We start from the raw sequence: 72,089 nt of genomic DNA on the forward strand, positions 1-72,089 counted from the left end.
GCCCGAAGGCTGAGACCCTTGTGCTGCAAAGCACGGTGCCCTCCAATGGATGCAGGAGGAAAGAGCGGTAATTTACCTACTGGCGGGCATGACTAAACCGCCACACCTTACCTGTTATTACCCTAAAAAAACAAGAATAATTGTTTGGGTGTGTGGTGTCGGCTAGCCTGCGGTGCAGCACAACAGCTTACAATCTTGCAATGCTCTACAGCAGGGGTGCACAACCCGCAGCCCGCACAGCCAGATTTTGCGGCCCCCGTACTCCTGCACAGAGACACAGCTGATCGTCTGTCTCTGCGATCAGCGCGTCTCTGTGAAAAATCAATTGCATATTGGTGCCCGCTCTGAAGGCCCCGCCCCCTGCAATTGCCCTCACTACATTCGGCTCCCAGCGCCATGGAACACACAGGTCCTCCCCCGTCACAGGGGAGCCTGGAGCGCTCGGAATGCCCTGCCCCCTGCAGCTGCGCTCACTACTTTGCCGGCTCCCAGCGCCAACACATAGGTCCCCCACCTCCCCTCCGACCTCTCACTGACTGCGCGCTCTCTCGTGCGTCACATACTGGGCCAATCAGCATTAGCAGTGTGCAAATATCCTGCTTCTGATTGGCCCAGTAGATTGCCGGCAGGCAGCAGGCGCGCATCCAGCGTGGAAGAAGTTATTTAGTTAGTTGTGCTGCCCGCCCGCCTCACCAGTGCCACCAGTGCCACCCAAAACAGTCAACCCGCAGCCAGTCCGGACCTGTGCCACTGCCAGCCCGTCCACACAGTAAGACACTGCCCCAGCCACAATCTTTACAACCAGGTGTTCTATTAAAAAACCTTAAAGGGGTATTCCCATCATGGACAATGGGGGAATATCGCTAGCATATGCCCCCATTGTCTAATAGGTGCGGGTCCCACCACTGAGACATGCACCTATATCCAGAACGGAGCGGGGAGCGCTGTGGCTGTAGGACTGTAGATTTCCCGGGGTCCGTCCACCACCATTATTTTCGGCGGCCCCATAGAAATGAATAGAGGGCGGCTGCGCATGCGCAGTGCGCCCTTCTTCTCGTTTGGGGCTCCGTTCTCTATATAGGTGCGGGTTCCAGCAGTGGGACCTGCACCTAAAAGGCAATGGGGGCATATCCTAGTGATATGCCCCCATTGTCCATGATGGGAATACCCCAAGTCATAAAAAAACCTTACCCCACGTGACTTCCGGGGGTGTGCGCCTCCACGCAACTGCAGTACCAGGGCATGGGTAAGCTAAAATTACAGTGATCATTGACTCATGGACGCGCCCACGGACACCGCGCGTGCGCTCTCAGGGGTAAGGAGATCTGACGGTATTTTGTCTTGGTAAATCTCCTTACCCTCACACTGCGCACGCGGGGATTGTACAATCTCCTTACCCTCACTACACAGCGCAGTTCAGATTCATTGCTGGCTGGTTTCGATCAGGATCAGGTCGGTCTCTCTGTGCAGTGAGCGCTGTGTAGTGAGGGTAAGGAGACAAAATACCTTCAGATCTCCTTACCCCTGAGAGCGCACGCGCAGTGTCCGTGCGCGTGTCCATGAGTCAACGCTCACTGTAATTTTAGCTTACCCATGCCCTGGTACTGCGCTTGCGCGGAGGCGCACACCCCCGGAAGTCACATGGGGTAGGGTTTTTTAACAACGTAAGGTTTTTTGATAGAACACTGGATCATTAATAAAATAATTGGCACTTGCGTAATTAGAAATGACTGGGCAGTGCGCCCCACAGCAAATTTTTGAATGGGCCCACCAGCTGTCTGGCACCTCTGACCAGCAGAGACACTTGACTTCTTCCATAATACAGTCCAAATTCCAATTATTGTCCAATAGACAAGTCATGGAAATATATGTACACTGTACATATGAATGGAAATGTAAGTTTATGGCTATTGTAAAGTGGAAAGCAAAAAAAGCAAAAATGAAAATGGGCCGATACTTAAAGGGGCTATCCAGGAAAAGATATTAATGAATTATCCTCAGGATGGGTCATCAGTATCAGATCTGTAGGGGTGCGACACCACAGACCCCCGCCTATCAGCTGTTAGAAAAGGCACTTAAAGGGGTTTTGCCATCTCAGACAATGGGGGCATATTGCTAGGATATGCCCCATTGTCTGATAGGTGAGGGTCCCACCTCCCAAACCTGCATCAATGAGACCGGAGCGGTTAAATGAACGGAGGGCGCACTGCGCATGTGCAGCCGCCCTCTATTCATTTCTATGGGGCCACCAAAAATAGCCGAGCACTCGCTCGGCTTTTTCCGTCTGCCCCATAGAAATGAATGGGAACAGGGGCCGCGCGTGTGCGGTACGCTCCCATTCACTTCTATGAGAGCAGCGGAGAGCAGCACTTGGTGGTGTACGGACCCCAGGAAATCTGGGGTCCTCTAGCCATAGCTCCCCCGACTCCGTTCTCGTTGTAGGTGTGGGTCCCAAAGGTGGGACCCACACCTATCAGACAATGGCATTGTATGTAATAGGAATACCGCTTTAAGCACCGCAGCCTCTTCCTAGGTAAGGTGACATCACTGTACATCAGTCGCATGGATTAGTAGCGTCTCAGCCCCATTCAAATCAATGAGGCTGAGCTGCAATACCAGGCACTGCCACTATAAGATTTTACAGGTTTTATAAGAGGAAAAAAATATATATATATTTTTTATTAGACTGCAGATCAGACCCGTATATCAAAGACCCCCATGTCAGACCTCAGCTCAGACCCCCATACCACATCAGACCTCCGATCAGAACCCCCATATCAGAGGCCCATCAGAAATAAAATAAATTAATTCACTTACCTCTCCTGCTCCGCTGCTACTCTCCAGGTCCAGCGATCTCTCCTGCAGTCCCACTCCCTGATCTTCTCTGGGCTCACGCCGCATGCAGCCTCAGGTCATAGCGCGCACACTACTTTCTGGCGATGTACGCAGTCAGGACACAGCAGCGCAGCCCAGAAGAGACCAAGGAGGAGCCAGAAGAGACCAAGGAGGAGGGAGAGTACAGCGCTTCACTGACTGTGCAATGAGCCGGGCTGTGGTACAGTGGGTCAGCTATGCAGTGAGTCAGGATATATGTGTAGTAGTTCGTGATGCCAATTGCAGCTTGCGCAGGTACTGTAGCAGGGCCCTTTAATATGTAATAACTCACGTACCAGGTGAGGAATGCCAGAGGGGAATAATGTCTCTGTATAGTAGGTATTGTAGTGTCAACGGTGTCTCCTACCTTGGTACGGCTGGACTCCTGGATCCTGGCTCACTTGCAATAAAATTGAGTGTGGTCAGTAGGAGTAATTGAGGAATGAATGAGATCCAGTCAGGAAATATAATCCAACTTGTCTTTACCTAATGATTGGCAGCTTTGATCCGTACAAGTTACAGCATAAGTCTTGGGTCCCAGCAGGTATTAGCAATATGTGGCAGGAATCTATATATATTCTGCTTCTTGTCATATGCCCCATCGGAGACGGCAGGCGGCAGTCTAAGCACCAGGAGGACGTATATATGTGACTCTCCCTCCACTGGGGAATCCACGGTTCCTCCATAATGGACTGCCCCAACATGGCATCAAGCAGGACACAGTAACTATATACAACTATCTATTATCTACTTTATTTTGCATGATGTTAATTGTAATTTTTATCTTATAACGACCCCCTGACGAACCAGAAGTGGGGAAACGCGTTGGGGTAAAAATATAAAATTCTCGGACATCATCGGTAACGAATTCCCACTGTACAGGGCTAGAATGGGTAGGCACGGGGACAGGGTGATCCCACCATTAGGGTTCATCCCTGGGCAGAGGATTATCATAGGGCGGGTATAGGGAAAGAACTATCCCGAATACCCATATCCATATGCCTTGGACAGAGGTGCCCTACCCTCTACCCAACCACAAGCCTAAAAAGTCAATAACGCCATGGGAATTTTTTTTTCGTATCTGTCTAAACTATTTCTTTGCACCAATTCACGGTGATAGCTGGACAACACCTTGTCCTATTATTTGTTTTGGACATCCAGTTATCAATGGGTGTTTATACTTATGCTTTTTCTAAATAAAATGAATAAAAGCGGTTTTTTTAAAAGGGTCCACTTCAGGTTAAGTACTCACGTATATGGACACTTAGAATATATGTAATTCCTTAATATATTGCTTCTTGTCATATGCCTAGTAAATCTGGCAGGTGTCTGTCTTCTGCTCTGTCTGTAGTCTGCTTAGTTTGGGCCTGACTAGCTGAGGAGGTATTTGGCTTCTCCTAGTCTTTGGATCTGTACTCACAGGACTGCTCGCAGGGTATGGTGACTTCTTCCTGGAGATCTATAGTTCTGGAAGTGCTGCTTGCTTTGTCCACCAGCTGAGGTAGATGACTCAGGCTGGGAAGAGGGATCCTTAGCCTCAGCCTAGGCTGGATCCAAGGTTGGGATCCCTGTTTCTGGGAGCTCCTACCAACACAGCCTTCCCCAGGCAGGGGGCTGGTACAGACTCACTAACTTCCTTCTCCTCCTCATAAGACAGGACATGGGAACAGCCCACTTCAGCTCACACGGGGGAGACTAACCTGGAATGAACTATTCCAGGCTAGAGATACTAGCTAACCATGGTCTGCTACATATTGCTGCCACCTGCTGGTGTACATGGAGAATTACAGCAAATACATTATACAGGCCTGGAAAATACATATAATAATGAATGCATTGTTAAATTACACAAGATAACAATATACATATACACCTAACATTATAGTAGCAGGGAATAGAAGTTTAGTGACATACTTCAGGATGTTACATACCCCTTTACTTTAAGTGAAGCCGTCCTCGGCGTATGGTAGGCGGGTGAGGAATCAGCTCTGGGTACCCAATACAATACAAAGTGCTGCGTGAAATACATAAAATTACATACATAGACAAAACATTTAACGGCTTTCTCGAGGTTTCTGCCCAGTAGAGTAAGGTGTCCAACACACAGTTTCCTTCTCTTGGTATAACCAGGTAACCTAAATACTGCACAAAGCAAAACCTTTACTGACTGACTTTGCATGTCTTTAGCGCTGTTGACATCAAAGAAAGCATGGGGGTGTCTTTACTCCGTAATCCCACCATTATGTAATTGAATGCCTGCAAAAAGTGGCTTTATCCTGTATTCCCTTCCCTGCACCATAGCCTGAAGAAATTTGGCTTGTAGCACGATCACTATGATGACTAAGAGGAAGCTAAAATATATGGCTCTAAGGCTTGAGGTACCATACCTGAGACAAAGGCTCAGAAGGGGGGGTATTTATCGTCTCTGTGTCTTCTGGCAAGTCACAGGAGGAGGGCCTTTAATCCAGTGCGCTCCTGGAAATGAGACACCTCCGGATGTGAACAATCCTGAACATAAAACAAGCGGGAAGGAGGAGCCTAGAGCTTCTAACGATTCCCGAAGCAGCAGGGGTACCTGTGAAGTAACTGGATCTGCCTGGACTTACCACTTGGTCCTACCCTGGGTACCTATGGGTATACATCACCGGGTGTAGGCCATTAGTATTCAATGTCCCTATGATGACAGTCCGTATAAGGGGGGAGAGAACAACAGCTGTAAAAAGGCACACTTTAAGTAAATTGCTACATTTTTGTTAAGTGCAATGGTTAAGTGCAATCATTAGAAACAGTGCATAAATTCACATTGCGGCATCTAGAAGGATAATACACACAATGGGCAGGTTATCTTAAACGTTACACAACAGTAAACTGGTACAATAGTGCAAAATTATTACAATATGAAAATCACAACCTTGGGTGCAAGCTTTTATGTTGCAATAAAACATTTTATAAAAGTAGTGCAATTTTATAAGTGCAAGATGCGGCTCAACAATAACTTGAGTCCTGTTTCCTTGAAGTGCATAAAATTGAAGAATCCTCTGGAAACTGATAAAAGTTCATTTTTCGCCAGTATGTGCCCTCCAAGCAAGCGAGGTAAGGCGGGAAGCTATACAAAATTTGTGAGAGTACCTCAGGGTACACTTACAAATTTCGTGTATACGAGGGGCGAGATTCCCGGATTCAACCCCCAGAATGTCCCCCCACTCTGGGTGTTACCGGGAAACTTGTGTGGGACCTTATTGTCACGACCGCTACCCCAGCAGCAGTCGTGTCGAACCAGACGGAGGGGAAGGGGGACCCTTATCTACGGATGGGAAATAGAATGGCCACCCCTGACTAACCCTAAGCTGGCACCTGTCTGCCCTGATACCCTAGACGGGGTGTGAACCCGTGCGGCGAGCAGGATGCCTAAACCCTCAGTCAGCCTAAAGCCTAGAGTGGGGAAAGGCCGATGGGAGCACTAGTCACCATCACTCATGTCTAGGAGAACAGCAGGGAAGACAGCAACAAACAAACTATAACAGAGATAGACTTATCCAGTCACGAGCAGAGAAGGCGATCCCAATCACGACAGTCCACGCCGGACAAGAGCTCCACAGCAACACCATCACACGATCTCCTTCAAAGGTCAGAATAGAACTGGAAGTAAGGACTATATCTGGCAATGACTGCAAGTGAAAGTGAAACTAATATAGTAGCTGGGAGTGGCAGACAGGACTCACCTGAGAAGGATGCCTACAAACTCCCAGTCAGGACAAAAAGGTTCACAAGGCAAAACCCAGATGACATACCCTGAACCACGGAGCAAACTCACAAGCTATCGCGAGTAGCAAGTCGCTGCAACCTTCTCCTCCCAGACCTGTCTGGATCAGTCACAGTCGTGACACTTATGTACCCACTGCTGGATAAGGTTTACCACCTTTACGTGGATAACTTTTATACCAGTATCCCCTTGTTCCAGTCCCTTGCCGCCAGATCCACGTCCGCTTGTGGGACCGTGCGGAAAAATCAACGCGGCCTCCCTGCCCATCCCCTCCAGGTACCTATCCCCAGGGGTGAGACCCGTGCACTTACCACTGGAAGCCTGTTGCTGGTCAGGTATAAGGACAAGAGGGATGTCCTTATGCTGTCCACAATTCATGGTAACGGCATCACCCCTGTCCCTGTGCGAGGTACCGCGGCAACGGTCCTCAAGCCCGATTGTATCGTCGACTACAATCGTTATATGGGAGGAGTTGATCTCTCTGATCAAGTCCTCAAGCCATATAACGGCATGCGCAAAACCCAGGCATGGTACAAAAAAGTTGCGGTCTACTTGGTACAGGTTGCCATGTACAACTCTTTTGTGCTGTCCCGAAGCGCTGGCAACACAGGGACATTCCTTCAGTTCTATGAGGCAGTCCTCAAGGCCCTGATCTTTTCGGACCGGGAAAGAGCAGGCCGGAGTACCTCGGGAACTGTAGGCGCCCGGATCGTCCCTGGCCAACACTTTCCAGGTGTGGTCCCCCATACTGGAAAGAAGGGACGAACCCAAAAAAAGTGCAGAGTGTGTAACAGGAGGGGGATACGGAAGGACACCACTACTCAGTGCGACACGTGCACTGATCATCCGGGCCTCTGCATTGACGGTTGCTTCAGGGAGTATCACACTTCCATGGAGTACTAAATTTATATCCCAATTTAGCACTGACATCGGATAAAAAAAACTGGTTCTCAGACTTGAGAAACCCAAAAAAACTAAAATAATTTATTAAAAGTAGACATATTGGGTATCGCCGCGTCGGTAATAATCTCCTCTATAAAAATACCCCATGACCTAACCCCACAGATTAACACGGTCCAGAAAAAAAAAAAAAGGTGCACCTTACATAATAAAAAGTTTAATAGCAAGCGATCAAAAAGTCATATAGCCCCCAAAATAGTGCAAATAAAACTGTCCTCTCATCCCGCAAAAAATGGTATCCCACATAAGATAATCGGATAAAAAAAAAAAAAATGACTCAGACTTTAGAGATACAAAATTTTTTTTTTTGTATCAAAAAGGATAATATAGTCTAAAACCAAAATAAATGTAAAAAAAGTAGACTTATTAGGTATCGCCGCGTCCGTAAGAATCTCCTCTATAAAAATACCCCATGACCCAACCCCCCAGATTAACACGGTCCAAAAAAATAAAAAACGGTGCAAAAAAAGAATCAAAGAATAGCAAGCGATCAAAAAGTCATTTAGCCCCCTTGGGAGGAGGTGCTTGGGATTTCCCTCTCGGATGAGGAGGTGTCATTGGCCCTGAGGAATTCTCATGGATTCTCAAGGTGCATCAGAATCCAGGAGAATTCCTTCAAACTGTTTACAAAATGGTACCGCTCTCCAGATATGATGCATAAAATTGATAGTAGTATTCCCCCGATGTGTTGGAGATGTCACAAGGCAGTTGGTACACTCTCTCATATATGGTGGTCATGTGAAGGTATTTCTCCTTTTTGGTCTGAGATTAATGGACTTCTCCAGCAGATCATGCCTCCGGGTCCCAAGCTCTCTCCTTCTCTGGTCCTCCTTAATGTTCCCTCATCGGACTCTTCCCTCCACAAACGCTCTTTATTAGCCCATTTACTGGCTGCGGCCAAAGAACTAGTCCCTTTGAATTGGTTGTCCGTCAGAGCCCCCTCCATTGCTGATTGGATACTTAGGGCTAATGAGATCTGTAGGTTTGAGGAATTATCAAGCTGGGAGACTCTCTCGCATGATAAATTCCTGGTGACATGGGGACCCTGGATGCACTGGTGTCGGTCGAGATCTGGATGATTTTACCCTGTTTTAATGCCTCCTTAATGCGCTTTTTCCATACTGATTTTTCTTCCATATGCAAGAGCCTACAATTTTCGCTGTTGTTTAGGCCCCCTGGTTTAGTCACCTATGAGCGTGTATTTCCCATCGTATGTACTATGCTGCCTCTTCTGACATATTGTCTAACAGAAAATCTGTTCCTATGTATGATGTCCATCAGATACATTTTTTCCATGTATGCAATGTAATCTGTACGCTTCCTCGATTTTGGGGCTTGTTGCCCTTCTGTTATTGTTACTTCTCAATATGCTGGCAAAAACAATAAAATAAAGATTTGAGAAAAAAAGTCATATAGCCCCCAAAATAGTGCCAATAAAACCGTCAGCTCATCCCGCAAAAAATGAGCCCCCACATAAGATAATCGGTTAAAAAAAAAATAAAAAAAATGACACAGACTTTAGAGATACAAAAAAATAATTTTTGTATCAAAAAGGATAATATAGTCAAAAACCTAAATAATTGTAAAAAAAAAGTTGACTTATTAGGTATCTCCGCGTCCGTAAGAATTTCCTCTATAAAAATATCCCATGACCTAACAGCCCAGATTAACACGGTCAAAAAAACCCCGCTATTTTTGGCACTTTTCCATTTCAATCCGTTTTTTCCAGTAACAAAACAAAGGTTAACAACCAAACAAAAGTTAATATTTATTACCCTGATACTGCAGTTTACAGAAATGCCACATTTGTGGTCGTAAACTGCTGTATCAGTAAAAGGGAGGCCGCAAAAGGAAAGGACCGACATGGTTTCTGGAAGGCCGATTTTGATGGCCTTTTTTATTGACACCATGTCCCTTTTGAAGCCCCCCTGATGCCCCCCTAGAGTAAAAACTCCCTAAAAGTGACCCAATCTAAGAAACTACACCCCTCAAGGTATTCAAAACTGATTATACAAACTTTATTAACCCTTTAGGTGTTCCTCAACAGTTAATGGCAAATGGAGATGAAATTTCTGAATTTCAATTTCTGGTAACCTTGCCTCACAAAAATGTAATATAGAACAACCAAAAATCATATGTACCCTAAAAATAGTCCCAAAAAAATGCCACCTTATCCCGTAGTTTCCAAAATAGTGTCACTTTTAGGGAGTTTCTACTCCAGGGGTGCATCAGGGGGGTTGAAACAGGACACGGTGTAAATAAACCGGTCCATAAAAGTCAGCCCTCCAAAAACCAAATCACATCTTTCACTCTATGCCCCACTGTGTGGCCGTACAGTAGTGTACGGCCACATATTGGATGTTTCTGTAAACGGCAGAGTCAGGGCAATAAAGATACAGTCTTGTTTGGCTGTTAACCCTTGCTTTGTTAGTAGAAAAAATGGGTTAAAATGGAAAATTAGGCAAAAAAATGAAATTTTCAAATTTTATCCCCATTTGCCAATAACTCTTGTGCAACACCTAAAGGGTTAACGACGCATGTAAAATCAGTTTTGAATACCTTGAGGGGTGTAGTTTCTTAGATGGGGTCACTTTTAGGGAGTTTCTACTCCAGGGGTGCATCAGGGGGGTTGAAACAGGACACGGTGTAAATAAACCGGTCCATAAAAATCAGCCCTCCAAAAACCAAATCACACCTTTCCCTCTATGCCCCGTTGTGTAGCCGTACAGTAGTGTACTGCCACATATTGGGTGTTTCTGTAAACGGCAGAGTCAGCGCAATAAAGATACAGTCTTGTTTGGCTGTTAACCCTTGCTTTGTTAGTAGAAAAAATGGGTTAAAATGGAAAATTAAGCAAAAAAATGAAATTTTCACATTTTATCCCCATTTGCCAATAACTCTTGTGCAACACCTAAAGGGTTAACGACGCATGTTAAATCAGTTTTGAATACCTTGAGGGGTGTAGTTTCTTAGATGGGGTCACTTTTAGGGAGTTTCTACTCCAGGGGTGCATCAGGGGGGTTGAAACAGGACACGATGTAAATAAACCGGTCCATAAAAATCAGCCCTCCAAAAACCAAATCACACCTTTCCCTCTATGCCCCGTTGTGTAGCCGTACAGTAGTGTACGGCCACATATTGGGTGTTTCTGTAAACGGCAGAGTCAGCGCAATAAAGATACAGTCTTGTTTGGCTGTTAACCCTTGCTTTGTTAGTACAAAAAATGGGTTAAAATGGAAAATTAGGCAAAAAAATGAAATTTTCAAATTTTATCCCCATTTGCCAATAACTCTTGTGCAACACCTAAAGGGTTAACGACGCATGTAAAATCAGTTTTGAATACCTTGAGGGGTGTAGTTTCTTAGATGGGGTCACTTTTAGGGAGTTTCTACTCCAGGGGTGCATCAGGGGGGTTGAAACAGGACACGGTGTAAATAAACCGGTCCATAAAAATCAGCCCTCCAAAAACCAAATCACACCTTTCCCTCTATGCCCCGTTGTGTAGCCGTACAGTAGTGTACGGCCACATATTGGGTGTTTCTGTAAACGGCAGAGTCAGCGCAATAAAGATACAGTCTTGTTTGGCTGTTAACCCTTGCTTTGTTAGTAGAAAAAATGGGTTAAAATGGAAAATTAGGCAAAAAAATGAAATTTTCACATTTTATCCCCATTTGCCAATAACTCTTGTGCAACACCTAAAGGGTTAACGACGCATGTTAAATCAGTTTTGAATACCTTGAGGGGTGTAGTTTCTTAGATGGGGTCACTTTTAGGGAGTTTCTACTCCAGGGGTGCATCAGGGGGGTTGAAACAGGACACGATGTAAATAAACCGGTCCATAAAAATCAGCCCTCCAAAAACCAAATCACACCTTTCCCTCTATGCCCCGTTGTGTAGCCGTACAGTAGTGTACGGCCACATATTGGGTGTTTCTGTAAACGGCAGAGTCAGCGCAATAAAGATACAGTCTTGTTTGGCTGTTAACCCTTGCTTTGTTAGTAGAAAAAATGGGTTAATATAGAAAATTAGGCAAAAAAATGAAATTCTCAAATTTCATCCCCATTTGCCAATAACTCTTGTGCAACACCTAAAGGGTTAATGACGTATGTAAAATCAGTTTTGAATACCGTGAGGGGTGCAGTTTCTTAGATGGGGTCACTTTTAGGGAGTTTCTACTCTAGGGGTGCATCAGGGGGGCTTCAACTGGGACACGGTGTAAATAAACCAGTCCAGCAAAATCTGCCTTCCAAAAACCAAACGGCGCACCTTTCACTCTACGCCCCGCTGTGTGACCGTACAGTAGTTTACGGCCACATATGCAGTGTTTCTGTAAACGGTAGAGTCAGGGCAATAAAGATACAGTCTTGTTTGGCTGTTAACCCTTGCTTTGTTAGTTGAAAAAATGGGTTAAAATGGAAAATTAGGCAAAAAAATGAAATTCTCAAATTTCATCCCCATATGCCAATAACTCTTGTGCAACACCTAAAGGGTTAACAAAGTTTGTAAAATCTGTTTTGAATACCTTGAGGGGTGTAGTTTATAGAATGGGGTCATTTTTGGGTGGTTTCTATTATGTAAGCCTCGCAAAGTGACTTCAGACCTGTAGTGGTCCCTAAAAATTGGGTTTTTGTAAATTTCTGAAAAATTTCAAGATTTGCTTCTAAACTTCTAAGCTTTGTAACATCCCCAAAAAATAAAATATCATTCCCAAAATAATTCAAACATGAAGTAGACATATGGGGAATGTAAAGTCATCACAATTTTGGGGGTATTACTATGTATTACAGAAGTAGAGAAACTGAAACTTTGAAATTTGCAAATTTTTCCAAATTTTTGGTAAATTTGGTATTTTTTTTATGCAAAAAAAATATTTTTTTTAACTTCATTTTACCAGTGTCATGAAGTACTATATGTGACGAATAACATATCTCAGAATGGCCTGGATAAGTCAAAGCGTTTTAAAGTTTTTTAAAGTGACACTGGTCAGATTTGCAAGATTTTCACCTAAGGTAAAATAAGGCTGTGTCCTTAAGGGGTTAAGGTGAAATAGGGCTGAGTCCTTAAGGGGTTAAAGAGACATCCATAGTATTGAGTGAAACATTTCCTAAATTTGAAAGTGTGAACAGCACAGGAGCACTCAATGAGCCTCAAACACTATAGGCATCAATGTGCTATAAACCTAATGTAAAGATTGTGAAGCACTGGTGGAAATGAAGCAGTGCTGGAGTCTCCTGACAGCGGCTGTCTGGAAGTGGCCCTGAGCAGGGTAACACTGGGAAGGAAGGGGCCACGGTGCTGGGTTAACCCTGTGACCCCTTCATATTCTGTCCCTGCACAGTGGTCAGTCATTTTCAGGATGGATAGGGGTCTGTGCCATCATAAGCGATGGCACATCCTAGCCATGTCCTTAGTAACTGGTTCCAATGAAGAGGTCATGTGACATATGATTGTCAGTTACTGGTCACTACCTGGCACCTGCACATTCAGTTAGGATTTGAACTTTCTCTTCAGATCGACTGGGAGCGAGGACAGCGTCTCGTCATATACGAGGAGCAATTCACTGATTTTTGGGCCACATAGGCGTATTTGTTTTGTCTTGTGTTTTTTGTCTTTTTCTCTTGTATCTCTTGTCTTTTGTCTTGTGATTCTTGTCTTTTTCAGGCTTTTTGATTGCAGGTTTATATTGTACTCTCTGGATCATCGATCGGTAAGTAGTAATCTTTACACACCACACACAGGACCATATAGTCACATTGCACAGTATATAAGACCTGTCAGGTTAATCCTTGGATTTAGACGTCATTATTTAGGACATGATAACATGGAAGAAGAAAAGAAATCATCTCATTAAAACAAAATGAATAATATATTGTGGGACCATTTACATATAGTAAGTAGGAATAGACCTGTACTACACACTGACCTGTAAGCAATATCGCTACATAATGCTACTAAAATGATTGGTATATTTTCAGTGTTACGGTCCATTCACACGTCCCCAATTTCGTTCCGCATTTTACCGAACGGAATTGCGGACCCATTCATTTCTATGGGGCTGCACGAAGTGCTGCCCGGATCCGGAATTGCGGACCTGCTCTTCCGGGTCCGCAATTCCGATCCCGAAAAATATAGAACATGTCCTATTCTTGTCCGCAATTGCGGACAAGAATAGGCATTTTCTATTAAGTGCTGGCGATGTGCGGTCCGAAAAATGCGGAACGCACATCGCCGATGTCCGTGTTTTGCGGATCCGTGGATCCGCAAAACACACACGGACGTGTGAATGGACCCTTATGGGTTCTCATATTGGGGTAATGTTTTCTATTCACTTGGCAGCTATGGAACAAATTTAAGGGGTATTCCAGCTGTAATAAGTTATCCCCTGTCTACCGGATAGGAGATAACTATTAGATCACTGGGGGTCTGTCCGCAGAGATCCCCACAGATCATGAGTACAGCACTCCTTAACCTGTGGAGCTCCCAAAATTAATGGAGTCTTCAAGTTGGGTATGTGCCTATGAATACAAGTCTTCAGCTAGCATGCCCAACCTGCCACCCCATCCATGTCCTCCTTCTCTTGACTTGATCGCTATCTCCTATCTAGTGGGGATAATTTATTACATCCGGAATATCCCTTTAAAATTGAAAGGTGGGATACCACAGAATATTGCTCTTGTGTTTGAAAAACAAGCTTGGTGGGAATCCACTGTTTCAGGGAGCCACTGCTCTCATCAGAGCTCCAGTGTGTACAGCCAGCTCCCAGCAGCTCACCAAGCACAGCGCTATCCATTGTATAGTGGCAGTGCTTGGTATTGCAGCTCAGCCCCATTCCCTTCAATGGGGCTGAGCTGCAACTAGACCACATGGCCGATGTACAGTGATGTCATTGGCCTAGGAACAGGCTGTGGAGTTCACAGAGCGCCTGGCCTCCTCTAACAGCTGATCATCGGAGGTCCTAGGTATCGGACCCTCACAGATCTGATACTGATGAGCTATCCTGAGGGTAGGTCATCAATATAAATTCCTGGATAACTCCAAGACTATTAAATGCCCCCTCATATGCCGGGCCCCTCACACTGAATATACCTACTTCTCTCCCAGCGCTGCTCCTGGTCCCCGCACCGCCGCCGCTGCTTCTCCCCGTGCGCGTATGAAAACATCCGGTGTCGGGGACAAGCAGCCAATGGCAGGCGGGGACAAGCCAGCGATGCTAGGGAGGCTCGTCCCCGCCTGCCATTGGCTGCTCCGCGACACACAGACAAAACATGGATGGCGGGTCTGTGTTCTTCACGGACCCATAGACTATATTGGGCATGATAGATCTGTAAATATGGGTAAAATACAGCATGCTTCCGTGCTAAAACACGAACGTGTGAATACACTCATTAAGACGAATGGGTATGTGTGCTCTCTGTGAATCACTGCCGTGTGAATAAGGCCTTAGAGGCTCCATTGGGAACCTTCATTGCAGATCAAGTAAGAAATGTGAACAAAATAGTATTTTGTCTGATAAAATGTCAGGCTGCTGACAAATACAGGACAGATCCAATTCTAATCAATAGGAGGCCCAGAAAGCTAGTATAAGATGAGAGAACTACAAGTCTCAGCATGGAGAATCTACTATTATGGGATATTAGTGCACATTGTAAGGAGGCGGGTATAACAAAGGGGAACTATAAGTTCCAGCATGCCCAGGCAGGTTAATATTGCATAATAGCTGACATTACAATCGGTGGGTATAGGATGAGAACTACAACTCTCAGCATGTCCAGGATGTTACCATGGGCTAGCAGAGGATATTGCAGAGTGTAGAACTACACTGGCTACAGGATCTCACACAATTGCTCACAACCCATAGAAGAGAAACCAGTAAATCCATTCCCCCCACTCCATACACAGCACTGGACCTCCGCCCCCTCATGTTACATGATAATGACATCACACAGGTCTACACCACTTGTCCTCTACATTTCTGAGCTATTTTGCTGTTAAAATTGCGCCCCACTCCGCTGTGGCAAGGTGGCACCCTAGGCAGTCACCCACCCCTGGTCTAGGCCCTAGGCTGTAGTGAAAGGAGGCACTGAACTCCGCAATTTATCACTACTTCAGAAACCCCCCCCCCCCCACACCCCCCCCCCACACCCCATGGTCTAATGAATTTCCTGCAGCCACCACTAGGGGGAGCTCGTTACATACAGATTTATATAGCTCCTATTCAGTTCTATTGAAGCTGTTTAAATTCATATGTTTTGATCTCCCCCTAGTGGCAGGCAGCCAGAGTTTTATCATGATAGATCGGCAGATCAAGCATTCACATTGCCCTCCATTCATCTCTATGCTGCTCAATATAGTCAAATACAGGGGCGTAGACAGAAATCATGGGGTGGAAGACAAATAAAATTATTTTGTACAATTATTGTAACTAACCTATATATTATCCTGTATGTATGTATATATATATATATTCTTGCAAATACCGCAGCAGCACAGTCAGATCGTATGTACTGGGTGCAATTCCTCCAAGAGGTCGGCTTCTCCTCCAAAGTATACAATTCCCAAAGAACGAGGCAGCACTTCCAGATTGGCGTGAAAGGGTGAAGACCCCCAAACTTTAATCACCCAGCAACATTTCGGCCTACTCAATGTGGCCTTTGTCAAGCTGACAAAGGCCTCATTGAGTAGGCCGAAATGTTGCTGGGTAATTAAAGTTTGGGGTCTTCACCCTTTCACGCCAATCTGGAAGTGCTGCCTCGTTCTTTGGGAATTATATATATATATATATATATATATATATATATATACTGTATAACTATATATTTCCAAGCCACACAGATCCCACCCCCATAGACATATACTTCAAGTTAGGCTATTAAGGTTATTACTAATAGGGAAATGAGGAGCTTGAAGCATGTGCCTATGGAGGGTGGCAGGGGGTGCATAGAAGGGTTGCTGTGTAGCCTTCACTACTAGACTTTTACTCACAATTCGATCACGACCTTGGAACCGAACCTGAGTTCGGGAAATGGTTTCTTACAGTACAAATTAATTTATGAAAGTATTACCCGAAGTCTCGCGAGACTTCGCGAAGCAATAACTTCGGCTCATCTGAGCCAATACATTCTAATACTGTAGGGAGCTCCTGCTCCGTACATTATTAGAACAAAGTTTTATGCAAATCGACTTCGATGTTTCATCCCAAGTCGATTCGCTCATCCCTAGTTGTAAGCTTTACAAAAAAAAATAATGTAAATACCAAACAGACAAGGGTCAACTGTTTTAGGTGAAGGAAATCTTACAAGTGTGATAGAAAACCCCTTAAGATTCAACTGCACCCCATTAACAGACATTATTTTGGGAGAAGGGCTCAATCCAAATTTTGCTATGGGAATTATGATTTCTGTGTATATACCTGGGTGTCAGGTCTGTATAGGCTGATATTGAAGAAGGAAGGGTTAGGACCTTAAAGAGGACCTTTCACCGCTCCTGACATGCGTGTTTTAATAGCTTGATGCATTCCTCAATGCTGGAACATCTATTCTTATGGCTCCATGTTGTGCCATTCCTTTATAATTTCTGCTAGAAGTTATGAATGAATTGCTAGCAGTCTGCAGTAAGGGTACAGAGGGGTGGTAACCAGTTGGGGGTGTGTCCCTGCACAGACTCACTCTATCCAATCACTGCTGCCATTTTCAGTCTGTACAGGTACATCCCCCCAACTGGTTACCACCCCTCTGTACCATTACTGCAGACTGCTAGCAATTCATTCATAGCTTCTAGAGAAATAATAAAGAGAAATAATAAAGGAATGACACAACATAGAGCCATATGAATAGATGCTCCTGAATTGTTATTACATGGGGAATGCATGAAGCTATTAAAACAGGCATGTCAGGGGTGGTGACAGGTCCTCTTTAAAGAGGATCTGTCACCCGAAAATGCAATGCAAACTGAATGCACCATGTTATAAAGCTGGAGGAGCTGAGCAGACTGATTTATAGTTTTGTGGGAAATATTCAGTAAAACTTGTAATTCATATACTTCTAGCTTTGTTTTTTCCACTCCCTGTGAATTCCTATCAGTACCGGAGGGATATGTTATCGGTGACTGACAGCTATCTCTGTACACACACTTACACAATGCTGTCATCACTTATAACACCTCTCTCCCATACTGATAGGTGTTCACAGGAAGTGGGAAAAGCAAAGCTATAACTATATAAATTACAAGTTTTACTGAATATTTCCCACAAAACTATATATTAGTCTGCTCAGCTCCTCCTGCTTTATAACATGGTGCGTTCAGATTGCATTGCATTTTGTGATGACAGGTTGGACAAGAAAGATGTTTCATGTATGTATGTAAACTTAAATGCAGCAATCCTTGGACATTGAATATTTTGGCTGCCTGGATTACAGAGAAAGATTTAACTGGTGGATGGGAAGGCATAATTAGGTCAAAATGGGAGCGGTAAGGACTGGAGCAGCAGTGGAATGGCAGAGACAGGGGCTCGGTGAGGTGAATAATGCCTCTTTATTTTTAACCAATATCTTCTGCAGCCCAGAAAAATATTTCTTAAAGTTGTATTTCTCCTATAAATTACCAAAAACATCTCTGTAACGTCCCAACTATGGGTTGTCTACAGACTTTTCTTCTATAAGTACATATACATATTTTTATATGTGTAAATGTCTTTATAAACTTTCTGTCTGTTCAGGAGTCAGCGATGTACGGACCATCTATCTGGGAGATGGATTGCCAGCCAGAACAAGTGACCTATGACGTCCCAACCATGATGGCTTCAGCCCTGCTGGCCTCCTTCACCAACAATGTCAGTGTTTTCTGTTCACGGCACAGTTTCCATTTACTGTATTACACCATTAACACATACAACGTGTGCTGTTCCGCTCAGCACTGAGGACGTCTATGCTCCTCTCATTTATCTGCAGCCATGAAGTAATCATATCTCAGTGGATAACTCGTCAATGACATCAAATCTTACACTGTAGATCAGGGATTAGATTACATTAGATTACATCAATTATTTCTCTTTATACACAGTTTATTATCTATATGTTTTCATTATAAAAGTTACACCAGTATTTGCAAGTTTTACAATTTTCCATACAATTTTTCTATAATTCCAAAATGTAATTTTTCGTTTTTCTCAAGAAATGCTTGCAATGAATACAATTTTAAGATTCCCCCGTTCTATTGCAGCCTCCACCACTCTATATTATGGAGCACATCCTGAGGACCGCCGAGGACCATGTGAGTGGTACTAGCAAAAAATCTCATTATTACATAAAACGTGTGTCATGTCTGTTCAGATTGATCAGACTTCTATATAGCCATAGTACTTATCTGTGTGTGTACCTCTAAATTGGACTGGACTGGAATGACTAGACCTTTAGATAACACCACGAAAGCTATAACCCTAGCTGTACCAGTCACTATTTAAAGCAGCAAGGACTAGGACTACATTCTCATGTGTGTTGTGGCCATAACGGGAGACATGATGTTCTGCTGGTTTCATTGCATGACATATACCACTGGTGAGCAGGTGTAATCACAACTATGCCATCCCATTCACTTCAATGGGACAGTTCCTAGAAGTGAATGGGATGGCATAGTTGTGATTACACCTGCTCACCGCTGCGGTTTAGACGGCGGGCAGGTAAACAGAGAAGATAAGATTGCAGCACTCGTACTAGCGCAGCTTTCTCTTCAAACAGCTGATTGGTGGGGTGATGGGTGTCAGACACCACAGATCTGATATTCATCACCTATCCTGAGGATAGGTCATCGATATTAAAAAAGCAGACAACCTCTTTAATATGCTGTAGACGAATACTGAAAATGATGTGTTCTCTTTCTAGTTCTTCAGGAATCTACGTGTGGAGGACTTTACATTGGAGGAGGTGAGAGTCATAGCACAGAAAAACATTGAACAACTCATCTCTAATTTTGCAGACAGTGCCCCAAATTTACTAAAACTGGCATTATTACAGCTACATGGTGTCATATGTGCCAAATTTGTTATCAGGCATACACACACAAAAAAATAAAACCAGTCTTCCGTGCATTTACAACATTTTCTCCATTTTGCTATTTTCTCTGGATAGGTCATGAATATGAGATCAGTGGGGGTCCAACACCCAGCTGTTTCAAGAACCCACTTCACTCATGCGAGTGCTGCAGCCTTCTCATCATATACCAAGCATAGTGCGGTACATTGCGCAGCGGCTGTGCTTGGTCCTGTATTACAGCTCAATGGGACTGACCATGGATGTGATGTCACAGGCCAAGGAAGATTACTGATGACCAATCTCCAGGAAAACCCTTAAGGCTACATTCACACAAATGTATTTTGTTTCCGTGTCCGTTCCGTTTGTTTTGCAGATAGGATGCGGACCCATTCATTTCAATGGGTCCGCAAAAAATCTGTATGTCCGTTCCTTAGACCTGCAAAAAAAGATAGAACATGTCCTATTCTTGTCCGTTTTGCGGACAAGGATAGGCATTGTTACAATGGATCTGCAAAAAAACGGATGCCATACGGAACGTCATCCCTTTTTTTTTTGCGGATCTGCAATTTGCAAAACACATACGGTCATGTGAATGTAGCCTTAAATACATTTTACTTAAACCTCATATTCTTGGAGACCAAGGACTTTTGCAGCACTCCAGGGGATATCAAATGGTCTGCTTTGCTCTGCATTTAATATGAAGAACACATAAAAATGACATTTGTGGACAGGCACATATAAATCATGTCACATGCATCCTGACTACTCTATTTACTGGACATTACAGATTTTTACCAATAGTTATCAAAACATTGTATGGGAAAACTAGTCCGACTTGTGATTTCCCCTTTAGCCAGTGGGAAGACGCTATAGTCTGAAGTCTAGGTGCCATGCATGTACATCACTACCACTGTAATTGCTCTAGCAGCTACTGGCACTAAGGGAATTATCTGATAGCACATATCCATACAGCCTGCTCTATGTACGGGATATATGCATAGGTCTTTGGGCTTGTTTATACCTCCATGAACAATGTAGCCTGTATGAATGTGCACCTTCTAAATTAAAGCGGTTGTGCAAAGTTTTTTATGTTATCCCCATCCACAGGATAGGGGATAACTAGGTGATGATTAGGGATCTGACTGATGGGTCCCCCACTGACCACAAGAACGTAGGTCATGCATATGCATTGCTACTCCATTCATTCTCTATGGAAGATCTGGAGATAACCAAGTACAGCGCTCAGCTATCTCCGAAGCTCCAATAGAGAATGGTTGGAGCGGCAGGGGGGCTTGTGATCAGTGGGGATACCATCAGTCGGATCCCCTGTGATCACCTAGTTATGCCCTATCCTGTGGATAGGGAATAACATAAAAACTTGGCACAACCCCTTGAAGAATTCTTCTCTCCAGCAGCACTTGGGGACTGACAGATAAAGTGTATAGTAGATGGATATGTGTTCTGTTACTATTTTCATATATTGTAAAAATGTATACTGGTAAGTGGCTTAACTAAAATCACAGAAAATAACCAGGTGCACACCCCGCGGTACCCCCAGTACCGAAATAGGAAGAGTGAGTATTGGATAGACAGTGGGGGCACTCTATATCTGACCACTAATGGACAGCAAATAAAACTAATGACTAATGGACAGTAAATAAAACAATTTATTCTAAATTGTATAAAACTAGGAAATACGTAGATAAGAAATTGATAAAATGTAGTGATATGTCCTTAAAAAAATAGCAGCATAAACACTTTAAAATATGATCTTTACATATGATGAGATATTTTAAAGTGTTTATGCTGCTATTTTTTGGAGGACATATCTGTACATTTTATCGATTTCTTATCTACGTATTTCCTAGTTTTATACAATTTAGAATAAATCGTTTTATTTACTGTCCATTAGTCATTAGTTTTATTTGCTGCCCATTAGTGGTCAGATATAGAGTGCCCCCCACTGTCTATTTTTATATATTGCAGGATTTCTTTTCTCTATAGCTGCATTCAAGTTTTTATTTATCATGATTTTGATTTTTAAACAGATGAGAGATAAGGGACTGAGGATCACTGAGTACTATGTAAGTGATATCATCCTATTATGGCACATCTATCACACCGTCACATAAATGTACAGTATATGCCATTATACACATGAAAGGTAGAAGAATCACAGCCTGTACTTCTCTCTATGCTCACTCATTTACCCCAGAATTGTATGGATGGACTAAGTAGTCTGCCCACCATCGTCTTCTGCATATTATATACAGGGCCGTCTTTAATATTGATTGGACCATGGGCAAGAATTTACTTGGGCCCCCTGGATCCCACCTTACCACACCCTAGCATGCAATCACGCCCTCCACAACAACACACACAAAAAATCCACACACCTCGTAGAGTGACCACTAGAGATGTTCCTTGGCAGTAATGTAAATACGGCCTTTTTTTCTGAAAAGGCAGTGTTTACATTAAAAAGCTTGCAGAGACATGCTATAGACACCAGAACTACTACGTTTAGCTGTTGTGGTTCTGGTGACTATAGTGTCCCTTAATATAGAGGGGGAAAAATAATCAGCACAAAAGTATCAAATAAAATGGCTGTATCATTATTCTAAAAATTAAAAAAAAGCACAACTTCTGACACAAATATATAGTATTTTGCAGATTACTTTTTTTTTTTTAACAATGTGCAGATAGTACTGTACTATTAACCCCTCCATCCACCCCTACGTACAGGGTAATAGAGCGCCCTATACCTCTTACATCCAGTGACGTCTCTTTGATGTATCAAAATTATAAGGTACAATCCCTGTTTAGATATTATTCCCTCTAGCGCTGCAAATCCCAGGACAAAGTGAGTAGAAATGGTCCGCACAATAAAATAGGAAAAAAAAGGATTGCGCTGCAGGAGAGTGTTCTTATTGTATTTAAGTCCAAAGATATTGGTGTTCTATTGTCTATGGAAATCCTCAGTCAAATAAGTTCATCTATACATCAATCACAGCTACGGTGTGGAAATCTGAAATAAAATAGAAACCGCACTATGGTGTAGTAACTTCTCAAAGGAGGTGTCACCTGTGAACAGGTTATACTCACAAAACTCAGATGGTATTGCGCGTAACAAGCAGGCTCAGCGATGTCATCCACCAGGGAACTTCACACACTGAAGTGGAGGTAAATCTGGAGTGGTCAGGAGGACGGATGTAGGTTTGTACCGTAGCTGGTAGATGTACAATCACCCTTAGCTGCCGCCTAAGAAACCGCACGTATGGAGGGCTTCACCGCATGTGTAAAATCCTGCCAATGTCCACGATCCCGAAGCTGCAAAACCACTTTCACAGGATATCACCAGACTCTCCACTCTTAGTTGTCTCAAAGAAAGGAGGTCAACCGATAGTGAAGTACGTACCACAGTGTTGAATGGAAAATATTTAATATACTCACAAAAAAAACACAAGTATAGGAGCAAATTTAAAAAAAAGTCCACAGTGCCCGACCCGGGTTTCGCCATAATGCTTCGTCTGGGCCCCCCCCAACATGTCCCCAGTGTACCCCAGAAGTAATAATGCTCCCATAGTGTCCATACTAGTAATCATGTTCCCCATAGACCCCCAGTAGTAATAAAGCCCATCATAATGCTTCCCAGTAGCAGTAATTCTCCTTATAATGTGCAAGTGCAAACAAATACCCCCTTTTAATGCCTCCTGTTGAGCGAATGTCCCCATAGTGCCCCCATAATGTGTCAGTTTAAAATACCACTATATAGTGCCCCCAGTAAACGCCCCCATAGTGCTCCTCTGCCCCCTTCTTCCTAGTGCCCCCATAATGTACTAGTAGAAAATGCCCCATATATAGTGCCCCAGTAGATGCCCTCAGTGCCCCCCATAATTTTCAAGTATAAAATACCCCTTCTTAGTGCCCCACATAGATGAGCCCATAGTACTTCTCTCTCCCCTTCCCCATAGTACCCACCATAATGTGCCGCAGTATGAAATGCCCCTATACAAAGCCCCCATATAAAATACCCCTTCTTTGTAGAAGCCCCCATAGTGTTTCTCTCCCCCTTCCCCCATATAAAATACCCCTTCTTTGTGTCCTCAGTAGATGTCCCCATAGTGCCACCCAATAATGTGCCAGTAAAAAGTGCCAGTAAGAAGTGCCCCCATAGATGCCCCCAATAATGTACAAGTAAGATGTGCCCCCATAGATGCCCCCCAATAATGTGCCAGTAACAAATGCCCCCATAGATGTCCCCAATCATGTGCCAGTAACAAGTGCCCCCATGGATGCCCCCAATCATGTGCCAGTAACAAGTGCCCCCATGGATGCCCCCCAATCATGTGCCAGTAACAAGTGCCCCCATAGATGCCCCCCAATCATGTGCCAGTAACAAGTGCCCCCATAGATGCCCCCAAACATGTGCCAGTAACAAGTTCCCCCATAGATGCCCCCCAATTATGTGCCAGTAATAAGTGCCAGTAACAGATGCCCCCCAATTATGTGCCAGTAACAAGTGCCCCCATAGATGCCCCCAATCATGTGCCAGTAACAAGTGCCCCCATAGATGCCTCCCAATCATGTGCCAGTAACAAGTGCCCCTATTCTGACTCCGATTGTTGTAATAGCTATTTATCCCTAGCGAGACCTCTATGCCTGGCCTGTGTAAGCAGATATAATCACTGCGGACAATCCTTATCAGATAGCTTGAACTCACTTTATCAGTGTAAGTTGCTTTATTCTGTAAGCCAGATAACAGAGTACAGCAGAACAGATGGATTCCGGAATTGTGAGGTCAAAAGATAATGCTTTTGTAAGCTTACATGAGAATACATGTGTACCTCGTGCAAATGCCTGGAGCAGTATGAAGAAACAGGAAGTGAGGTACAAAGAAGAAGGGGTGGAGCAATGAAATGAATGACATATATCACAAACAGAAAAACATGTGCAATACCAAAAACGGCCACTAGATGGGAGCATATAGCCAAATATAGAGAATATGAATGGTTCAGCCGCCATAGATGCCCCCCAATGATGTGCCAGTAACATGTGCCCCCATAGATGCCCCCAATCATGTGCCAGTAACAGGTGCCCCATAGATGCCTCCCAATCATGTGCCAATTTCAGGTGTCCCCATATCATGTGCCAGTAGTAGTACCATATAAAAAAATAAACACTTATACTTACCTCCATTAGGCTGGCAGCAATGCAATGCAGGCATCTTCCGGCCTGTGTCCCACGCTGTAAGGCTCAGGCGGCATGATGACATCATCGTGCCGCCTGCACCGGCCTCTGATAGGCTGCAGGCACAAGACCTGAAGCCTATCAGAGGAACGGGGAAGGGAGACGCCTCTCCTTCCCCTGCCCGCCGCAGCACTTCCATCTGTATCGCTGTCCTGAGGATGGCGATACAGATGACTATGGAGATGTGCGCTTCCACAATGGAAACGCTCATCTCCCTGTGCCCTGCCGCCGCCCCCCACGTCACCAGTGGCCAGCGGGGCTCAAGAAGCAGCTGCCTTGGGCCCCCCAGGAGCAACTGGGTCCGGGCCAGCTGCCCCTTTTGCCACGCTATAAGGACGCCCCTGATTACCTGATTATATAGATAGTACAATTTGTCCTGATAACTCTGCCCTTCAGAATATATTCATGTTTAACTCCTCCTCTACCAAATATAAATGTGCTAATATTGTATAATGGTATTTAAAGCTTTGTTCCGTTCCCCCCCCCCACCCTTTTCTAAGGATGAAGATGAAGATGACGATGCTGAGGACGGGGTAAGAGCCTCATCTTCTCTACATTATAATGTATTGTATCTCATGCTCACAATATGGATTAAATATGTATTATATGTAATGACTATAGAAAAACTATCATTTACATTTACTAACATAACCCCATATAATTTAACTGCAAGGTAAATCTTGTATGATTCTATATACTGCAGCATATACATTATATTCATATCTACACATCAAGGTTGCAGATCACAGTAATATCACTGGAGAATACTATAATTATTAAATATATATGCTTGTGTTTAAGTTAATTTGGGTATATGCCTTTATATATACTGTGTATATAATATATATATACAGGCACATTTATTAAGACCGGTGTTTCATGAGCTCATTCCTTGTAACCTAATTCTTACCTGTTCGCTCTCAGCCCATCTTCATGAAACTGGACGATGGCATCAGAATTACAGAGGATGAAGTAAGTGATATCAGCAGATAAGACTGATATGAAAAGCTCCTGGTGCATACACCGAATGTATATAGTACATAGGGCATCACTGACCCAATGTATGCCAAACAAGTGTCCTTTTGGTACATGTCCAGGCAGTATGAATTGGCATACCTTTTATTATTCTACTGATTAGCATAGTCAACTTCACTATTCATTACAGAGATATCCCTTAAAAGAAATAAAAATGATATATGTGATGTATACCTTTCAATAAGTGACTCGTGCCATTGTAGGCCTATACAGTAACATACATCAGAAGCTTCTGTAGGTGGTATTGGGGAATATTTTAAGATGTATATTTCTGGAAGGGCCAGGAGAAGTGGGGAATTGGTCAAGTGGATCACTGGTTGTAACCCCCCAATAACGGTATTGGAAAAAGATGTAGCGGAGCCAGTGAAGTCTCTCCCAATTTTTAAATGAATGCGTACTGTGTGGAATAAATCTAGGGAGGCTCTAAATGTGGTAGGTTTGCTCGACCTGTCGCTGATATGGAACAATCCCAAACTGCGGGAGCTATCTCAGCTGTCAGACTTCCAAGGTTGGGAGCGTAAGGGGCTGTGGAATATGGGTCAATTATATTCCCAGGGAGTACTAAAACAATTTGAACAATTATGCAGGGAATTTGGGTTGGAATCCAGGCAATTCCATAAATACCTTCAACTTAGACATGCCATAAGCTCACAAATAAAAATCGGGCAGATAGATTTTGCCTCCCATCAGGTGCTGTCCAGACTAATGGAGGTGGGGTCCTCCAGAGGAGCGATCTCTAGGGCCTATGGGGCGTTGCAGGAGGAGAATCTGAAAAAATATCCATTACTAGTTAAGAGCAAATGGGAAAATGATGTGGGCCCTATCTCGGATGCTCAATGGGAGGAGGTGCTGGCATTGACTCCAGCTCTGTCACTAAGTGAGGCGGCTAGATTATCCCAGATTTTTCTTTTACATAGAGTGTACAGGTCGCCACTCTTTCTGAAGATGATAGGGTGTCGCCCTGACTCCTTATGTCCGAAATGCAGGACAGATGACGCCGGGTTGTTCCACATGATTTGGCAATGCAGCACTCTGCATAGGTATTGGTCTAAGATAATAACCCTGATTAATAAAATATACTGTGCTACATATACATTAGATGCGAAAATGTGCATACTCGGATTGTTCGACTCTGAATCCCTGCAACCTCCCATTAAGACAGGTATTAATAGAATCTTATATCAAGCTAGAAATTCCATTGCTGCTAAATGGATTCAGCCGTCTCCTCCTAGCTCTGCTGAATTTGTGGCTAGGATGAATGTGGTCATAAGGCTGGAGAGGGGAACGTACTTAAAGCGAAACTGTTTATCGAAATTTGATTCCGTATGGGGACGGTGGATAGATAGATCTGGGGTGTGCAGCCAGTGGCTGTCCTTGCACCATGGTAGCTGGATTATTCCAGGTCGCCCTTAGTGCAATGGCGGCGCAGGTGTGATTACGACTGACAATGTATGACTATTAGCCAAAGGAATGTGTACTGGGGGTGTGCCACTGTCTCCTTAGGCTCCATTCACACGTCCGTGGTGTGTTGAGGACCCGCAAATAGCTTATCCGCAACACACCCGCCCGGCACCCCTATAGAAATGCATATTCTTGTCCGCAAGCTGCGGACCCGAAGATCGGGGCCGCGCTCTGCAAATGCGGATGCGGACAGCACACTGTGTGCTGTCCGCATCCATTCTGTCCCCATAGAAAATGAATGGGCCTGCACCCGTTCCGCAAAATTGTGGAACAGATGCGGACCCATTTGCGGACGTGTGAATGGAGCCTTATCCCTGAATACAGGGGTTGTATTTACCATCCTTACCTGTCAGTTAGCGTAATTGGTGGGGGGAGTCTGCTGTTGTACTCCTTATCTTCGCTATTGAAACCATACTTACCATCTTTGCTCGTTGTAGAGTTCACTATTGTAATCTTTGTATTGTACATATTTTAATGTATCTGGATGATGTTATACTGGCTGCTCATCTCATTCAATGTTTGGGTTATGGGGGGTTTTGTTATTGTATTTAATGAAAACATTTGTTTTTGCTTTTTGCTTTTATTTCAATAAAACTTATCTGAGTAAAAAAAAAAAAACGATGGATATTTCTGATATACACTGCAAACTTACATCTTCCATTGTAGAGTCTGTCACAAATGATGGACATGATGATGAAACCCAACAGACCCTTTGTTGGTTTCTGCTGTGATGGATCCGTCACAGCTTGAATTCCAATTTTCTGCTCTTATGATGGAAGGCAAAAATGACATTCAGAATGCAGATAAAAGTTCTGTTTTTCCTCTATGATCATTACACATGAGGGGCAGGAGGTGTGAGCAGCAGATCACATAATACTTAATGTGACTTCATTGTGTTGACAGGAACCAGCCATGGATGACATCACTGAAGACCTCACAGATGAAGAAGAGGAGGAAGAAACAACCGGCTGCGCCTGGTCCTGCATTCCAGCAGTCCGGATGATGAGAACCGTAAGGGCCAGGATCGCCTCCTTCTTCAGGAGCAGCTAAAAAAAACTCTATAACGTAAGTATAAGTTAGGTAAGTATAAGTAAGGTAAGTATAATGTAGTGGTATAAGAAAAAAAATTGCAAAAAAATAAAATAAAAATATTTAGAGAGTAGATTGAGTTAAGTAAAAATGCATAGACGTAATATAAAACATTAGGTATTAGTTAGGTATAGGCTAGATATAGTATACAGAAAAAAAGTAAAAAAAAGACAAAAAACATAATATAGCTATTATAGGTACAATACAGATAGATATATATAGTCAGATATAATACAGTCTTAAAGTGACTCTCCAGTGGTGGGGCAACTATAATTAGATTATAAGGGCCAAAAATAAAAATTCAATGCTGACATTTTAGTAATGATTCCAGCAGGTTATGATGGCAATGTACAAAGCCATTTCTTTAGGTAACCACTTCCCCGTACTGAGAAGCAGTGATCGGAGGCACTACCTCTGCAGGGGCCTAATCCTACACTCTAGCAGTCTAGTCCATGATACGTGGAGGTTTATGCTTGTGACACCACTTATGTGTCCTCCTACCAACTCTATAAGACTGGTTTGGGGAAGAGGACCTGGCGCATTCAATTTGTAGGGAAATTTTCTATAGTTCTTCGTACCGCATATTGTCCTGCATTTCAAATGTAGGACATAGCAGATTTCAAGTGTAAATGTCTGGAGATTCACTTTATGACTAGAGTAAGATGTAAGGGAGGCACACATTAAAGGGCATCTGTCAGCAGATTTGTACTATGAAACGGGCTGACCTGTTGCATGTGATGTTGCATGTTAGTCCCATGTTCATATGTGCCCGCATTGCTGAGAAAAATGATGCTTTAATATATGCAAATGAGCCTCTAGGTGCATCGGGGGCAATGCTGTTACACCTAGAGGCTCTGCTCTCTCTGCAACTGCCACACCCTCTGCACTTTGATTGACAGGGCCAGACAGGTGTGATCACATTTACACTGCCTGGCTCTGCCGATCAAAGTGCTGAGGGTGTGGCAGATGCAGTGACAGCGGAGCTTCTAGGAGTAACGGCGATGCCCCCTGTTGCTCCTAGAGGCTCATTATCATATAATACAACTTAAAGGGGTTTTCCTGTGGATAGGTCATCAGTATCCAATCTGTGGAGGTCCGACACCTAGGACCCCCCATTGATCAGCTGTTTGAGAAGGCACTGGTGCTTGCAGTAGCGCCGCGGCCTCTGCTTTTCCTAGCCAGAGTGATGTCATGTTCTTCTGTCACGTGGCCTAGGAGCAGCTCAGCCCCATTCAAGTGAATGGGGCTGAGCTGCAATACCAAGCACAGCTGCTATACAATATATGGACTGTGCTTGGTAAGCTGCAAGAAGGCAGCAGCGCTCACAGGAGTACCACTGCGCTCTCAAACAGCTGATCGGCATGGGTCCAGGGTGTTAGACCCCCACCGATCAGATACTGATGACCTATCCTGAGGACAGGTCATCAGTAGAAGAATCTCGGAAAACCTTCTTCATTTTTCTCAGCAATGCGGGCGCATATGAACATGGGGCCAACACAGATGCCTTCATCTGACAAGCGCACATGGAACAGGTCCGCCAGTATTATAGGTACAAATCTGCTGACAGATGCCCTTTAATTATAGACATAAATATCATAGATGTAAAATATCTTAGGCTTCTTTCCCATCTCCGTTAGAGGTAGATGTTACCGCATGCCTGCCAGACCCATTGACTATAATGGGATCCAGCGGAGAAGCGGCTGCTACCGGGCGCATATGCCGGGATTCGTCCAGACAAAAAGCGCTACATGCAGCATTGTTTCTATGGCCAAATCCCAACTGGATCTTCACCGGATACCACTACAGGCAAGGTGAGCCGCGGGAACACAGTAAAATCCAGCTATACTGGATCCCGAGAGCTTCGGCTGGCTGTTCCCTGCCGTAACAGCCTGCCAGAGACCTCTAACACAAGTGTGAAGCTAGCCTAATGGAAGATAAGCATGCTACTAATATAGTATCAATATAATTATATAGGGATAAAGTAGATACTAGATAATAAAAAAAAGAAAAAATATTTATAGAAATTAAAAATATATTACCTAGGTGAGAAAATATAATAATATATACAGTACAATGGATAGAACAGTTAGAAGATAGATGTGTTAGGTATAAGCTATTAGACATACTAAAAATGACTCTCCAGTGATGTAGAGGAATAACATCCAATACCATGTCAGGAGCAGAGTACTGTAGTTCAGCCATGATGTTTTATTAGAATATCAGTCATTCTACTATTTATACGGCTGACATCAGTATGTGTATAAAAGCAACTTCAACATGTTGTTTCATCGTATTTGTCATACAGGAAATTTAAAGGGCATCTCTCATCAGATTTGTACCTATGAGACTGGCTGACCTGTTACATGTGCGCCTGGCAGCTGAAGGCGTCTGTGTTGGTCCCATGTTCATATGTGTCTGGATTGCTGAAAAAAATGATGTTTTAATATATGCAAATTAGCCTCTAGGAGCAACAGGGGCGTTACCTTTACTCCTAGAGGCTCTGCTCTCGTTGCAGCTGCCGTATCCTCTGCATTCTGACAGGGCCAGGCAGGTGTGATGACGTTTTCACTGCCTGGCCCTGTCAAAGTGCAGAGGGCGCAGCAGTTGCAGAGAAAGCAGAGCCTCTAGGTGTAATGGTAACGCCCCTGTTGCTCCTACAGGCTCATTTGCATATATTAAAAGATTATTTTTCTAAGCAAAGCGGGCACATATGAACCAACACAGATGTTTTCAGCTGCCAAGTGCACATGCACCAGGTCAGCCAGTTTCATACCGTAGGTACAAATTTGCTGACAGATGCCCTTAAGGCTAGGGCTACACGGCGACATGTGTCAAACAACTTCTTGTCGCACAGATGTTACACAACATTTTTTATAATGATAGTAAATGGTGGCACACTGCAACATTCAACATGCTGCGATTGCGACCCGACAATCGTAAAATATCCATCAAAGTTAGATCTTTGTGCGCATGTCGCATATCGCAGTGCAACACTATTAACTATTATTGCAAAAAATGTCGCAACACGTCGCAGTGTAGTTGTACCCTTTATCCCCAGCCTTAAAGTCTAAGCTGTGGCTGACTCTGCTGGCGCCAAAATCCTAGAGGTCAACAGAGTCGAAAGGACACCCTGATGCTGCAAGCGATGGTCGGGAGGGAAGCGTTCCCTCCCAGCAGTCACCAGATAGTTAGCAGAGGACACCGCAGCTATTACATGCAGCGATGTCTTCTGCAGCATGGAGAGGAGTGATCACTATGCTGTCACTCCTCCCCATGCAGGACAGCAGTGTGCCGGCGGCAGATCGTAATTACACAGCACGATCTGCCGCCGGCAAATCCAGGTCTTTCAGCATGCTAAAAAATCTGAACTGCCCGATGAAGCTCTTTCGGACGCAGTAACAGACTGCTAGATGATCGCTAACGAGTGTTCATAGGAATGCTAGTTAGCGATTATCGGGCAGTAAATCTGCATGTCTAATATACCCTTAAAGAATAGAGCCCACTGGTAGACATGTGTGACATCCTTCCAATGAGACTGCTCCTCCTCTGCACTCCACAGTGCTACAGACAGGCACCGGCTTATGGGGAAGGTAGAGAGGTTATCCCTCTTATTATTTAAGATTAATATTTTAGGCATAATAGATGTGGGATATATGTATGATGTAGACACAGGATAGATATAGAATGCAAAAAATATATAAAAAAATATAATAATATAGATATAAATAAGTATAAGTTAAAGTGTGCCTCCATTTAGAGTAGGATTGGGGCAGCTGCAGGAACTTTACATCACTCAGGGGCAGGTGGAGAAGGAAGAGACCAGGAGGTCCTATAACCGTGTCAACCAAAGAAATTCGGACGCCTCTCCTGCGAAACTCCGCCTACTATATTAAACTTAAGATAGACATATAGACATAAGGTAGATATAAGATAGTTAGATATAAGAGAATAAAATACAATATAGGTAGACAATAGGCTTAAAGGGGTTATCCAAGCCCTATAATGCCCCCCAAACTGCCTGGGCACTTCATACAGGTTATACTTACTTCGCTCCTCGGCACCCGCGTTGCTCCTGATGCCCGCACGGCTGCCGCTGCATCTCCCTATCACGCGGATCAAAACATCCAGTGACAGGGGGGGCAGCCAATAGCAGGCGGCGACAGGAATGAGCCTGATATTGGCTTTTTCCCATCGAGGCCTGCTATTGGCTACAACAACCCCCCCCCCCCCCCTCCACTGGATGCTTTGATCCAAGCGATAGGGACATGCAGCGGCGGCTGCGCGGGCATCAGGAGCAATGCGGATGCCGGGAAGCAAGGTAAGTATAATCTGTATGAGGTGCCCAGGCATTTTGGGGGGCATTATAGGGGTTGGATAATTCTTTTAAAGGGGTATTCTAGTCATTGAGTAATGTTTTAAAGGGGCTTTCTGTTATTTCTTAACTGATGACCTATCATCAGTATCTGAGAAGTGGGGGGTCTGACACCCAGGACCCCTCCAATCAGCTGTTTGAGAAGGCACTGGCACTCGCAATAGCGCCATAGCCTTCTCGCAGCTTTGCTTAGGCCAGTGACATCACATTTATCGGTTACATGGCCTAAGATCAGCTCAGATCCATTGAAGTGAACACCAAGCACAGCCGCTATACAATGTAAAGCATTGTGCTTGGTGTGCTGAGAGAAGGCTGTGGCACTACTGTGAGCGCCGGTGCTTTCACAAACAGCTGATCAGTGGGGGTCCCCGGTATCGGACTCCCACTGATAATATTGTGATGACCTATCCGGAGGATAGATCATCAGTTAAATCATCTAAGAAAACCCCTTTAATTGATATAATATTTCTATATCTCTTACCATTTGTGGAATTTTCTTACTGCTGGATTCACCATCTTGGACTGTTGCTATTTTTGGCTGCCAGTAGAGACCACCAGTGGCCAAACCTGCTGGTGATGTATGTGCAGTGATTTCTTATATTCTTACAACAACCATTCTGCACTGTGCAATAAGATCTGGGCTTTGATGGAAAAACACCCATTGGCTTTGGAAGCCATTACTGCTCAACAGGACCCAACAGTACAACATCAGATCATTAATATTACACTGGGTTTACAATTGCTCATGTCTTTATCCTCATATTTCCTGTCTACCATATGTTACAATAAAAATGTGGAAAACCCCTTAAAATTTCATATAGTATAAGTATAAAAAACAAATGTTACATATAAGGTAGATATGATCCTCTCCTATCACCTGACTTATATCTACCTTATATGTAACATTTGTTTTTTATACTTATACTATATGAAATTTAAAGGGGTTTTCCACATAAGTTAGATAAGTTAGATAAGATTTGAAAGGGTTTTCTAAGATTTAGTTTTTTTACTGATGTACTGTCCTCTGGATAGGTTATCAGTATCTGATCACTGGGGGTCCGACACTCGGGACCCCCGCCGATCAGTTGTTTTGAGAAGGCACCAGCACTGCTGTGAGTGCCACTGCCTTCTCGCAGCTTAGCAAGCACAGCACTGTGCATTGTATAGTGGCTGTGCTTGGTACTGCAGCTCAAGTGAATGGGACAGAGCTGCTCCTAGGCCACATGAATGATGAATGTGATGTCACTGGCCTAGGACAAGCAGAGATAAGGCTGCGGCGCTCACAGAAGCGCCATTGCCTTCTCAAACAGCTGATCGGTGGGGACCCCAGTGTCGGACCTCCACCGATTAGATACTGATTACCTATCCTGAGGATAGGTCATCAGTATCAAAATCTAGGAAAACCCTTTTAATATAGATATAACATAAGGATAGATATGTGATAGAGATATAATATAACTATAATATAATGTAGGAATAAGAGCTATAAGGTCTGTATTAGTTATAAAATAAGTTAGAAGTAAGATATATGACAATAGAAGTATAAAGAAATATAAGTAATGTACATGTGACAGGGCCCGATCCAGTAATATTACTGCAGTGAACCAGGGAGTAGCCGATCGCCAGTACTTGGGGTCAGGAAGGAATTTTTTCCCCTACATGGGGGTTTTGTTTGCCTTCCTCTGGTTCACACTTTTTATGCAGTAAATCCTCCAAATTGTACTGGATGGTAAAATTGGCAAAATATATAATAGTCATTAATAAAAACTATTATTTAATATTTAATCTATACACTGTGTCCGTGTCTTCTTTTCTGTGTGGCGTACATCATTGTGAAATCCTCTATACTTTTGTAATAAATTGTTTTTAGAGCAGATAAAAATGCTTTAGTCATAGAAATATTTTTGCCCTAATTCTGCCGTGTAGTTCAGTACACCATCACCCAATATAATCCAGGACCAGCATGTGATATATATTTACTAATTTCCCACTACCTTAGCTTACACCAGAAGTATATAGACAATGCCATCAAATGGCCTAAACTTTTATTTCCCATTCTTACAAAAACATAGAAATATTTTTTACAGGTGGTTTTGGAATATTGAAATAAATAGACTCCATTACAGATTCCATCAAAAATATTGGACATGAAAAGCCTGCATGTAGGACTGTTTTGTCCAGTAAAATGACTCCTTAACAGAAACCCAACATACCTCATATTCAAATGGATCTGTCTGGCGCTGTCAGTTTTCCTAATCTGCCAGATCCTGCACTTCCATGATTTTTGTTCTGCTTCTGTAACGAACGGAACAATGGAAATGTTTAGCGGTAATGTGAAAGAAGCTTAAAACAGCATCAAAACTTCATCTCATAAACCACATGTGGTTTTGCCACAGTACAGCACAGCAGTAATATGTTACATGGTTTGTTCAGATTTAACGTAAAACAAATAAGTTTCCTGTGAAATCCATGCAGCTAATGACTGCACTGTGATATAGTGGAAAAAACACGAGCAATTTTTCATGTATGGTTTTGATGCACAATGCAAAAGACAAAGTTAGGCCTATTGCACACGACCGTATGCCCTCTGAGACATACGGTCCGTGAGTAGGCCATATGTCCCGGAGCAGCATTGATAGTGCGCACGGGAGCACACAGCATCGTAGATTACAATGATGCTGTGCACGTCGGGCCGCCTGCAGGACTATTGTCCCGCACTCATATAATCTTATGAGTGTGGGACAATAGTCCCGTGGGCGGCCCGACGTGCCCAGCATCATTGTAATCTATGATGCTGTGCGCTCCCGTGCGCACGCTCAATGCTGCTCCAGGACATATGGCCCTCTCCCGGACCGTCTGTCTCGGAGGGCATGCGGTCGTGTGCAAGAGGCCTTAGTCAGAAGAAAGCTAGCCAGCACCTCTTAACAAAGGATCATACAGACAGCACCTGTCCACAATGACGGGGAACGGCGATCCCGCCAAACCCTGTAATTTAACCGCTCAGGTAGATAGGCAGAGGGATGCGGCCTCCTACTGCCTTACGATCTGAACCCTCGCAGTAAAATTGTGGGGTTCTGATTGGCTACCATGGCAGCCTGGACTCTGCTAAAGCCTTCCACGGCTGCCATGGTAAGCTCCCTGCTGCGGTGTGCACAAAGCACAGCACAGCAGGAACAGTTTAAAAATCCTATTCACCCTAATAGATCTCTATTAGGGTGAATAGGACAAGGGATCAAAAGATCCTAAGTTGTAGCCCTCTAAGGGGGCTAACAGTTAATAAATAAAAAAAGTAAAAATGAAAAGCCGTAGTAAAATATTAAAAGTTCACCCCCTTTACGAATTTTATATATAAAAATATATTAACAATAAAAAAATAAACATATCAGGTATCAACATCTCCGAAAATGCCTGAACTATAACCACACGATTCGCCATTTTTAGTCACCTTTCCCCCCCCAAAAAAATGGAATAATGGTGATCAAAATGTTGTACGTACCACAACAATGGTACCAATAAAAATTACAGTTCGTCCTGCAAACACAAGCCCCATACAGCTCTGTGGATGGAAATATAAAAAAGTTATGGCTGTCACAAAATGGCGATGCAAAGAAAAATTTGATTTTTTCTAAGGTTTTAATTTTTTTAAAAGCAGTAAAAAAAATAAAAAATATAAAGTTTGGTATCGCTGGATTCATATTGAGCCGCCGAATAAGGACTTCATGTCATTTTTAGCTGACAGTGAACGCTGTGATGTCGGAATTTTATTTTATCTTAACCCCATAAAGACTGTTTTCCCTTTTTCCAATAACAGACATGTTAAATTAAATGGTGCCATTCAAAAATGCACCTTGTCCCATGTGAACTATGTCTGGCTATGTGAACAGAAAAATAAAAAAGTTATGGCTACTTGAAAGTGGGGAGGCCAAACGAAAAAGCAAAAATGGGCCCAGTACTTAAGGGGTTAAAGTGGTATCTAATATCTTTTTTATTTAAAGTTTTTTACAAGGGGCAAAAATAGGTTAAAAAAATCACTGCTGTGTCCTTAACGATCTGAGTTCCAGAAGGTATGACTGCAGCCGGGCATAGAGGTACAAGGAGAGCCCGCACAACTAACGGCCCATTCAAAGAAGCAGCAGTACTCTCGCTACATGCACAGAACAGCACTGTGCCGGAGTCCTGTTCAGTCACCAGTAGTGATGAGCGAACCTCTGTTTTCAAGTTCGGCATACAAGGTACGGGTTCAGGTTATCTAACAATTCAGTTATGGACCATAACGTTTGGTCCGTGGTAACGGAATTCTTAGATAACCCGAACCTTGTACGTCGAACTTGAAAACAGTATATCCCTAGTCACCAGTGATCAACACTTGAAGATAATAAGGTCTGCACTTTGTGATAAATAGGAGTCCCAACGTGGTCCCAAAGCACATAAAGATAATAGCACAGCACACCTGAGTGAAGAATCTGGTTCAGTTCGAACGTTTATTTGGCCTCCTGCACACGAATGTGTGCGCCCCGTGGTCGTGCTGCAGGCCGCAATGCACGAACACTGTCCGTGGGGCAGCCGCAGCGGATCGCGGACCCATTCACTTTAATGGGTTCCGCGATTCGGTCGTTCCGCAAAAAGATAGGACATGTTCTATCTTTTTGAAGAACGGAAGTACAGGACGAAACCGCACGGAAGCACTCCGTAGTGCTTCCGTAGGGTTCCGTTCCATGCTTCTGTTCCGCATCTCAGGATTTGCGGACCCATTGAAGTGAATGGGTCCGCATCCGTGATGCGGAATGCACACTGAACGGTGCCCGTGTATTGCGGATCCGCAATAAGGCCACGGAGCGCACACGTTCGTGTGCAGGAGGCCTTTGACAACTCAAGCTTAACAAAAATTTCAAAGGCAGTGGTGATGTCTGGAATTAGTAACTGAAGCCTGACGATTCAGTCCAGCAATGGACTTTAGTGACAGTCACAGAGTGGAGAAGAGAAGGGAAAGCTAAGTACAATATATACAAAAAATAGGTAACGAGTAAATATTAAAGAATAAAGGGTTAACTGCCATGTGTGATTCACAAAAACTGTCCAAACGGATACAAAAAAGGATGGGCTATATGGAATCACAGGTCATTACCACAAAACAGGATACAATATATAAAAATGATACATAAGATAATATACTGTATATATTAAGACAGTCCTTATGACATCAAGGCAGTGCTATTCCTCCTTCCCCTGACCTTGTGCATTTTACATCTCTGAGATAAGGTTCCTGGTATGACAAATCCTGTAGATCACCAATATGCCTTGTATAGGTGACAACTAGCAAGAAGATCTTGGAAATGATGAACTTGAGAGAAAAATCCTCTAATGCTTTAAACTGATGTTTAATCACTGCAGCTCAAACAGTACGGGCAAGTCAACCACAAGAAGGTGCAGGCAATGAAATGCTGGACTGAGATTCTTTAACCACCTCCCGTCACACTAACGCCGAAAGGCGTGACTGCGGCGGCTCCCTCAGGTCACACTAACGCCGATCAGCGCCATCTCGTGAGACCCGAGATTTTCTGTGAACGCGCTCTCACAGGAGCGTGCAGTTCAGAAGTTCATCTACAGCCTGCCGGCCGCGATCATTGGCTGGCAGGCTGTAGATTTTTGAAATGACCAATGAAATGGGTATGTCAGACGCTATTTTGAAAATAGCGTCTGATATACCTGCTACCTGCTCCTCTGGTGGTCCCTTTTGCTTGGATCGACCACCAGAGGACACAGGCAGCTGTGTAAGTAGCACCAATCACCACACATACACATTACCCTGTCACTTATTAACCCCTTTTAGCCCCTGATCACCCAGATTAGACTCCCTGATCACCCCCTGTCACCCCCCTGTCATTGATCACCCCCCTGTAAGGGTCCCTCATCCCCGCCAGGTAGTTAGCTACTTGTTAAGTAGTTAGCGCCCAGCCCACCGCACCGCAGTCACTGATTAGTCGCTGATTAGCGTCATCGCTGTCGCTAATCAGCACTAGTACTATATAGTATCTGTAAGTGATCAAGACTGATCACAATCAGATCTATATAAGTACATTAGGCTCTACAAAAAACGCAGTGTTCGCCCGATCAGGCCTGATCTTAGGCGCACACTTGCGTTCAGTCCGCCCCACCGCAGTGACAAATTTAATTTTTTTCTGATCACTGCAAAAACACCGTAAAATCGCTGCGCCGCTATAAAGATCACTTTTGAGCTTTTTGGATCTTTATTAGCGATCGCAGCTTTACTTCGCAAGCACTCCTTTTCACTAGGTAGGTTTGCTCTTTTTCCTGGGTAGTCTCAGAGGAATACCCCCTAAATTTAGTGAGCCCAAAATGTCAAACAAGGGGTATTCCGCTGAAGAGGCCTACAGGATTCTGGCCGTGATGGATGAAAGCGATGGGGACGCCTCACCCGCTGAATCCAGTGGTTCAGAATATGAACCTGTAGACAGCAGTGGCACTCTAACCGCTAGCGAAGATGACGAGGTTGAGGTCCCTGCTACGATCAGGCATACCCGATCCCATGTCAGTGTTCTGCATACCCCGCATGATGAGCCTCATTTGCAGCAGAGTGGTGCTAGCGCTGATCTTTTTTATGGTGCGGCATACACCAGCAGCGCAGCACAGCACATCCTGGACCTTCTACCAGCACTGCCGTATTCCCTGGTGAAGTGGCGAGCACCAGAAGGACAGTTCAAGCTGGTACGGTGGCACGTGCAGTAACTCCCCCGTCGCAGCCACCGCTTTCACAGGCCCGTAGAACCCTTAGTCTCCCAGAGGTGCTGGCAAATCCTAATTGGCACTCCCCTGCTTCCACCGCACCTGTATTGCCCCCTTTCACCGCCCAGTCTGGAGTTTGCGTGGAGACAGCTCATTTAGGATCAGCCCTCGAGTTTTTTGAGCTGTTCTTCACCGCGGATCTCTATGACCTAGTTGTGGCAGAAACCAACCGCTACACCACACAGTTTATTACCGCCAATCCGGAAAGCTTCTATGCCCAGCCTTACCAGTGGAAACCAGTCACAGTTTCCTAATTTTTTTTTTTTTTGGGCCTTATCCTCAGCATGGGTCTAACTAAAAAAAATGTATTGCGGTCATATTGGTCTAAAGACCCAATAAATTACATGCCCATGTTCTCTGCTGCAATGTCCAGTGCACGTTTTGACGTCATCATGTGCTTTATGCATTTTGCTGACAATAACACCTGTCATCCAAGAGGCCACCCTGCTTATGACCGGCTCCACAAAATTCGGCCCCTCATAGACCATTTGTCATCCAGATTTGCAGATGCGTATACCCCCAATCAAAACATCTGCATAGACGAGTCCCTAGTACATTTTACCAGGCGCGCTTGCTGGGGATGGGTTCAAACTGTATAAGCTCTGTGAAAGGGCCACAGGCTATACATATCGTTTTAGGGTCTATGAGGGAAAAGACTCAAAACTGGAGCCGGTCGGATGTCCTGACTACCTGGGGAGCAGTGGCAAGATTGTCTGGGACTTGGTGTCACCCTTACTCCACAAGGGGTACCACTTATATGTGGACAATTTTTACTCAAGCGTGGCCCTTTTTCGGCACTTACATCTAGTCGGAATTCAATGCTGTGGCACCGCGCGACCTAGTCGCCGGGGCTTCCCCCAACGACTCGTTAGTACCCGACTTGCACGGGGGGAGAGGGCTGCCTTGTGTGACCAAGAACTGCTCGCGGTGAAGTGGAGGGACGTTTACCTTCTGTCCACCATTCACGCAGACATGACTGTCCAAATTGAAAGGGCAACTGGAGTCATTGTGAAACCCCTCTCTGTCCTTGACTATAACCTTCACATGGGAGGGGTGGACTTCAATGACCAGATGTTGGCTCCCTATTTAGTGTCCCGCCGCACCAGACGCTGGTATAAGAAGGTGTCTGTATATTTAATTCAATTGGCTGTCTATAATAGTTTTGTTCTCTACAGTAAGGCTGGGAGAACAGGATCCTTCCTAAAATTCTAGGAAGAGATCATTTCGGAAATCCTGTATCCAGGAGGGTCCGTGCCCCAAGTCCCTGATGTAGTGAGCCGGCTACATGGCAGACACTTCCCCAGTATCTATCCTGGTACCCCAACTCAACGTTCCCCAAGAAAAAGATGTTGTGTCTGTAGCAGGGGTGGAATAAGGCGTGACACCACCTTTTTTTGTCCTGACTGTCCTGACCAGCCTGCCCTATGCATAGTGGAGTGTTTCCGCAAGTAACACACACAGGTACACTATTAGTGTAGGGGTTGCGTCACACAGGACAGGCACACAGGGGTCTTAGGGCCCTTTCACAAAGAGCTGACACAAACCTCTCCTTTCACCTGGGACAAAGTGCATAATGTACTTCGCCACATCTCTGGGCGATTTGCGCTTTGAACATTGTCCCATGGGGAAGGAGAGGTTTGTTCTCTAAAGGTAAAAAACAAAAAAACAAAAAAAAAACACAGGTAAGCAAAAAAGTTAATGTTCTGTTTCAAAGTTCAATAAAGTTTATTAAAGTAAATGTTCTGTTCAAATGTTATATAAAGTTAATGTTAATAAATTTATTGCGTTGCGGCCTGTTTTTTTTTTGTTTTTTTTACCTTCTAGGTGGACCAAGCGATCAAGCAGCTGCAGCACTGATGTGCATTCTAACAGAAGCATTGCGCTGCTGTCAGATTACACAAAAGTCGGTGTATGCGGCGCTGCAAGACGAGATTTCTCCTCTGTAGTAAAAAGCTTATGAGCTGAGGGGCGGTGTTCATATGCTTTGGCAAACACTTTGTATAAAAATAAAAAAATTCCGGCAATGATTTATTCATCCACATCGATTGATGTGAATGGAGAAATCGGGTTTGCCAGGGCATACGAGCTGAGTGGGTTTGGATGTTGGGCGGAGCTCCTATGTCCTGGCACACGCCTTTCCCCTCCTTTTTTTTTTTTGCACATTTTTTGGCAGAGATTTTTTCATCCACATTGATCCATGCGAATGAAGAAATCTGTGCCGTTCATTTTATCTTTCAGCCCAGAGGCTGAACGAAAAAAAAAAATCGCATTACCCGTATGCTCAATATAAGGAGAATAGCAGAAACTCCTAATGCTGGCCATACATGTAATGATTGTGGAGACCCTCAAATGCCAGTGCAGTACAAACACCCCCCAAATGACCCCATTTTGGAAAGAAGACACCCCAAGGTATTCACTGAGGGGCATATTGAGTCCATGAAAATTGAACTTTTTGTCCCAAGTTAGCGGAAAGGGAGACTTTGTGAGAAAAAACGAAAAAAAAAATCAATTTCCGTTAACTTGTGCCAAAAAAAAAATCGTCTATGAACTCGCCATGCCCCTCACGGAATACCTTGGGGTGTCTTCTTTCCAAAATGGGGTAACATGTGGGGTATTTATACTGCCCTGGCATTTTAGGGGCACTAAAGCGTGAGAAGAAGTCTGGAATCCAAATGTCTAAAAATGCCCTCCTAAAAGGTACTCATTGGAATTTGGGCCCCTTTGCGCACCTAGGCTGCAAAAAAGTGTCACACATGTGGTATCGCCGTACTCAGGAGAAGTTGGGCAATGTGTTTTGGGGTGTCTTTTTACATATACCCATGTTGGGTGAGAGAAATATCTCTGTAAAATAACAACTTTGTATAAAAAAAATGGGAAAAGTTGTCTTTTACAGAGATATTTCTCTCACCCAGCATGGGTGTATGTAAAAATACACCCCAAAACACATTGCCCTACTTCTTCTACGGCGATACCACATGTGTGACACTTTTTTTCAGCCTAGGTGCACAAAGGGGCCCAAATTCTAAAGAGTAGCTTTAGGATTTCACAGGGCATTTTTTACGCATTTGGATTCCAAACTACTTCTCACGCTTTAGGTCCCCTAAAATGCCAGGGCAGTATAAATACCCCACAATTGACCCCATTTTGGAAAGAAGACACCCCAAGGTATTTCGTGAGGGGCATGGCGAGTTCATGTAAAATTTTCTTTTTTGTCACAAGTTAGTGGAATATGAGACTTTGTAAGTAGAGTTGAGCGAACACCTGGATGTTCGGGTTCGAGAAGTTCGGCCGAACTTCCCGGAAATGTTCGGGTTCGGGATCCGAACCCGACCCGAACTTCGTCCCGAACCCGAACCCCATTGAAGTCAATGGGGACCCGAACTTTTTGGCACTAAAAAGGCTGTAAAACAGCCCAGGAAAGAGCTAGAGGGCTGCAAAAGGCAGCAACATGTAGGTAAATCCCCTGCAAACAAATGTGGATAGGGAAATAAATTAAAATAAAAATAAAATATATAAAAATAAACCAATATCAATTGGAGAGAGGTCCCATAGCAGAGAATCTGGCTTCACGTCAGCAGAGAATCTGGCTTCATGCCATAGCAGAGAATTTGGCTTCACGTCACCCACCACTGTAACAGTCCATTGTCATATATTTAGGCCCCGGCACCCAGGCAGAGGAGAGAGGTCCCGTAACAGAGAATCTGGCTTCATGTCAGCAGAGAATCAGTCTGCATGTCATAGCAGAGAATCAGGCTTTACGTCACCCAACACTGGAACAGTCCATTGTCAGATATTTAGGCCCAGGCACCCAGGCAGAGGAGAGAGGTCCCATAACAGAGAATCTGGCTTCATATCAGCAGAGAATCAGTCTGCATGTCATAGCAGAGAATCAGGCTTCACGTCACCCACCACTGGAACAGGCCACTGTCACATATTTAGGCCCAGGCAGAGGAGAGAGGTCCCATAACAGAGATTCAGGCTTCATGTCAGCAGAGAATCAGTCTTCATGTCATAGCAGAGAATCAGGCTTCACGTCACCCACCACTGGAACAGGCCACTGTCACATATTTAGGCCCAGGCACCCAGGCAGAGGAGAGAGGTCCCATAACAGAGATTCAGGCTTCATGTCAGCAGAGAATCAGTCTTCATGTCATAGCAGAGAATCAGGCTTCACGTCACCCACCACTGGAACAGGCCACTGTCACATATTTAGGCCCAGGTACCCAGACAGAGGAGAGAGGTCCCGTAACAGAGAATCTGGCTTCATGTCAGCACAGAATCAGTCTTCATGTCATAGCGGAGAATCAGGCTTCACGTCACCCACCACTGGAACAGGCCACTGTCACACATTTAGGCCCTGGCACCCAGACAGAGGAGAGAGGTCCCGTAACAGAAAATCTGGCTTCATGTCAGCACAGAATCAGTCTTCATGTCATAGCAGAGAATCAGGCTTCACGTCACCCACCACTGGAACAGGCCACTGTCACACATTTAGGCCCTGGCACCCAGACAGAGGAGAGAGGTCCCGTAACAGAGAATCTGGCTTCATGTCAGCAGAGAATCAGTCTTCATGTCATAGCAGAGAATCAGGCTTCACGTCACCCACCACTGGAACAGTCCACTGTCACATATTTAGGCCCAGGCACCCAGGCAGAGGAGAGAGGTCCCATAACAGAGATTCAGTCTTCATGTCAGCAGAGAATCAGTCTTCATGTCATAGCAGAGAATCAGGCTTCACGTCACCCACCACTGGAACAGGCTACTGTCACATATTTAGGCCCAGGCACCCAGGCAGAGGAGAGAGGTCCCATAATAGAGATTCAGGCTTCATGTCAGCACAGAATCAGTCTTTATGTCATAGCAGAGAATCAGGCTTCACGTCACCCACCACTGGAACAGGCCACTGTCACACATTTAGGCCCTGGCACCCAGACAGAGGAGAGAGGTCCCGTAACAGAGAATCTGGCTTCATGTCAGCACAGAATCAGTCTTCATGTCATAGCAGAGAATCAGGCTTCACGTCACCCACCACTGGAACAGGCCACTGTCACATATTTAGGCCCAGGCACCCAGGCAGAGGAGAGAGGTCCCATAACAGAGATTCAGGCTTCATGTCAGCAGAGAATCAGTCTTCATGTCATAGCAGAGAATCAGGCTTCACCTCACCCACCACTGGAACAGGCCACTGTCACATATTTAGGCCCAGGCACCCAGGCAGAGGAGAGAGGTCCCGTAACAGAGAATCTGGCTTCATGTCAGCACAGAATCAGTCTTCATGTCATAGCAGAGAATCAGGCTTCACGTCACCCACCACTGGAACAGGCCACTGTCACATATTTAGGCCCAGGCACCCAGGCAGAGGAGAGAGGTCCCATAACAGAGATTCAGGCTTCATGTCAGCAGAGAATCAGTCTTCATGTCATAGCAGAGAATCAGGCTTCACCTCACCCACCACTGGAACAGGCCACTGTCACATATTTAGGCCCAGGCACCCAGGCAGAGGAGAGAGGTCCCGTAACAGAGAATCTGGCTTCATGTCAGCACAGAATCAGTCTTCATGTCATAGCAGAGAATCAGGCTTCACGTCACCCACCACTGGAACAGGCCACTGTCACACATTTAGGCCCTGGCACCCAGACAGAGGAGAGAGGTCCCGTAACAGAGAATCTGGCTTCATGTCAGCAGAGAATCAGTCTTCATGTCATAGCAGAGAATCAGGCTTCACGTCACCCACCACTGGAACAGGCCACTGTCACATATTTAGGCCCAGGCACCCAGGCAGAGCAGAGAGGTCCCATAACAGAGATTCAGGCTTCATGTCAGCAGAGAATCAGTCTTCATGTCATAGCAGAGAATCAGGCTTCACCTCACCCACCACTGGAACAGGCCACTGTCACATATTTAGGCCCAGGCACCCAGGCAGAGGAGAGAGGTCCCGTAACAGAGAATCTGGCTTCATGTCAGCACAGAATCAGTCTTCATGTCATAGCAGAGAATCAGGCTTCACGTTACCCACCACTGGAACAGGCCACTGTCACACATTTAGGCCCTGGCACTCAGACAGAGGAGAGAGGTCCCGTAACAGAGAATCTGGCTTCATGTCAGCAGAGAATCAGTCTGCATGTCATAGCAGAGAATCAGGCTTTACGTCACCCAACACTGGAACAGTCCATTGTCAGATATTTAGGCCCAGGCAGAGGAGAGAGGTCCCGTAACAGAGAATCTGGCTTCATGTCAGCAGAGAATCAGTCTTCATGTCATAGCAGAGAATCAGGCTTCACGTCACCCACCACTGGAACAGGCCACTGTCACATATTTAGTCCCCGGCACCCAGACAGAGGAGAGAGGTCCCGTAACAGAAAATCTGGCTTCATGTCAGCACAGAATCAGTCTTCATGTCATAGCAGAGAATCAGGCTTCACGTCACCCACCACTGGAACAGGCCACTGTCACATATTTAGGCCCAGGCACCCAGGCAGAGGAGAGAGGTCCCATAACAGAGATTCAGGCTTCATGTCAGCAGAGAATCAGTCTTCATGTCATAGCAGAGAATCAGGCTTCACGTCACCCACCACTGGAACAGGCCACTGTCACATATTTAGGCCCCGGCACCCAGACAGAGGAGAGAGGTCCTGTAACAGAGAATCTGGCTTCATGTCAGCACAGAATCAGTCTTCATGTCATAGCAGAGAATCAGGCTTCACGTCACCCACCACTGGAACAGGCCACTGTCACATATTTAGGCCCAGGCACCCAGGCAGAGGAGAGAGGTCGCGTAACAGAGAATCTGGCTTCATGTCAGCACAGAATCAGTCTTCATGTCATAGCAGAGAATCAGGCTTCACGTCACCCACCACTGGAACAGGCCACTGTCACACATTTAGGCCCCGGCACCCAGACAGAGGAGAGGTTCATTCAACTTTGGGTTGCCCCGCAATATAATGGTAAAATGAAAAAAAAATAGGATTTAATGAGGAAGTGCCCTGGAGTACAATAATATATTGTTAAGGGGAGGTAGTTAATGTCTAATCTGCACAAGGGATGGACAGGTCCTGTGGGATCCATGCCTGGTTCATTTTTTTGAACGTCAGCTTGTCCACATTGGCTGTAGACAGGCGGCTGCGTTTGTCTGTAATGACGCCCCCTGCCGTGCTGAATACACGTTCAGACAAAACGCTGGCCGCCGGGCAGGCCAGCACCTCCAAGGCATAAAAGGCTAGCTCTGGCCACGTGGACAATTTGGAGACCCAGAAGTTGAATGGGGCCGAACCATCAGTCAGTACGTGGAGGGGTGTGCACAGGTACTGTTCCACCATGTTAGTGAAATGTTGCCTCCTGCTAACACGTTCCGTATCAGGTGGTGGTGCAGTTAGCTGTGACGTGGTGACAAAACTTTTCCACATCTCTGCCATGCTAACCCTGCCCTCAGAGGAGCTGGCCGTGACACAGCTGCGTTGGCGACCTCTTGCTCCTCCTCTGCCTTCGCCTTGGGCTTCCACTGGTTCCCCTGTGACATTTGGGAATGCTCTCAGTAGTGCGTCTACCAACGTGCGCTTGTACTCGCGCATCTTCCTATCACGCTCCAGTGTAGGAAGTAAGGTGGGCACATTGTCTTTGTACCGGGGATCCAGCAGGGTGGCAACCCAGTAGTCCGCACACGTTAAAATGTGGGCAACTCTGCTGTCGTTGCGCAGGCACTGCAGCATGTAGTCGCTCATGTGTGCCAGGCTGCCCAGAGGTAAGGACAAGCTGTCTTCTGTGGGAGGCGTATCGTCATCGTCCTGTGTTTCCCCCCAGCCACGCACCAGTGATGGGCCCGAGCTGCTTTGGGTGCCACCCCGCTGTGAACATGCTTCATCCTCATCCTCCTCCATCTCCTCCTCATCCTCGTCCTCCAGTAGTGGGCCCTGTCTGGCCACATTTGTACCTGGCCTCTGGTGTTGCAAAAAACCTCCCTCTGAGTCACTTCGAAGAGACTGGCCTGAAAGTGCTAAAAATGACCCCTCTTCCTCCTCTTCCTCCTGGGCCACCTCCTCTTCCATCATCGCCCTAAGTGTTTTCTCAAGGAGACATAGAAGTGGTATTGTAACGCTGATAATGGCGTCATCGCCACTGGCCATGTTGGTGGAGTACTCGAAACAGCGCAACAGGGCACACAGGTCTCGCATGGAGGCCCAGTCATTGGTGGTGAAGTGGTGCTGTTCCGCAGTGCGACTGACCCGTGCGTGCTGCAGCTGAAACTCCACTATGGCCTGCTGCTGCTCGCACAGTCTGTCCAGCATGTGCAAGGTGGAGTTCCACCTGGTGGGCACAGTGGCGCACCTACAGGGGGGGTCCAGCGGGTCTGGACCCCCCCTAGAACAACCAACCGAATTTTTTTTTTTTTTAATCCTTCAGGGCCGCACCGCCGATCACCACAGGCGGCGCGGCCCTGGATGTAATTGCGGCCGCGGCGGTGGTGGGGGGGGGGGGGCCGGGGGGGCAGTGGGAGTACTAGGAGATGAGCGCTTCCATTGTGGAAGCGCTCATCTCCATATCTAATCCATCTGTATCGCCGTCCTTAGGACAGCGATACAGATGCCTGTGCTGTGCTGCGGCAGGGGAGGGAGAGGCGTGTCCCTCCCCTGTTCTTCTGATAGGCCGCAGGCACTAATGCCTGCAGCCTATCAGAGGCCGGCTCAGGCGAGATGACGTCATCATCACGCGCCTGAGCCGGGCAGCACACAGCAGGGACACAGGCCAGAAGAGCCTGCATCGTATCGCTGCTGATGGAGGTAAGTATTAGTGTATTTTTTATTTTATTTTTGTTGTTTTGTTTTTTTTGGAGGGGGGGAGCTGGCACTATGGGGGCACTAAAGGGGAGAACGGCACTATGGGGCATCTGGTGGTACTCTTTTTTTTTTTTAAGTGGCACTTCTTACTGGCACATTATGGGGGGGGGGGGACCATGGGGGAGAGGAGCACTATGGGGGCTCTAAAGGGGCTTTTTTTTTTACACATTATGGGGAGAACGGCACAAGGGGGCATCTGGTGGCACTATAGGGGCATTATTTGGGGGGCACCATGGGGGAGAGGAGCACTATGGGGGCTCTAAATGGGCTTTTTTTTTTTTACACATTATGGGGGGCACTATAGGGGAGAACGGCACTATGGGGCATCTGGTGGCACTATAGGGGCATTATTTGGGGGGCACCATGGGGGAGAGGAGCACTATGGGGGCTCTAAAGGGGCTTTTTTTTTTACACATTATGGGGGGCACTACAGGGGAGAACGGCACTATGGGGCATCTGGTGGCACTATAGGGGCATTATTTGGGGGCACTATGGGGAAGTGGGGGTACTAAAGGGGCCTTTTTTTCTTATTGGCACATGGGGGCATTATGGCATCTGGTGGCACTAAGGGGGCATTTTTCACTGGCACATTATGGGAGGCACTATAGGGGAGGGCGGCACTATGGAGGAGTGGAGCACTATTGGGGCATATGGTGGAACTTTATGGGGCGGCACCATGGGGGAGAGGAGCACTATGGGGGCATCTGGGGGGTCTAAAGGGGCTTTTTTTTTATTGACATATTATGGGGGCACTATAGGGGAGAATGGCACTATGGGGCATCTGGTTGCACTATAGGGGCATTATTTGGGGGCACTAAGGGGAAGTGGGGGCTCTAAAGGGCCCTTTATTCCTATTGGCACATTATGGGGGCATTATGGCATCTGGTGTCACTAAGGGGGCATTTTTTTACTGGCACATTATGGTAGGCACTATAGGGGAGAGCGGCACTATGGGGGAGTGGAGCACTATTGGGGCATATGGTGGCACTTAGAAGGGGCATTTTTTACTGGCATATTATGGGGGACACTATGGGGAAGGGAGAGGAGCACTATGAGGGAATTTACTGGGGCACTATATAGGGGTATTTTATACTGGCATACATTATGGGGACATTAGCTCAACAGCGGGCACTAAGCGGGGGTATTTCATGTACTGTCATATTGTAGGGAGAATTATTAGTACTAGGAGGTATTATGCGGAGCTTTGCTAATACTGGGGGGCTATGAGGAACATGATTACTAGTATGGGCACTATAGGGGCATTATTACTACTAAGTGTGCTCTGGCAGAGAATTATTTCTATTTTGGGGAGCCCTGTTACTTTGGCGGGCACCCTGCCACAGTATCAGCTTAGCACAATAATTTTTGGGGGACATTATCTTTATACTATTAGTGTCTGGGCGCAGTTATTTTTTTAGAGCACTGTGTGCCAATAATTGTTGAGGGGGGCACTATCTGTGTGGTAGTAGTATTTCCAGGGGGACTGTTTCTGTAGTATAGTATTGGGGGCACAGCGGGCACAGTATTGGGGGTGGCAGGAAAGGGTGTTCAGAAGATGTGAAGATGATGGAAATGTGGGAAACTAATGTCTGTTTGTTAATCTCTGCAGAGATGGGAGATGGCTGAAAAATCATCATGGCGGTCTGGTCTGAATGGAGAAGATGAGGAAAGAGAACGTCTACAACAAAGGTGACATCACTGGATGTAAGAGGTATGTGGTGCTATGTAGGAGAGGAGATGTTCCGGCTCCTCCCCCTGCCATTTGCAGAAGGAGGATTCAGAGCTGGGTGAGGACGGTCAAGGGGGGCAGCAGGCCACGGGCGGGTGGCAGATGGTGGGGGGAACCACAGGCCTTGAGCAGGATCAGGGGAGGGAGGAGAGCGGAGGAGCTTCCTGGCTGTAGCTTGTTATATAAGCAGGCAGTGCAGCCAGGACAGACCCAGACCCTCCCCTCTCCGTATGATGTGTAGAGACAGGCCGCAACTAAAGAATGTCAGGTGTACAGTGTTTGTTGGGAGTGGCCTATTATATGTAGGAGGGGCTTTTAATAATGGGCGGGGCCGCATTGTTATTTTCCTGCAGGCCTTTTAGAATCAGCACAACACACTACACCCTTTCCCTGCATTTTTAAATATAAAGGGGGCTTTGAAAAATTCAATTAGCATAGCGCACTACACATGCCACATTTTTTTGCCTTTCGGACCCCCCCTAAAGAAAATTCCTGGGTGCTCCCCTGGGTGGGCACATCGCATATGAGGCGGTGAGCGGGAAGGCCGAAGTTACGCTGTAGCGCAGACAGGCGTGCAGCAGCAGGGTGTGAACGCCGGAAACGCGAACAGACGGCCCGCACTTTATGCAGCAGCTCTGACGTGTCGGGGTAGTTGCGAATGAACTTCTGCACCACCAAATTCAGCACATGCGCCAGGCAAGGGATGTGCGTCAAACCGGCTAGTCCCAGAGCTGCAACGAGATTTCGCCCATTATCGCACACCACCAGGCCGGGCTTGAGGCTCACCAGCAGCAACCACTCATCGGTCTGTTGTTCTATACCCCGCCACAACTCCTGTGCGGTGTGGGGCCTGTCCCCCAAACATATGAGTTTCAGAACGGCCTGCTGACGTTTACCCCGGGCTGTGCTGAAGTTGGTGGTGAAGGTGTGTGGCTGACTGGATGAGCAGGTGGAAGAAGAGGAGGAGGAAGCTGAGTAGGAGGAGGAGGAGACAGGAGGCAAAGAATGTTGCCCTGCGATCCTTGGCGGCGGAAGGACGTGCGCCAAACAGCTCTCCGCCTGGGGCCCAGCCGCCACTACATTTACCCAGTGTGCAGTTAGGGAGATATAGCGTCCCTGGCCGTGCTTACTGGTCCACGTATCTGTGGTTAGGTGGACCTTGCCACAGATGGGTTGCGCAGTGCACACTTGATTTTATCGGACACTTGGTTGTGCAGGAAAGGCACGGCTCTCTTGGAGAAGTAGTGCCGGCTGGGAACAACATACTGTGGGACAGCAAGCGACATGAGCTGTTTGAAGCTGTCTGTGTCCACCAGCCTAAATGACAGCATTTCATAGGCCAGTAGTTTAGAAATGCTGGCATTCAGGGCCAGGGATCGAGGGTGGCTAGGTGGGAATTTACGCTTTCTCTCAAATGTTTGTGAGATGGAGAGCTGAACGCTGCCGTGTGACATGGTTGAGATGCTTGGTGACGCAGGTGGTGGTGTTGGTGGTACATCCCATGTTTGCTGGGCGGCAGGTGCCAACGTTCCTCCAGAGGCGGAGGAAGAGGCCGAGGCGGCGGCAGCAGCAGAAGAGGCCGAGGCGGCAGCAGCAGAAGAGGTAGCAGGGGGAGCCTGAGTGACTTCTTTGTTTTTAAGGTGTTTACTCCACTGCAGTTCATGCTTTGCATGCAGGTGCCTGGTCATGCAGGTTGTGCTAAGGTTCAGAACGTTAATGCCTCGCTTCAGGCTCTGATGGCACAGGGTGCAAACCACTCGGGTCTTGTCGTCAGCACATTTTTTAAAGAAGTGCCATGCCAGGGAACTCCTTGAAGCTGCCTTTGGGGTGCTCGGTCCCAGATGGCGGCGGTCAGTAGCAGGCGGAGTCTCTTGGCGGCGGGTGTTCTGATTTTGCCCACTGCTCCCTCTTTGTCTTTTGCTACGCTGTTGGCTCGGTCTCACCACTGCCTCTTCCTCCGAACTGTGAAAGTCAGTGGCACGACCTTCATTCCATGTGGGGTCTAGGACCTCATCGTCCCCTGCATCGTCTTCCACCCAGTCTTGATCCCTGACCTCCTGTTCAGTCTGCACACTGCAGAAAGACGCAGCAGTTGGCACCTGTGTTTCGTCATCATCAGAGACGTGCTGAGGTGGTATTCCCATGTCATCATCAGGAAACATAAGTGGTTGTGCGTTAGTGCATTCTATCTCTTCCACCCCTGGGGAAGGGCTAGGTGGATGCCCTTGGGAAACCCTGGCAGCAGAGTCTTCAAACAGCATAAGAGACTGCTGCATAACTTGAGGCTCAGACAGTTTCCCTGATATGCATGGGGGTGATGTGACAGACTGATGGGCTTGGTTTTCATGCGCCATCTGTGCGCTTTCTGCAGAAGACTGGGTGGGAGATAATGTGAACGTGCTGGATGCACTGTCGGACACCCAATTGACTAATGCCTGTACCTGCTCAGGCCTTACCATCCTTAGAACGGCATTGGGCCCCACCAAATATCCCTGTAAATTCTGGCGGCTACTGGGACCTGAGGTAGTTGGTACACTAGGACGTGTGGCTGTGGCAGAACGGCCACGTCCTCTCCCAGCACCAGAGGGTCCACTAACACCACCACGACCATGTCCACGTCCGTGTCCCTTACTAGTTGTTTTCCTCATTGTTACCGTTCACCACAATAAGAAAAATATTATTCGGGCCAATGTATTGAATCAAAATTCAGGCCTTTTTTTACAGACACCTAACACTGTCTGGCTATCTATTTAGGTACCATATTACACTAATACAGGCACACAAGTAATGACAGATTTGGTTGAATATAAATGTGAGGCCTATTTTTTACGCGCTGTGTGACAGATATACCTTTAATCACAGAATTAGACTTGTATCTGCACTGTAGCGTGTGTGTTAAGTTTTTCAGAATGACACTATCAGCACCTTGAATCTAAGATATCCTTTTTGGGATAGATTTAAAGTAGGCCTGATATAGCAGAAACTACAAATTTTGAGAATGTCAAATTTGGGAATAGTTTTTCAACCCAGAACAAAAACTGTGCTTTTACGGTCACTACAAATAATTTGACCAGCTAAAACAGTACAGATTTGGTTGAATAGAAATGTCAGGCCTATTTTTTACGCGCTGTGTGACAGATATACCTTTAATCACAGAATTAGACTTGTATCTGCACTGTAGGGTGTGTGTTAAGTTTTTCAGAATGACACTATCAGCACCTTCAATCTAAGATATCCTTTTTGGGATAGATTTAAAGTAGGCCTGATATAGCAGAAACTACTAATTTTGAGAATGGCAAATTTGGGAATAGTTTTTCAACCCAGAACAAAAACTGTGCTTTTACGGTCACTACAAATAATTTGACCAGCTAAAACAGTACAGATTTGGTTGAATATAAATGTGAGGCCTATTTTTTATGCGCTGTGTGACAGATATACCTTTAATCACAGAATTAGACTTGTATCTGCACTGTAGCGTGTGTGTTAAGTTTTTCAGAATGACACTATCAGCACCTTCAATCTAAGATATCCTTTTTGGGATAGATTTAAAGTAGGCCTGATATAGCAGAAACTACTAATTTTGAGAATGGCAAATTTGGGAATAGTTTTTCAACCCAGAACAAAAACTGTGCTTTTACGGTCACTAAATATAACTTGACCAGCTAAAACTGTACTGATTTGGAGGAATAGAAATGTCAGGCCTATTTTTTAGGCGCTGGGTGACAGGCTCAACTTGCCCCTGATGTAGTATATGGCCAAAAAATAACCACACTATTGATGGTTAAATGCACTTGGGTGACAGAGGCTCAGCCTGCACCTAATGTAGTATATGGCCCCAAAAAATAACCACACTATTGATGGTTAAATGCACTTGATGAAAGCTTGACCCTGATGTAGGATATAGCAAAAAATAACCACACTATTGATGGTTAAATGCACTTGGGTGACACAGGCTCAGCCTGCACCTGATGTAGTATATGGCCAAAAAATAACCACACTATTGATGGTTAAATGCACTTGGGTGACACAGGCTCAGCCTGCACCTGATGTAGGATATAGCAAAAAATAACCACACTATTGATGGTTAAATGCACTTGGTGGCAGCTTGTGCTGGCGCACCACAAGCCACCAAATGGCCGCAGATCACCCCAGAAAAAAGTGATATAAAAACGCTCTGGGCAGCCTAAAAAAAGTGAGCAATTCAATATCAGCACTTCAATGATCCACAGCTGGAGATCGATCACTGAATTAAGTCTTTTGGAGGAGTTAATCTGCCTAATCTCGCCCTAACGTCGCAGCAGCAACCTCTCCCTACGCTTGTATCAGCAGAGTGACGTGCAGCGCTACGTGACCCAAGCTTATATAGAGGCTGGGTCACATGCTGCACTGGCCAATCACAGCCATGCCAATAGTAGGCAAGGCTGTGATGGCCTCTTGGGGCAAGTAGTATGACGCTTGTTGATTGGCTGCTTTGCAGCCTTTCAAAAAGCGCCAAGAAAGCGCCGAACACCGAACCCGAACCCGGACTTTTACGAAAATGTTCGGGTCCGTGTCACGGACACCCCAAAATTCGGTACGAACCCGAACTATACAGTTCGGGTTCGCTCATCCCTATTTGTAAGAAAAAATAAATAAATAAATCATTTTCCGCTAACTTGTGCCAAAAAAATAAATTCTCTGGGAACTCGCCATTCCCCTCATGGAATACCTTGGGGTGTCTACTTTCCAAAATGGGGTCACTTGTGGGGTATTTATACTATCCTGGCATTCTAGCACCTCAAGAAACATGACAGGTGCTCAGAAAGTCAGAGCTGCTTCAAAATGCGTAAATTCACATTTTTGTACCATAGTTTGTAAACGCTATAACTTTTGCGCAAACCAATAAATATACACTTATTGGATTTTTTTTTATCAAAGACATGTAGCACAATAAATTCTGACACAAACTTGTATAGAAATGTAATTATATTTGAACAATTTAACCAGAGAAAGTTAAAAATACACTTTTTTTGAGAAAATTGCGGCCTATTTTGATTAATATCGGAAAAACAAAAAATATTAGCAGCAATCAAAAACCACCAAAAGAAAGCTGTATTTGTGAGAAGAAAAGGAGGTAAAATTCATTTGGGTGCCAAGTTGCATGACCGAGCAATAAACCGTTAAAGTTGTGAAGTGCCGATTTGTAAAAAAGGGCCTGGTCACTAGGGGGGTATAAACCTGTGGTCCTTAAAGGGAACCTGTCACCTGAAAAACGCATATTAAACCAACCACAGTACCTTACAGTATCCCCCAGTGTGTTGCTAATCATGTTTTTCTTGCCTCTTTGTGTTTCTTCATACTTGTTAAAAACGATGTTTTAATGTCGGTTGGCGCTGTCTCCGAGTCAGGCTTGGAGTCAAGGGGGGCAGCGGCCTAGGCGTCTCCAATCCTGCTCTCCCCGCCTCCCGTCGCCTTGATTGACACGCCGCATCTCAGTGCCGGGACTGCGCTCTCAGCCCGCATGCGCAGTAAAGGGCTGCTGTAGCGCGATCCCGGCTCCGGCTCGTACATTCAGCTGGCTTCAGTCTCGCTACAGCGCATGCGCCCGCCAGCCTTACATACTCGCGAGCGGTGTCAAAAACAAGTATGAAGAAACACAAAGAGGCAAGAAAAACATGATTAGCAACACACTGGGGGATACTGTAAGGTACTGTGGTCGGTTTAATATGCGTTTTTCAGGTGACAGGTTCCCTTTAAGTGGTTAAAGGGGTTGTCTCATCTTGCCGTTACTAAGACACAGTCCCGACCACCTCCAGGCCGGGAAACAGCAGAGTGGCCAAGCGCACTCATTGCCGTGCATGAGAGCTACAGAAACAGAGTAAGGCCTAGTTCACAGATGCGGACCCATTCACTTCAATGGGTCCGCAAATCCAGAATTGCGGAACGGCCGCACGGAACAGGACCCCTCGGAAGCACTACGGAGTGCTTCCGTGGGGTTGCGTCCCATATTTCCGTTCCGCAAAAAGATAGAACATGTCCTATCTTTCTGCGGAACGGGTGGATCGCGGACCCATTAAAGTGAATGTCTCCGCGATCCGATGCGGCTGACCTACGGCTGGTGATCGTGCATTACAGCCCGCAATTTGCGGGCCGCAGCACGGGCACGGGTCACACACGTTCGTGTGAACTCGGCCTAACACAACAAGCTATGCTGTTTCTGAGTTAGGGGAACAGCATAGCTTGTTGTGCTACTGAAACAGAAGAACGCCGGACCACTCTGCTGTTTCCCGGTCAGGAGGTGGTCGGGACTGTGTCTAATATCGCTTTAGTAATGGTGAAATGAGACAACCCCTGAAGAAAAAACCTGACAAGATGGTGGTTATAAATCTTGCTTTGCAACTGTGTCTTGACGATGGTGTATTGCATCCTGAGTGATTTTTACATATATTATAGAAACTATCCTGAGCCTTCAGACAGGTAGATATAACAGGTTGTCCTTGCCAGCTTCCACACACTGAGTTACAACCTGTGTAGATGAAGATGATAATTGTCAGGATAAGGCGACGTCACTAGTGATGATCGGGCATGCTCGGCCGAGTACCGATTCGGCTCGAGCATCGCTATGCTCGGCAGGTCTGAGCGCTCTGCCGAGTACCACATGTGCTCGAGTCTCCTCCCAACACGTTTGGCGCCTTCTAAGCAGCCAATAAACATGCTGGTAAGTATTGCCATCACTGTAATGCCATTAGACATGTTTTCTACTGGCATTACAGTGATTGGCTGGCCAGAACACGTCATCTAGTGCTATATAGCACCCGGTCACGCGGGTTTGGCTCATTGCGAGTCAGGAAAAGCTGCTGTTAGGAAGGGACAGAGCGAGAGTAGAGCAAATTTCATCTCAAACCTTTCAGAGATCCAAAAGTCCTTTTAAGGACTATTGTTAGAGGTGGCAGCAAAATTTATTTTGGGGGAATTATTTTTTTGTGTCAGGGTGACCGTTAGTGACATTCATTTTCTGCATTCTACAAACTCTGCTTGCTGTGACCAGTGAGAAGCAAATCAGCACTGATATCTAGGCCGTGTGTGACGCCGATATTTAATCCAAATTGCAGTTACAGTTAGTTTCTGTATTATACAAACTCTGCTTGCTGTGACCAGTGAGAAGCAAATCAGCACTGATATCTAGGCCGTGTGTGACGCCTATATTTAATCCAAATTGCAGTTACAGTCAGTTTCTGTATTATACAAACTCTGCTTGCTGTGACCAGTGAGAAGAAGATCTACATTTCTAAACAGTGTGTGACGCCTATATTTAATCCAAATAGCAGTTACAGTCAGTTTCTGTATTATACAAACTCTGCTTGCTGTGACCAGTGAGAAGCAAATCAGCAGTGATATCTAGGCTGTGTGTGACGCCTATATTTAATCCAAATTGCAGTTACAGTCAGTTTCTGTATTATACAAACTCTGCTTGCTGTGACCAGTGAGAAGCAAATCAGCACTGATATCTAGGCCGTGTGTGACGCCTATATTTAATCCAAATTGCAGTTACAGTCAGTTTCTGTATTATACAAACTCTGCTTGCTGTGACCAGTGAGAAGCAAATCAGCACTGATATCTAGGCTGTGTGTGACGCCTATATTTAATCCAAATTGCAGTTACAGTCAGTTTCTGTATTATACAAACTCTGCTTGCTGTGACCAGTGAGAAGCAAATCAGCACTGATATCTAGGCCGTGTATGACGCCTATATTTAATCCAATTTGCAGTTACAGTCAGTTTCTGTATTATACAAACTCTGCTTGCTGTGACCAGTGAGAAGCAAATCAGCACTGATATCTAGGCCGTGTGTGACGCCTATATTTAATCCAAATTGCAGTTACAGTCAGTTTCTGTATTATACAAACTCTGCTTGCTGTGACCAGTGAGAAGCAAATCAGCACTGATATCTAGGCCGTGTGTGACGCCTATATTTAATCCAAATTGCAGTTACAGTCAGTTTCTGTATTAAACAAACTCTGCTTGCTGTGACCAGTGAGAAGCAAATCAGCACTGATATCTAGGCCGTGTGTGACGCCTATATTTAATCCAAATTGCAGTTACAGTCAGTTTCTGTATTGCTCAAACTCTGCTTGCTGTGACCAGTGAGAAGCAAATCTACACTGATATCTAGACAGTGTGTGAGGCCTATATTTAATCCAAATTGCAGTTGCAGTCAGTTTCTGCATTGTTCAAACTCTGCTTGCTGTGACCAGTGAGAAGCAAATCTACACTTATTTCTAGACAGTGTGTGAGGCCTATATTTAATCCAAATTGCAGTTACAGTCAGTTTCTGTATTAAACAAACTCTGCTTGCTGTGACCAGTGAGAAGCAAATCTACACTGATATCTAGGCCGTGTGTGACGCCTATATTTAATCCAAATTGCAGTTACAGTCAGTTTCTGTATTATACAAACTCTGCTTGCTGTGACCAGTGAGAAGCAAATCTACACTTATTTCTAAACAGTGTGTGAGGCCTATATTTAATCCAAATTGCAGTTACAGTCAGTTTCTGTATTAAACAAACTCTGCTTGCTGTGACCAGTGAGAAGCAAATCAGCACTGATATCTAGGCCGTGTGTGACGCCTATATTTAATCCAAATTGCAGTTAGTCAGTTTCTGTATTATACAAACTCTGCTTGCTGTGACCAGTGAGAAGCAAATCAGCACTGATATCTAGGCCGTGTGTGACGCCTATATTTAATCCAAATTGCAGTTACAGTCAGTTTCTGTATTAAACAAACTCTGCTTGCTGTGACCAGTGAGAAGCAAATCAGCACTGATATCTAGGCCGTGTGTGACGCCTATATTTAATCCAAATTGCAGTTACAGTCAGTTTCTGTATTGCTCAAACTCTGCTTGCTGTGACCAGTGAGAAGCAAATCTACACTGATATCTAGGCCGTGTGTGACGCCTATATTTAATCCAAATTGCAGTTACAGTCAGTTTCTGTATTAAACAAACTCTGCTTGCTGTGACCAGTGAGAAGCAAATCTACACTGATATCTAGGCCGTGTGTGACGCCTATATTTAATCCAAATTGCAGTTACAGTCAGTTTCTGTATTATACAAACTCTGCTTACTGTGACCAGTGAGAAGCAAATCTACACTTATTTCTAAACAGTGTGTGAGGCCTATATTTAATCCAAATTGCAGTTACAGTCAGTTTCTGCATTTTTCAAACTCTGCTTGCTAGGGCCGGTTCTAGGTGAAATGTGGCCCTGGGGCGAAAAACAATAAGCCCCCCCCCCCCCCTTCCCCCATGACACTTGATGACTTTAACATCCCGTATTGATTCTGGAGATTTAATTTTCGGACATTCTGTGCCACAGTGTATGCTATATACAATTACTTGGGGATCTCGGACACCACTTCAACACTTTGGCTGGGGGGCTCGGAGGAGCTGATGTGTTTTATCCTAATGAGAAAGATTTCAAAATAAGGATTTGGAGAAGGGCCAGTGGGGTCGCAGAGCAAGGAGAGGCTGGTGCTGCTACAAGGGGGTCATACCATGGGGGAGTAATAAAGGCCACCATAACGCCCCCCCCAGTAGAAATAATTCTCCTTATAATGTGACAGTGCAAAAAATACCCCCTTGTAATGCCCCCAGTTGAGCTAATGTCCCCATAGTGACCCCATAATGTGCCAGTATAAAATACCCCTATATAGTGCCCCCAGTAAATGCCCCCAGAGTGCTGCACTCCCCCCTCCCTCCTAGTGCAGTACGCAGTCCTGCAGGGTATTGCGATAGTGAGGTCTTGGTTACTAGGCAAACGAGGGTTGCTTTTAGGTACTCACAGTTTATAGGATGACCCTGGGCAGGCGTACAGCAGTGATGGAGAGGCTGGCACAGTAGTCCTCTGGGGCACTCTCTGTGTATAGGGACCTGGCCGGTGGTAGGTGAGGTGCACTGGGTGTTGCAGGTTTTAATGTGCCAGTGGCAAGATCCCTTTAAGATTCGTGACGCCAGTGCCTGTAACGGTGGCACACCGATTGATGAGAGGAATAATTGAGGAACACGATGTTGTGGTGAACCAAAACTTCCTTTACTGGAACAGTTAACTATATACAGTTCTTTAGCAAAGTTCCATGTGACAGTAGCAAATCACAAGCAGGCTTTTATATATATGGCAGGCACAATGTTCTTGCAAGATACTCAGAGGGTTAAACACACTCACAGATCAGGCTGCACCTTCTCCTCAGTAATCCTGTGCACTATTCCTCAGAACTCCTGTCTGTCTTGATCCCAACGCCCGTATGCCCTATTGGTGGCTTTATCCTTGGTAAAGAAACTTCCTATCGTATATATTGTCACGGAACCATGAACCAGACGTACAACAAGAGATAAGTGAAAATAAGAAGGCTTTATTGAAAATAAAGCTGTAAAGCAAAAGTCCAAACGGATGGTGAAACCGAGCAGAGTCTTTGTGAAGCCAGAGGTCAGGAACCAGAAGGGTAGTCAGACGAAGCCAGGATCAGGAACCAGCAGGGTAGTCAGATGAAGCCAGGATCAGGAACCAGCAGGGTAGTCAGACGAAGCCAGGATCAGGAACCAGCAGGGTAGTCAGACGAAGCCAGGATCAGGAACCAGAAGCAGCAGCAGTCTTAGAAGCATGTGAACACAAGAGGACCAAGCAAGGAACTGAAGACACAGACCTCCTATATATATGAGCTAGGCATCCAGCTCCTGCCAGGGGAAGGAGGAGCCGCAGGGTGGAAGGCTACAAGAAACCCAGAAACCAAGATGGCCGCCAGCACATGTCAAACGAAGGAGAGCAGCAAGCAGGTAAGACCATGACAGTACCTCCCCCTCAAGGGCCCCTCCTCCGCGGAGCACAAAACGGTTTCTGAGGGAAGTGTGCGTGGAAGGCTCGGAGCAAGGCAGGAGCATGGACATCTGCGGAGGGAACCCAGGAACGCTCCTTTGGACCATAACCACGCCAATGGACCAAAAACTGCAACCGACCGCGGACCAGGCGTGAGTCCAGGATATTGCTCACCTCATATTCCTCACGATTGCCCACTTGGACCGGACGAGGCCGAGGAACCGAGGAAGTGAAACGATTACACACCAGTGGCTTCAACAGGGAGACATGAAACACGTTGGAGATCCGCATGCCAGGAGGAAGCGCAAGGGCATAGGCTACCGGGTTTACCCTGCGAAGCACTCGGAAGGGACCAACAAAGCGAGGTGCCAGCTTGGGAGTGGGCACTCGAAGGTTGAGGTTGCGGGTGGACAACCATACACGGTCTCCGACCTGGTAGGAAGGAGCAGGCGCTCGTCTGCGATCAGCCTGGAGTCTCTGGCGCTGCGCAGAGACCTCAAGGGACTTCTGGATCTGTACCTAAGAAGCACGTAGGACGGAAAGGTGATCCTCCACAGCCGGAATATCCTGGGGAGAGAATACCTCCGGTAACACGGCTGGTTGGAACCCATAATTGGCCATGAAGGGAGACGTCCCAGAGGAAGAGTTCACCGCCGTGTTCCTGGCAAACTCAGCCCAAGGCAGGAGGTCAACCCAATTGTCTTGGTGATCGGAGACATAGCAACGAAGGAATTGCTCCAAGGCCTGATTGGATCGTTCTGCGGCCCCATTGGACTGAGGGTGGTAGGCCGAGGAGAAGGAGAGATGAATCCCCAACTGGGAGCAAAAGGCGCGCCAGAACCTGGACACAAACTGACTCCCCCGATCCGACACAATCTCCTTGGGCAAACCGTGCAACCGGAAGACCTCCCTGGCAAAAATCGTGGCCAACTCTTGTGCAGAGGGTAACTTCTTGAGAGGAACACAGTGGCACATTTTGGAAAACCGATCCACAATCATGAGAATGACCGTATGGCCTCGGGATGCAGGGAGGTCCACAATGAAATCCATCCCCAGGTGTGACCATGGGCGCTCCCCGGTGGCTATGGGTTGCAGAAGGCCCAACGGAAGGTGCCGAGGGGACTTACTCTGGGCACAAACGGAGCATGCCGCTACATATGCGGCGATGTCGGAACGTAGGGAAGGCCACCAGAACAGACGTGAAACAGCCCAGGACAGCTGATTCTTTCCAGGATGCCCCGCGGTCTTGGAGTTATGGTAGGTTCGCAACAACCGAGTGCGCAACTCCTCAGGCACAAAACATCTGCCGTTGGGTCTCCCAGAGGGAGCACCAGATTGAGCCGCCAAAATCTGCTCACCCAGGGGAGAGGTCAGGCTGGTGCGAATGGCGGCCAGGATCTGATTCGGAGGTATGACCGAAGTCGGAATCGACTCCTCCCTGGACAGCTCGGAGTACTGCCGTGATAAGGCATCCGCCCTGATGTTCTTGGAACCGGGTAGGTAGGAGACCACGTAATTAAAACGTGACAAGAACAGAGCCCATCTGGCCTGACGTGGTGTCAATCTCTTGGGCTCTGAAAGGTAGGTCAGATTCTTGTGGTCCGTCAGGATGAGAACCGGAACCACCGAACCCTGTATCCTTAAAGGAAGGTCTCTCCCTGAGTCTGGTGTCAATCAAAATCAGGAAAGAAATAAGAGACTCGAGCTCAACTGGTAGGTCCTTAGCTGCAACCTCATCCTTCAAGGCATCCGAGAGACCATGAGAGAAAGCAGCGACCAGAGCCTCATTATTCCAGCCCACCTCTGCTGCCAGGGTATGAAACTCAATGGCGTATTCAGCTACGGATCGTGAACCCTGTCTGATGGACATAAGGAGCTTCGCAGCAGAGGCAGCACGAGCCGGCACATCGAATACCTTCCGAAGAGAAGCAACAAAACCGGAAAACTCGGCAACCACCGGATTGTTGTTCTCCCATAAAGGGCTGGCCCAGGCCAAGGCCTTGTCCGAGAGCAGCGAGATCAAGAAGCCCACCTTTGATTTCTCAGTAGGAAAGGCATGTGGCAGCAACTCGAAATAAATGCCCACCTGGTTAAGGAAACCTCGGCACTGAGTTGGCTCTCCCCCAAAGCGCTGTGGAAGAGGGGCAGAACCGGTCATACCCCGAAACACCGCAGGCGCAACAACAGGTGTCGGGGTAGACTCTGGCGCAACAACCGGAGCGGCAGTAGGAGCGAGCCCAGGAGCGACAACCGACCCATCGGCAACGGGAGCGAAATGAGCCGTGCGTTCAAGCAGGGTTTGCAACGCCACAGCGAACCGACCCAACAGGTGATCCTGCTGATCAAGTCTGGCAACCAGCGTGGGTAGCGAGGATGGCCCTGTACCGTCAGAATTCATGGCTTGGTCCTAATGTCACGGAACCATGAACCAGACGTACAACAAGAGATAAGTGAAAATAAGAAGGCTTTATTGAAAATAAAGCTGTAAAGCAAAAGTCCAAACGGATGGTGAAACCGAGCAGAGTCTTTGCGAAGCCAGAGGTCAGGAACCAGAAGGGTAGTCAGACGAAGCCAGGATCAGGAACCAGCAGGGTAGTCAGACGAAGCCAGGATCAGGAACCAGCAGGGTAGTCAGACGAAGCCAGGATCAGGAACCAGCAGGGTAGTCAGACGAAGCCGGGATCAGGAACCAGAAGCAGCAGCAGTCTTAGAAGCATGTGAACACAAGAGGACCAAGCAAGGAACTGAAGCCACAGACCTCCTATATATATGAGCTAGGCATCCAGCTCCTCCCAGGGGAAGGAGGAGCCGCAGGGTGGAAGGCTACAAGAAACCCAGAAACCAAGATGGCCGCCAGCACATGTCAAACGAAGGAGAGCAGCAAGCAGGTAAGACCATGACATATATCTCCTTGCATTAGGTAGATCCTTCTGCCCTTCAGCTCTCTTGTCTGGCTGGAAACACTTCTGCTCTGCTCTGTACTGTACTTGGTAGGAACTGCAGGTTTCTCAGGAGGTAACTCTTCCCCTGGTAACTACTAGAAGCCTGGGCTGTCTAGCTGCATGTCAAAAGCTCACTTCAGCTGCTGCCTAGCTAAAAGTCCACAATCACTTCTGACTCTACACTACTCTCCCTGAACAGGACCTGAGCCAGAGCCCCCCTATATCATGTGCCAGTAGCCAGAGCCCCCCTATATCATGTGCCAGTAGCCAGAGCCCCCCGATCATGTGCCAGTAGCCAGAGCCCCCGATCATGTGCCAGTAGATTGAGCCCCCTGATTATGTGCCAGTAGCCAGAGCCCCCCCATCATGTGCCAGTAGCCAGAGGCCCCCCATCATGTGCCAGTAGCCAGAGCCCCCATATATCATGTGCCAGTAGCCAGAGCCCCCCGATCATGTGCCAGTAGCCAGAGCCCCCTGATCATGTGCCAGTAGCCAGAGGCCCCCCCATCATGTGCAGGTAGCCAGAGCCCCCCCATCATGTGCCAGTAGCCAGAGGCCCCCCCGATCATGTGCCAGTAGCCAGAGCACTCCCGATCATGTGCCAGTAGCCAGAGCCCCCCTATATTATGTGCCAGTAGCCAGAGCCCCCCCTATATCATGTGCCAGTAGCCAGAGCCCCCCCCCTATATCATGTGCCAGTGGCTAGAGCGCCCCGATCATGTGCCAGTAGCCAGAGCCCCCCCATCACGTGCCAGTAGTCAGAGCCCCATGTGCCAGTAGACAAAGGCCCCCCCATCATGTGCCAGTAGCCAGAGGCCCCCCATCATGTGCCAGTAGCCAGAGCCCCCCCATATCAAATGCCAGTAGCCAGAGCCCCCCCATATCATGTGCCAGTAGCCAGTGCCCCCCGATCATGCGCCAGTAGCCAGAGCCCCCGATCATGTTCCAGTAGCCAGAGCCCCCTGACCATGTGCCAGTAGCCAGATCCCCCCATCATGTGCCAGTAGCCAGAGCCCCCCGATCATGTGCCAGTAGCCAGAGCCCCCCATCATGTGTCAGTAGCCAGAGCCCCATGTGCCAGTAGACAGAGGCCCCTCCATCATGTGCCAGTAGCCAGAGGCCCCCATCATGTGCCAGTAGCCAGAGCCCCCCCCATATCATGTGTCAGTAGCCAGAGCCCCCATCATGCGCCAGTAGCCAGAGCCCCCCATCATATGCACTTAGCCAGAGCCCCCCCATCATGTGCCAGTATCAAGAGACCCCCCGATCATGTGCCAGTAGCCAGAGCCCCCCCAATCATGTGCCAGTAGCCAGAGCCCCCCCCATCATGTGCCAGTATCCAGAGGCCCCTCATATCATGGACCAGTAGCCAGAGGCCACCCATAATGTGCCAGTATCCATAGGCCCCCCTGTTATGTGCCAGTAGCCAGAGGCCCCCCCATCATGTGCCAGTAGCCAGAGCCCCCTCGATCATGTGCCAGTAGCCATAGACCCCTCCCCAATCATGTGCCAGTAGCCACCAGTATTGTACACATATATATAAAATTAAAAAAAACACTTATACTTATCTCCATGTCAGCGATGCGATGCAGGCCTCTTCCGGCCTGTGTCCCGCGCTGTACGGCTTCGCAAGATAACACTCTTGAAGTCAGACCAGTGCGACCAGGTGGTCGGTTGGATTGCAGCAGATAATGCTTCAACTGGGTTAAGCACCACCCTGTCTTCCACCAAGTCCAGTCTCAGTAGCCAACAGTCTGGTCAACAACACAATCCTCACCCTGATCATCCTTCCTCCCACCATGTAGAGTCTGGCCAAACAAGCGATCCGGTACTCGGATGTTCCGAGGAGCTATTTTCACCCGCATCACTTAATTTGGCCCTCTCCCCAAGCACTCTTGAAGAGGGACATGAGATCTTGTGCCCTGATTCTCAACCTCTAGAGCCTTCACACTCACAAGATGATGTGTTTAAGGAGGTGGATGATGACGAGACACAGTTGCCATCAAGTCAACCACAATTACTGTCTGCAGAGGTTGATGAAGAGGATGATAGACCGTTGTCAATCACTGAAGTTGTGTTGGGGTCAGCAAATGAGGAGGATGATCGGAGTGGGGAAGTTGAAGAGGACTTGGTGGACGATGAGGTCACTGACCCAACATGGGAAGGCAGAAACGCGAGTGAGACAGCAGTTCCGAGGGGGAGCGATCTGCAGCACCGCAACAGGCTGAAAGAGGCAGTGGGGTGGCAACAGGGAGAAGGCGGGCCACGCCAAACAGACCCGCAAGTGTTCCACGAAGCACCCCCTTGCGGAAATCTCCCTTGCCAAGGGGTAGGTGTTCCGCTGTATGGCGCTTTTTTGCGGAAAGTGCAGACGACAAAAGAATAGTAGTTTGCCACCTATGCCACACCAAAATGAGCCGAGGTGTAAACAGTGGCAACCTCACCACTACCAGCATGTTCCGCCACATGGTAGCCAAGCAGCACAATAAGTGGGAGGAACGCCTGTGTCCACAATCTGTGTCCGCGGGTCAGACCACTGCCTCCTCTTCCCCTATGTTGGGTGACGACCAATCGCCTGTCGAAGGCGCAGGCACGGATGCCTCCCGCGCTGCACCTGTACCGCCGCAAGCACCATCAGCGACCACATCCACTTCCCTGTCCCAGCACAGCGTCCAAATGTCTTTACCCCAGGCATTTGAACGCAAGTGCAAATACCCAGCCACCCACCCACAGGCCATGGCACTAACCGCCCAACTTTCTAAGTTACTGGCGGTTGAAATGTTGCCATTTAGGCTTGTGGACACCGAGGCCTTTCGCGGCCTGATGTCGGCGGCCGTCCCTCGGTACTCAGTCCCCAGCCGCCACTATTTTTCTCGGTGTGCCGGCCCCGCCTTACACCAGCATGTGTCTGCTAACATCACCGGTGCCCTGACCAACGCAGTTACTGCTAAGGTCCACCTAACGACTGACACATGGACAAGTGCTTGTGGCCAGGGACAGTACATTTCCCTGACGGCACACTGGGTGAATGTAGTGGAGGCTGGGAGCGACTTGTACCCTGGGATGGCACAGGTGCTACCGACGCCCAGGATTGCGGGCCCTACTTCCATTAGGGTTACCGCCAGCACCTATGTAAGTGGCTCCTCCTCCTCCGTTTCCTCCTCCACTTCCACCTCTGAATTCTCTGCGTGCAGCACCAGTCAGCCATCAGCTGGTAGCTGGAAGCAGTGTAGCACTGCTGTGGGGATGCAGCAAAAGGCCGTGCTGAAGATGATATGCTTAGGGGATAAACAGCACACCGCCGCACAGCTGTGGCAGGGGATAAGAGACCAGACTGAGCTGTGGCTCTCGCCAGTCAACCTGCAACCAGGCATGGTTGTGTGCTTGTGTGTGATAATGGGCGTAACTTGGTGGCGGCTTTGGAGCTCGGCAAGCTCACACACATCCCATGCCTAGCCCACGTCTTTAACTTAGTGCTTCAGCGGTTTCTGAAAACCTACCCCAATTTGCCCGAGCTACTGGCGAAGGTACGCCACGTGTGTGCACATTTCCGCAAGTCATTAACAGCTTCAGCCGGTCTGTTGACGCTGCAGCAGCACTTGAAATTGCCAGCTCACTGGCTGTTGTGCGACGTCAGCACGCACTGGAACTCCATGTTACACATGTTGGCCAGGCTTTGTGAGCAGCAAAGGGCAGTAATGGAATACCAGCTGCAGCACGGTCGTCGCCTTTCCAGTCAGCTTCCGCTCTTCACAAGCGAGGAGTGGGCATGGATGTCTGACCTCTGTGACGTGTTAAGAAACTTTGAGGAATCGACACAGATGGTGAGCGGCGATAACGCTATTCTGTGTCTACTCAAACGCTCGCTGCTCACAATTAAGGCCGACGCTGTTCGTGGGGAAGAGTTGGAAATGGTGGAAGAAGACATAACCCTGGGTGATAGCCAGAACGCCCTCAGTTTGTCTTTTCAGCTCGTATTGGAGGAGGAGGAGGAGGAGCAGGGGACGGTTGCCTCCGCTACACAGGGTAGTAGCCATGGAACTTATATTCCATCTGTTCAGCGTGGGTGGACAGAAGAGGAGGAAGAGGATGAGGAGATGGACAGTCATCCTCCTGATGACGACAACGAAGTCTTGCCCACTGGTACTCTGGCACACATGGCTGACTTCATGTTAGGCTGCCTTTCCCGTGACCCCCGTGTTATACGCATTTTAGATAACAGGGTTTACTGGGTGCTCACCCTTCTGGACCCCCGCTACAAAGAGAACTTCTCATCTCTCATTCCTCTGGTGGAGAGGACGAGCAAAATGGTGCTATACCAGAAGTTCCTTGTTGACAGATTGCTGCAAAAATTTCCATCTGACAGCGCTGGCAGCAGAGTCTGTACTTCCTTGGGCAACCGAGGTGGGGAGACAAGGAGAACACACAGCACTTCCAGCAAAGGCAGGGCAACACTCTCCAAGGCCTAGGACAGTTTTATGACACCCCGCCAGCACCCTCAACATGATGCATGTCCTGGTGTCACAAGGAGGGAAAAGTTTTGGAAGATGGTAAAGGAGTACGTAGCAGACCGTGTCAGCGTCCTCAGTGATCCCTCAGTGCCTTACAACTACTGGATGTCCAAGCTGGACACGTGGCACGAACTGGTGCTCTACGCCTTGGAGGTGCTGGCCTGCCCTGCGCCAACGTTTTGTCTGAGCAGGTATTTAGTGCTGCTGGTGGCATTATAACAGATAAGCGTATCCGGCTGTCAACTTAAAATGCTGACAGGTTGACTCTTATAAAAATGAACAAGGCCTGGATTGCCCCTGACTTCTCCACTCCACCAGAGGAAAGCCACGCCTGAACATAAAGGCACTTTAAATGTGTTGTTTAGAATGTACTGAATACTCTGTATTCCCATGCACCCCTTCCGCCACAAAAAAGGGTATATGGTTGAATCATCCTTTTCTCATCCTCCTCGTCCATCAAGTATATGCCTTCTCATATAATTTTTCGGATGGTCAGCTCACCAGCAGGCCCTCACCCATAATGTTTTAGACGGTCAGCTCACCAACAAGCCCTCACCCATAATGTTTTAGATGGTCAGCTTACCAGCAGGCCCTCGCCCATAATGTTTTAGATGGTCAGCTCACCAGCAGGCCCTCACCCATAATGTTTTAGATGGTCAGCTCACCAGCAGGTGATCACCCATAATGTTTTAGATGGTCAGCTCACCAGCAGGCCCTCACCCATAATGTTTTAGATGGTCAGCTCAGCTGAAGACCCTCACCCCTAATGTTTTAGTGGGTCACCAGCAGGCTATCAATCATACTTTACCTCTCCTGTATAACGTTTCCTCATCCTAAATACCTATGACATTCCCTGTAACTTTTTAGGACTCGTTCTAATGACAGACTCTCTTAAGAGTCCTGTATTGTTATTTATCATCACTACCTCCCTGAGTCGGTACTGGGAAATTTGCGTCCCCCCGTCTGCCTTTCTTGGAAGTGGTAGCCGTGGCCATCCCTCAGGCTCCCTCTCCGGAAGAGAACCCTGATTCCCAATTACCCGTGGTCAACATGGTAGGCGCAAAAAAGCTTAGAAGTTATCTAGAGTTAACAAAGCGGCAGCAGGCCCTCACCTACAATTTTTTACACGGTCAGCTCAACGTCCGTTCCTCTTCCAAGTTCATTATCATCAGATGATAGTCTGGTCAACACAATCGTAATCACCGGGGGTCACGTAACTAATTAGCACAGAGGAGTGTCTTTGGTTATCGGAATGAACCACACAAATCGACTCGATCCACGCGCTCAAAACGGCCATGCACCACCACCCACAGAATCGTGAAATAGGTATCAATCTGTCAATCCTTTCTGTGTCCGGGCCGGGTGAGGCTTCCCGTTCGTAGTCAAATTAAGCCGTAGGCTCCACTCCTCAGGCTCCATACTCCCCCCGGAACCCAAAGACTTTAGTTTCCCAGAAAATGCTCAACAGGAAATGGGAATAACGCTGCTGGGGATCGTCTTCGAACCTCCAACTTAAGTTGTTGATTAATGAAAACGTTTGTGGCAACAAAGGTTTCGGCTGTGGTTCGGCTTGCGCCGGTACAAGAATTTCACCTCTACAGGTACAATACGGATGCCACCGGCCGTTCCTCTTCCAATGAGTTCAGTTTGACTGTCCAAGAGTCCGGTCAACACAATCGAAACCACCGGCCGTCCCTCTTAGTCATGGCCCCAGTTCCGAAAATCCTGAAAATTTTTGTCTGAACTTGCTCTTTATATAAAAGTAAATATACAGGAAAGAATGTTTCCTAACAATTTTTCATCTAAAATCGCTTTTATCTTCGGTTTTGTATGTTTTATGGTCAGTCTGTAAAAGTGGCGTACAATTCGGGCAACATCGTTACCAGCAGCGACATTATAGTCCAAGATGCATCCAGACATCCTCCCCATGCTGTCCCCGACCCATTTCGGTGGTGTTTCCATCAATTTCTGACCTTTTGCTATGAACCAGGCACCCTCCCCTCTTCAGAGCAGGGGGTGCCTGGTTTAATGCTCGCGTCCTCCCATTGACTTCTATAGGGCTCGGGTGCTCGGTAGAGCACCCGAGCATCCCGGTGCGCTCGGGCAGATCATCACTAGACGTCACACATAAACAAGGATAGTGCAGCCCTAAACTTTCCAGACCCACTATCCCTACCTACTTGCATGGTCACCCTAGGCAGTGACCCCACACCTGGGCGGCAGTTCATATGCTAAAATACGTGCGTGATCAACACACAAACAGGGAAAAACAAACATTAAACCAGGCAAAGAGTAGTCGTATGGGAAAAAGGTCAAAAGACAGACAGACAGACACTGCACCTGCAACTTGCCTTAAAGGGGTTGTCCAGGCTTCTAATATTGATGACCTATCCTCAGGTCAAGAATATTAGACCTGAGGATAGGTGTCGGACTCCCGCCGATCAGCTGTATGAGGAGATGGCGCGTGCAGTGTGCACATGCTGTCTCCCGTCTCTTCCTGCTCACCGCTGCTGTCTATGGCAGTGATGCCCAACCCGCAGCTCTCCAGCTGTTGCAAAACTACAACTTCCAGCATGCCTGGACAGCCTACAGCTATTAGGGCATGCTGGGAGTTGTAGTTTTGCAACAGCTGGAAGGCCGCAGGTTTAGCATCCCTGGTCTATGGCAAAGCAGCGAACAGTAAGGGAGATAGGAGACGGCACGTGCGCACTACGCACACCATCTCCTCATACAGGAAACACCCGGGACGCCCGCATTCTGATATTGATGGCCTATCATGTCCATTTTGCAGACAAGAATAGGCACTTCTATCAAGGGCCGCAAATTGGGCCACAAATTGCGGAATGCACACGACCATCATCCGTGTTTTGCAGACCGCAAAACATGGCGCGGTCATGTGCATGAGCCCTAAAGCTTTGTGCAGCTCTAGTCACAGGTGGTGGAATCCATATGCGAGGACTTTTCTGAGACTGGAAAATCAGGAAGTTTCCATCTGCAGATGCCTGGGTTTTAGCCTCCACTTCAGGCCTTGGTGAATTAAAGGATACATCAAAAAGTTTCTTATCTAGACTTTTGTGACATCTGTATCTGTATATTGGCTTGGGGAAAGTGGACATGAGATATGACTTCAAGTATTACCGGTATATCTTTGATGAAGATGGGAGATCTAACACTTCATGCTTGCATCTCTCCTCTTTGAAGACAAGTTTATCATTTGCTGATGAGAGTTTATGATGAAAGCAGGTATATCAGTTCCTGAGTTATTTTTTTTTATGATTTTGAAGCTCGTATTTGTGCCTACAAAATCCAATTTTTTTTAAAATTCTGAACAATCATGGATTTTTTACATCTATTAATTGTTCTGAATTGCTCATTTCTTATGTTGGCCTGCCACCTGCTGGCCAAAATAAGAATTCCAGCTTTAATGCCCTGGGTCCCTGCAGGGGATCAATTACTGGCATCCTCATTGACGCAGAGCATTCCGGTAAGAAGCTTGGAAGCGCAAGCTTTTGGGTTTTTCACCCTTTAGATGCCGTGATCTCACTTGATCATAGCATCTAAAGGCTTTAATGATGGGGGTCTGTGGCCTGGCTGGCAATG

The sequence above is a fragment of the Bufo bufo genome, chromosome 3, assembly GCF_905171765.1.
Source record: "Bufo bufo chromosome 3, aBufBuf1.1, whole genome shotgun sequence".
Lineage (NCBI taxonomy): Eukaryota > Metazoa > Chordata > Amphibia > Anura > Bufonidae > Bufo > Bufo bufo.